This window comes from Telopea speciosissima, chromosome 1 (genome assembly GCF_018873765.1).
Source record: "Telopea speciosissima isolate NSW1024214 ecotype Mountain lineage chromosome 1, Tspe_v1, whole genome shotgun sequence".
In the NCBI taxonomy this organism is placed as follows: Eukaryota; Viridiplantae; Streptophyta; class Magnoliopsida; order Proteales; family Proteaceae; genus Telopea; species Telopea speciosissima.
The window spans coordinates 65,452,823-65,524,911 of NC_057916.1; the positions used below are offsets into that span (position 1 = coordinate 65,452,823).

The 72,089-nt window shown below is 39.5% G+C and overlaps 2 protein-coding genes, 1 non-coding gene and 2 pseudogenes across 3 annotated transcripts; all 5 read right to left on the reverse strand.

Moving 5' to 3' along the window:
- Nucleotides 1-18,188: 18,188 nt before the first annotated feature.
- LOC122649245 lies at nt 18,189-18,384 on the reverse strand. Its single transcript, XR_006331218.1, has one exon. It is a non-coding gene; the product is annotated as a U2 spliceosomal RNA (small nuclear RNA).
- A 7,257-nt stretch (nt 18,385-25,641) lies between these two features.
- LOC122653054 (floral homeotic protein APETALA 1-like) lies at nt 25,642-26,247 on the reverse strand. The gene has a single exon (XM_043846987.1). The coding sequence runs from the start codon at nt 26,245-26,247 to the stop codon at nt 25,642-25,644; it is 606 nt and encodes a 201-aa protein (XP_043702922.1).
- Nucleotides 26,248-31,715: 5,468 nt separating this feature from the next.
- Nucleotides 31,716-49,125, reverse strand: LOC122653062 (annotated as a pseudogene).
- Nucleotides 49,126-62,413: 13,288 nt separating this feature from the next.
- Nucleotides 62,414-63,019, reverse strand: LOC122653070 (floral homeotic protein APETALA 1-like). The gene has a single exon (XM_043847007.1). The coding sequence runs from the start codon at nt 63,017-63,019 to the stop codon at nt 62,414-62,416; it is 606 nt and encodes a 201-aa protein (XP_043702942.1).
- Nucleotides 63,020-66,851: 3,832 nt separating this feature from the next.
- LOC122653083 lies at nt 66,852-68,625 on the reverse strand (annotated as a pseudogene).
- Nucleotides 68,626-72,089: the final 3,464 nt, after the last annotated feature.

The window sequence follows — 72,089 nt, forward strand, 5'->3', positions numbered from 1 at the left end:
TTTGTACTAGAAGATATACTCAAACAAATATATACAAACAAGGTTAGTCTGTGCAACAATTTGCTTTTGACCTCTTGGTTCCATCTTATTTAGGTAATTAATGGTGTAATTAAGCCGACACCGAGGATTAATCAGGGAAGGCCCTTATAATCTCAGAATTGATATAGTGACACCATAAATCCTTCAATGTTCGACGGTTTAGGTCAAATTGGAATCGTTACATAGCAACAAACAAAACTGCCTAATTGAGAATCTCTCAACGGTCTATCCTTTGCTAATACGAGATGCCTCGTATCCCGGGACGATCAGAGCTCTATTATTGACGTACCATACTGGATAACATATCATTCTCTAAGGGACAACCAAGGCAACATTTTTTTTTTTTGATACACCAGCCCAGATGGATTTGTCATTTTTGACGAGGTACTATCGAGTGACGGATAAAGCCCCTTCTTATGACAGACAATCCATATTAAGAAAGGTAGACCACCGAGAATCTCGCTTTTAGCCATACTATGTTAGTTTATGGCGTATCCTAATTGTATATGGTCTAATTTCCTACATTAATGGGAAAGCTGATAGGACAAAAAAAGGTCACCCTTGACAGAACCGATATACCTATCGCTCGTGGTCACGAATCGTCAATACGTGGTGATTTTAATATACCTGGAGAGTAGGTCACACGATCTCAGAGTAATCAAACTAGTGCCCTTTTTGAGTAGTGAAGTACCCCATGGCACACTAGTGAATACCCTCATCGGTGATTCTAAACTCGTACAGTAAATATCAAGGGTTGTGGCTTCACCGTGAATTACCCATATCTACATATGGGGTCCAACGACTAACCACGGGGTTGTGTGTTTCCATGCGGTGTTGTGTGTGCATGATAGTGGTGGAGGAAGTGGGTATCATCCGATCTCAGAGTACTTAGTATGATGTGCCGCACCTCCCTAGGGGTAGAGGCACAATAGGGAGTACCCTCGTCGTTTGACTTCACTTCGAACACGATGCATGATGCAGTTAGTACACAAAAGAGGTTAGCCGAACATTTTATCAATCAATAATGCAGAAGGAAGAATATTCTTGCGTTCAACGGTAGCATCTAGTATTGAAAGCTTGACCATCAATCCCCAGTGAAGTCGCCATTGTGAGGATCCGTTTCCAGAACCGCGCCCGCATTTTCCTCTCGAGCCTCTTGGTTTGTACCGGGGGGTTGGGTTATGCTCTTCGGTTGGAGAGAGAGAAAGAATGCGTCTTCTCGAAGGTTATGATTTATCGGGGGATGGGGGTCATACAATCAAGTGAAATGGAGTCGCCACCTAGGATTAGGGCCTAGGACTCATTGGTGTAGCCCTGTGAAGGGCTATAGAACTTCGTTTGGTCTGGTTAGAGATTCGAGGTACGTGGTCAGGTTACGAGGGTGGGAAGGTGTTAGGCACCCACCTTGCCCGATAAAACCGGTCTTTCTACTAGATTCTGGTTTTCGAATATTCTTCCTTCATAAATGTCTTATTTCCACATGTATAAGTAAAATGATGCACAAACTGCTTAATTAAATTAACTACTGTACACTACACGGGCATAATTTAAAAGTCTACATTGTTACGAAATTGAAATGCGATGAAAGGACTAAATACCTGTATGCGTTAAACTAATGTAATTATACGGGACGAATCACGTCCCCCAGCTCAGGTGGAGGCAAAAGACTGGCTTTGTCCTTCGTCGGACAGAGTAATGGCATTGGAAAGTAATTACCTGGATATCAGGAAGAATAACTATGTCAAAAAATATTTAGAGAGTAATCACCCGGATGTCGGGCAGCGTAATGGCGTACGGATGTCGGGTATTGAGACCTCAGACAGAATAACGGCGTTAAAAGGCTTCGAAAACTAGGCTTCTTCAAATATCGGGCAGAGTAATGGCGCACAGGTGTCGGGTATTAGGACCTCGATAAGAATAACGGCGTCGAAAAGCGCTTCAGAAACTTGGAATTAGGACGTCGGGTAAGGTGACTAGGCCAAGGGAGGCTTTGAGATTTTGGGCAGAAACGGGTTAAGAAAGGCGGGTCCGGAGGACCCGGACTCCAGACAGAGGGACGAGGCTCGAAAGCTTGAAATCGGACAAGGGTAGGGCCCCGAAACTAGGAAAAAAGGAAAAAAAGCTAAAAATTGGAGCTCTGGGTCCCCCCTCTCCTCCACTTGAGACTTGTTGAAATGAGGGGTGGGGGTATTCATAGCAAAAAATCCGCCTGGCAACGCCGCGGCGAAACCAGTGGCGTCGTCAAAAATGAAAAAAATTTCACTTTGGGTACCCGACGGCACCGCGGCCAGGTGCGACGCTCCTACTAGGTGCGGTGCCGCCGTGCAGTACCGCAGCTTGGCACGGTGCTGCCGCCGCGCGATGCCACAGGGTTAGGGTTTTAGGCAAGGGCGTTGTGTAGGGTCGTTTCGATATTCGGGGGGACCACAGGTGGAAACAAGGTGGAACAGAGGGTGTCCGAGTCACTCTGAAGGGAAAGAGTATTTAAAGGGTATTTCCAATCTTTTGCGTCCGATTGTCGTCATCGCTAGGCGGGTGGCAAAATCCAGCGTCTACAGATTCATCTCCCATGATTTTAACAGCTTCAATGAAGCTCTACCAGTTGTGGGAACTCAAATGGGGATATGTTCAATGTACACAACCAAGGGAGAAGGGATTTCTACTTGACAAAGGCTACCAACTATGTATTCTGTTCATTTCAGTGGATAGATCCCTCCAAGACGAGAAATCTACAATTTGGTTGACCCCAAATGGAGCTAGGATGAGAGATATGCTCGATTGAATTTGTGCCATTTACAGGACTCAAAATGGAATCTTGGGGTTGGGTATACATATGCATATGCGTAGCATGGTAGTGTTGAATGGTTCCATGAGGCGCTGGTGCATGATCTCATGCAATGGAAACCACGGGATCAGAATGTTTTATGTGTACCTCGATTGACATCCGTCAGATCGCGTTAGAGGCGGCCAAATGTCAGCTCGGATTCCAGAGGATCTTATCCATTCAATTCGGATCTTCGTGATGTCACAAACATCAATGACTGGCACTTTAGAGATGTGTTTCGCTCTCTTATTGGCCATGTCAGTATGGCCTGATCTCCTCCGTCTGCGTTGTCGCAGTGAGTAGGAACACATATCGGCCATTGGATTGGAATCCCGATCTGGTGATTTAAATTTGGCGACTATAAATCCATATTTTAAAATCTTCGACCACACTCCATTCGCGAATGTCACACAAAACCAAGTTAGATCTAGTGATGTGACAACCCACCATATCTTCATACACTCCCACAAACCAGAAGCCGCACTGTAAAACCTTTTTTGTCGTGCACACGCCTTAAGAGTATTTTCATTGCCACTATTAGATGAAAATATTTTCTATCTAATACTCATCTCACGGTTAATAAATTCTGACCCATTCAATTGTTTGCTATGGTGTATGACAGACCACCAATATTTTTGTCCTCCCAGCCTACCATAGAGCCCAAAAAAGGAATCTAGGCCATAACTTCTTCATATAATCAAATTTTTTGACGCAGTTTATAGTGCTGCGCTCATGACGAGATGAAAAATCAATCCACATGTCCAAAATTAGTCAAATCTCACAAAGTACATCTCAGATTCCCAATACCTCTCCCATTAGCTTCTTTTCTATGCAACGATACGAAAACTTTAATATATTGTTTATCCAGCATTGAAACAACGCAAAACCAACTGCAATGGATCACAGACTTAAAGAAATACAATTATTCTGGATTCACCTGCTTCAAGAAATGCCATCTGAACTTCCAAAAATGTCCTTAAATATGCTATTTTTGTGTAAACCTATGAAGCCAGCATTTTCATAACACTGAGCCTTTGCCCAAAGCAACCGCATGATGCCAAACACTATAAAAAATTAAGTTGAGGTATCCCATGCAGCCATATAAGCTCATATTCCCTGTAATCACTACCAATATATTATTTCACTGCCAAATGATCAAAATACCCATGCAAGCTTTATCAACACCCCACTGACCTCTGTGGCTAATATAATCACCAAACCGCTCATGTATGTTGACTGTCTAAGCCATCTATATTCTTTAAAATTATAGAAATACCCTTGTAATGTCGTCCATGTCTGTAAATGACAAAATTGCCTTGGGTGACTTCTAATCACTCTGAGACGTCTGTGTACATTGCCAAACCCCTGTAACACTGTCACTGCCACTATGAACACTATAAACACTTTTGGGGATGCTGGGACACTGTCTAGTCACTACCTGCACTACCAGAAGTCTGCCAACACATCTAGAATGTTGTTTGGACTATCCTGACCTGTATAACTGCCCTAGACTGCCACTGTACACTGCCTTTATCACTGTACTGCACCAAGATGCACTGTGTTGACAACAACAACACACATACACTGTGTTGACAACAATGACAACCAACACACAGTCACTACCATCTGCATTGTATGTTCAACAATCTTCCCTATTGGAATTGTTGTCAACACATCATGAGATAAATATTATCAAAATCATCAATGTTCATGAGTTTCTCTCTCTCCCCCGTGACATAATTGTAAAGGGCTGAAGTAGACTGCCTTCCACCTTCAATAAAGACTATCTCCACCTTGGACTCCCCCTAAGTCCAATCTCTGCTCCCTGTACTTGAACACAACTCCCTGTCTGGAAGATCTCTATGCCCAACTGGTCTCTCTCTCTCTCTCTCTCTCTCTCTCTCTCTCCTGTATGTTTGAGAACACCTTATTTGGCATTAGTACCAAAGAAATACACTTGACTCCATATGAGTCCAATTTAAAAGCAATAAAAATGTAAACACATCAATCCATCTGCTTCCACAGTCAATCAGCTCACCTAATCATCTCTCCTAGTGTGGGATACAAGCATCTATAGGAGTGCCCACTGCATCTTCCTATCCCAAAGGTGTGAATTCTCAAACTACATAGGAGTGCCCATATGCGTCTTCCCTATCCTATGAGTTGAAAATTCAATTGCTCAACTCAAACTAGCTACAGTCCGCAACTATAAAGTCTCTGGTGCTAGTCAAAACAATATACTACTCCCCTTGTCACTAGTGCTGAAACAACCAACTCTGCCCAAGTCATACAATCACCATACTCACTAAAGAACTGCACTCTAACAAATGCTATTGAAAGTGATATCAACTGAACCTCCGACTCATACTAGTGCACACAAAACTGATTATTGGTTGCCACACTCTCACTAACATCTCATTAACTGCTCTATCCTTTGAATGACCTGAAATTGTTCATTTGAACACTGTCACATCTATCAAATGCATCAACATTGTTAAGGACTGAACTGTGTGTCAGTGATGATCACTAATCTAGGCACTACTATAGGAACTCTACGGCCATAATCTGAGTCCTATTGGGGGCACTAATAAACGTCTAGTGAGCTCCCTCTCTCCTGTGCACCTAAGTGCACCTAATTCCTAGGAGGTGTGCCCACTCCCACACTCAAGCTAGGTGGTGTAAGGGTGTTGAGTGTAGCTGCACATACCTTTGTGTGCCTCTCTCTCCATTCCATCTGACCAACTGCCTTAGTCCTCTGCATATGCTTCTTCTCAGAATCTATCCTGCTCAATCACTGCCTCTCTACTCATTCACTGTCCTCTACATCTGACACTGACCCTGTCTTTGCCTCTATCTAATTAAACAAACAGACCTCTCCGTTGATTGCTCAACTAATGGTCTAACTGCTCTGACATATGCTTGCTCGATTGCATTGGCCATATGTTTGGTTTGTCTGATTGGTAACTGTGCCCTTTGTGTGCTACTAACTCTCAATATATTACACAAGGCTCTTTGAGATTGGTCACTAGACTGAGACTGATGTTGTCTCTCCTGTCTCTGCTTCTGCTGTCTCCTCTTCTACTGCCTCCTAGAACCTCTTCTAGATTTCCTGGTTCTAGAGTATAAATTAATAATCTCTCTCATGCTGAGTAAGATGAGGCGAAAGAACTGTCCTATAGTGCTTGGCCCAATGTCCAAACTGGTGACATCTGAGATACTCCAATGACTGCCTGCCGAGTGGTACTAATGGAATCCTCCCTCCATAGCTGCTAGAGTCTACTCAAGAAGTGCACTTGCACTCCTGTATCCATACCCACTACACCTATGGTAATACCCATAGAAATGTGATTGTCTCACTAGGGGCTGCCTGTGCCAGCTAGGTGATACCCTAAGTCATCTTGTAGGAACCATCTACCTATAATAGGAAACCATATGCTTAGGCCTCTAGTGTTTAGACCTATTGAACTTGCCCTACTCAACTGGTCTCTGTTGGTAAAATTTTCCAAGTCTCCCACTACCACCACCTTTGCCTCTCTACACTCTGTTCTCTATTTGAGTAGTCTGCTGACCCCTACCATTGATGTATGCCTCTCCCTGTCTCTGTTGGGGGTACCTCTAATCTTTGTCCCTTTGCTCTGTCTATACTGGGGACTACCTCTACACTGTACTTGATGTGCTAGAGGTCTCATCTGTCTATTGTTCCTCTACTCTCTCCTCCTCTATGCTTTTTGTTGTGTCTGCCTTTGTGCTCAACCTGTGCTTTGTGGTACTTGATCTTGGGATCTGCTTGCAAATCTATCAGCTTCTCTCCCTAATGATTCACCCTACCCTATAATTGTTAGAGGCGGCGGAAGCGAATCAATTCAAAATCAAGTTCAAAAATTTGAGGCACAAAGATCTCATTGAATACATGAACATCATACTAACCTTGATGGGGATTGAATGGTCACCTAGAACACACAAGTGGTGTGTTCCTCCAAAGGAATGCAACACAAGGTCACGAACACCCTACCCTATAATTGTTAGTAAGAATACAAATGTTGATTCAATTAAGAAGAGAATTTACATATAAAGGATTAAATATCAAAGCCACATTCTGCTTCAAGCAGAGATGATCTGTTTCGAAGCAGCTACTTCCAAGGTCTATGACCTTCACCTCACATCTACTGTAGCTCTTTACCAAAATATTCTCAGGTTTCAAATCAAAATGAATTAGGCCATGACCATGCAAAAATTAAACAGCCTCCAAACATTGATGGTAATTGACTGCACATACAGACTCCAAAACATGCCAATCATATGCCAGCACAGCAAAGTTAAAAACCGCATACAAAGAACTACAACTTTTAAGAAGAATTAGAACCATACAAACCTACAAACTTGACATTATAAAGTAAACCTCTTCTGCAGATTCAATATTGACTTTGTAAAATTCATATAAATTTGCTTTAAGAAGTTCATATACGATCAACAAATGCTCCTGAACATGTTAAATGCAAGTCAGAAACAACTTCATCTTGTAGTAAATAATCAATCACGCTGGGCATCTCCAAAGTTGTAAATATGGAGATGACTGAAACAACACACTGCCCCCAGATACTAGATGTACTAGTTTACACACACTCAGAGAGAGAGAGAGAGCAGCAGCAACACAGAACCCATATATAAAACTGTAGGTCAAGCTATGGTCCATGGGATCATTGTACTCATGTAGTCATGTATCAAGTTGAGCTCACAAATATTGGAAAGTTTGGGTTACCCTAGGGCGCCCAAAAGTTGCCTTAGGGCACCCTATTTAAATTTTTAGGGTTTCCCATGGTCACCCCATGGGTGCCCTACTGTGACCCAATTAGGGTTTGGTATGAAAAACCAATGCCCGGTCCTTCTCTTTCTTGTCCCATAAAATTATGGGATCCATGACAAAGAGAAAATTCCATCCCATGGAAAGAGGGATCCATCCCATACCCAAATGCGCACCCGGAAAGAGATCGATTCGGGTTTCTTTCGCATCCCATGAATAATCAATAATCAATAACAAGAAGAATTAACAAGAACTTGCTAACTTGATGAGCCTCAAGTGTTGCTCCTCCAACAGATAGTGGTTCTTCCTCCAACGAGCAGGTCAGGTAAACAGATCTGAACCTCCAATGGTACAACCAAGGTTCTCCAAGATAATCCAAGAGTCTCTTCAATTCTTCAAACACAAATCTGGGTTTCCAAAACCCTAACTCTCAAAGACTAGAGCGCAAGAAGAAGGAGAGAGAAGAGATCACAAGAGAGAGAGGGAGAGCCAAAAACGTGGAAGAGGGGGGGCATTGCCAAAAACGTGGAGCACTGCCCCCCCCCCTCTGCGTTTTTAGGTGTTTATAAAGACAAGGTTTCTATAACCCTGATTGGAAAGTCCCTGTGAGAGTCTAACACTCTCTCTCCTCATTGGCTTGAACCTGTTTAAACTTGATGGGCTTCTAATTGGTGAAGAAGCAGAATCTAATAGGGAATAGTTAATTATTTATTTATTTAATATTTAATGGATAAATCAAAAAGCACCATATCCAATAAATTAAATAAATAATTAACAATATAGCAAATTTCATTTATACCCTCACATAATAATTAATTATTATGTACCAACCCACCACTAATCAACACCATTGTTATGGAATCTAGGGCATGTACACTAGTATTGCCAAACCCCATTCCATAGTATATGTCCGTATAAGAGTGTCTGTGTATATGATCAGGTCCCGCAAAACTCAATAAAACATTTTAATTAAATAACTACATATAATCTATCATTTTATGTAAAATAGGTTTTGCAAAAAAGCATTTCCAAAACGGCACTGGATCCAGATTTCGATCCGACCATTCACAGACAACCTCAATCTTGGTGTTCCCCAATCGGGAAGTAGTGACCATGCCCAGTAACTCCTTCACTCACAAAATGTTTGCGCATTCCCCGAACACCGGCTTTGATTCGCTTGAGTCTCAATCATTGATTAACCAAAGAATGCGGTCACATTTTGTAGTGACTGGGTCCTCTCAGGTACAGGGTCTCGGTGACTCATGTCAATCCTATCCTACATTTGGCAGTAACACATGAGGGAATCGACAAAGTAAATTCTTCGCCAATACACACATCAAACATTAAGTACTCACATTCGTACCCTGACATCACATGTCTAGGCATACCTAATGCGACGACCATATGATAAGGGTGCGCAACCCAAACCCTAGTCGTGACTACCATTTTAAGTATAACTTATGGACACATAATGCTCAAAAAGTTTATATAATGGGATAATATTAAACCAAAATGTATAAAAGGTTCAATACAAAGTAAATCGGACTGAACCGGACCAAACCGGGTTTGATGGACACATAAATCCAACAAAAACCCCAATCCAACATACACCACACATGTAACCCCAACCCCACAATAGAAACAGCAACATAGTAATGCACTCACAATGACCATGCACAATTCACACTTACAATGAGAAGAACCCATGTCGATCTTTAGGGCTGAAGCCCTTCTTTGTAGGATGAATAGGTCTAAGCTTCCAAGCAAGAGCCAGGATAAGCCTAATTACGTCTTGGTACTGACTGTGGAGAACTTCCTTGAGTGCCATTTCCAGACTATAGTGTTCAAGTTGGGCATGGCCAAGTCAATCCACCATGCTGGATTGCTTCCAAGGCAGAGGCATATTAGGGTTGGAAGGTAGGTGGTCAACATTCCCTCTTTCTTGGTAAGAGTGGACTCACTGAAACACACTGATTTCTCACTCACAAGTCCTATAGTGGAGACCCAGGAAGAGCGAAGTGAAAAACATGAACCAGTTGCCAAGAAGGTTGCTGGCAGGGATGGAGACAAAGAGGAGGAAGATTGAGCCCTAGTTTAAAAAGTTTTTTGATTCTAATAGAAATCTGTGCTTCTAGTTTTGCGTTTAGATTGAGAGCTCCCACTTGAGCTAATGTTATTTACCTCGACAGCTCATGAAAAACCATGAGTCTCATTCAAGTATTAAACTCTGTAAGTCAGATGTGTACTGTAGCAAGTCGCTTTTGACTGTTAATTTGAAGAATCATCGAGTCTCTCTTTCTAACCAAGAAAAAAAAAATAAAGGGAGGGTTACTTTCAAAGATAGCTTTTGGTTGTTTCACACCAGAGTGAGCAACACAACACTTCTCAGAAAATTTTCCAAAGAAATGGGAAAGGAAGAAAATACAATCATCTAATAAGGAATTAGTGCACATAATGAACTAGGCACTTGAGAAATTGTCTAAAGAAGGGGGAGTGGAGAACTCAAGCACTCTTTATATTGTAGGTACTGCACTTATCAAAAATAGAGAAGGTATGTTCTTCCTTTCTTTTTCTTTTCAACTGATATTTCATTTTATGGGGGGTTGGCGATGGGGTTTGGAATGCTTGAGATTTCACCATGAATGATTTTTTTATTTTTATTTTATTTTATTTTATTTTTAAAACCCGAATATTACCTGGGACCCAGGCTGGCCCCTAAGCCTTTATTAGAAACATGAAAACCAATAAAGAATACAGGGGGGGACATTCCGCCTTACCCCAACCCACGGTATCAAAAGGACACTCCACTCAGGACAGTCTAAACTCCCCATACAAGCAAAAAAGAAACTTAACATCGAAGGATAGGCAAACCAGCCTTGTCTTCACTAATAATTTTTTGGAGCTGTCCCACCGGCATGCTCCCTGGCTGAAAACTGGCAGATGTCTCCGTATCACAGGAATAGTTGGCTAACCAATCAGCCGCTCTGTTGCTCTCTCGGTATGCAAACACTACACGGGCCCTTATAGATGCCACTAACTCTTGAATCTCCTTGTAATAGTACCATCCACCCCACAGGCTGCACCTCTTCTCCTGAACTACCTTGACAGTAGCCTCAGAATCACAGTTGACTACCACATCCTGCAAGCCCAACAACTTGCACAAACTCAGCCCATCCCTTAAGGCCCATAGCTCTACCAGTGAATTAGTGCACGACCCGTAAAAATTAGCAAAAGCAGCCCGGACCTCCCCCTGTATGCCCCTAATGATCCCTCCTCCACCTCCCAGACCCGGGTTACCCCGACAGACGCCATCCACATTCAGCTTTACCAAAACAGAAGGGGGGCACCAGTAAACCAGCATGGGGCGCTTTGTCCTGAGAGCAGGTATCGGCAAGCCAAGACACTCCAAAATCAAGCCCTCCCTTGCAGAAGTGTGATTGCCTACCTTGGCCGGATAGGGCAGTTCCCTCACCCAGGCTTTGATACACTCAACAATTGAGGTAGCTGTCCGTCTTATCCCCCCATGCCTCCTGTTGTTTCTCTCCTTCCAGAGATCCCAAATGATCAGAGATGGAAGGATCCCTGTAATATAAGCAATGAGGCTATGCCAACCCGCCAGTCCTTGCCAATAGATCAGCCTGCTTCTAGCATCTTGGGTGGGGAGGAGGGCAATGTCAAACACTCTGGAGAAATGGTCCCATACCCTAGTCACCGTGGCACCTTGCACCAGGCAATGATCCGTTGTCTCTCTTTGGGGCCTTCTACAGCAAAAGCATTTTGAGGCTAGTGGGATACCCAGCGCCATTAGTGAGTCATCAGTGGGTATTTTTCCATTCAACAGCTGCCATGAGAAAAAGCCTATTTTTACTGGGAGTATCTAGTTCCAAAGCCATTTCGCATAGGCAACCGTAGGCGCCCCTCCCCTTACCACATTCCAAACAGCCTTGGTAGAGAACCTGCCATTACTGCATGGAGTCCAAACCAACACATCCTCGCAATCCGACAAGACGAACGAACCTGACAAGATATGCTCTCTAATATGATCTGAATCAATGCTACCTACCACCTCCTGCCTCCAGGAACCATCCGCGGCCATGACATCTTTGACCCACAACCCCACATCAACTACTAGGCCGTTATCCACTGTATCTAAAAGTGGGCCAAAACCTGTCCAGTTATCTAGCCAGAAAAGAATGTTACCTGCCCCTAGTAACCATCTGGAGTTACTCAACAATAGGTCTTTGTGAGCTAAAGTGTGCCGCCAAGATTTTGAACCAGTCACAGCCATCTCTGCAAGTGTCGCATGCTGATTTTTAAAAAACTTGGCTTTAAAAAATTCACTCTATAAAGATTGCTCTCCAAGTACCCTCCACAGCCCTTTTAGCCTTAGTGAAAGGCCAACATCCTCCAGCAACCTAATTCCCAAACCACCTTCCTCAGCCGGTCTACATACTCTCTGCCAACTGACCCAGTGCCGTCTCTGCCCCCACTCCGAGCTTCCCCAGAGGAAGTCAGCAAATATTTCATAAATGCGTTGAGTGACCGCTTTGGGTGGAGCCAACGTAGCAAGAACATGTATAGGGATCGATGAAAGCACATGCTTCAACAGGGTGATCCTGCCTCCTGCCGACAATAGCTTTCCCTGCCAGCCTGCAACCTTGTTTCTAATCTTTCCAATCAAACCCTCAAACAGACATATCTTCAGTCTTCCCGAATGGAGGGAAATTTACTGCAGACCAGAAGACCTTGTTTGAAGACCTTAGGGTTGAACAAAGAGCTATGGCTGAAAGGCTGTAAGTAATTGAACATAGGCAACTTACAGCTAATGGGGACAGCAATGTACCCATAGAAGAGGACAGGTATCAACCCCATTCAGTGGTACAGAGACTGCCTAACAGAGATGGGAGCCCTAGAGATGACTATAGGGGTTATAGAGATGGACATATAGGTCACAGGGACAGATTCAGGACTGATCGAGATGACAGAGATGATAGAGACTACTATAGAGATCGTCGGGACAGACCTAGATATGCTTGTGAGCCTTCTCGGGAACACAGAGATCACCACCGAGGCTACAGGGACAGAGATAGAGAAGACCGAGACAGAGACAGAGGTCGAAAGCCCACTTTTGAAGAGTATATGAGGTCCTGCTTCACTGGAGACCAAGGTACTAATCGACGACATACAGGTAACCAGAAGGTGAAGCTTAAGCTGAAAGAATTCGATGGTAATTCTGACCCTCAAGTGTTTTATGATTGGCTTGCTGCAATAGAAGACTATTTCGATTGGAATGATCTATCTGAAGAAGGGAAAATGAAGTTAATCCGTGCTAAGCTTGTCTGGAGCTGCACGTGAGTGGTGGAGAACTGCTGAAAGAGAGATGGACTTCAATGGTACTGCACCTCGCACTTGGGAAGACATGAAATATGACCTGAGCAAGCAATATTTACCAAGGCACTTCAGGTCTCAGATGCAGGATAAATTCAATTCCCTCCGCCAAGGGACCATGACTGTAACTGAGTACATGAGGCAATTCAATGCTCTTTCTTCTCGCACTGGCATTAGGGAGGAGGGCATCCAAATGCTTTCCAGGTTCAAATTGGGACTATCAAGTGAGATCAACAGGACAATTGGAGTGGTTGATGTTGTAGATGTTCGAGATTGTTTTGAAAAGGCCTTGAAAGCAGAGGAGCTATTAACTTCATGTAAATAGTCGGGTTCTACTTCCAAACCGGCCTACATCAACACTAGCACCTCAAAACAAGGTTCCTCTATAGGCAACACTTCTCGTCCTGTTGTTCCCCCCATGTGTGGATGACAAGGGCAAGACTCCTATGGGCTGAAATGACCCCTTTACTTGCTATTATTGTCAAGACAAGGGACATATCGCTAGGGACTGCCCACATAGAAGAAGCCTCTCAATGTGGCTGAAAAAGAAGAAGTTCAAGGTGAAGATGAAGACCAAGGCAGCATTCACATTCATGCACTTCCCCCTGACGATGATGAACATTATTTTGATGATGAAGATTTATAAGGTGTTCATGTAATTCGTCAAGAGGCTGTTGTCCAGCCAGATTTGCAATCTTCTTCATCCTCCAAAGAGCTGCTGTCCGCATACAAAATTGCACCATCCACTGAAGATGAACTCAAGCAACTGGACCCTGATTTGGAAGACCATTCTGTGATCTCTAGCCATTCATCGGGGATGAATGTTTTCAAGACGGGGAGAGTTGATGCAGCTCCAAGAAGGAAGAAGAAGAAGAAGAAACCCTGAACTTGGGGTTTAAATAGGGAGCCGTAGGCTAGGATTTCTATTTTTCCATACTTAGTTATTTTTCTATTTTTTAGATTGAACCAGCTTAAATTGGTTGCATCCAATTGGTTCAATTGGTCTAATTTAAGTGAAATGTTCCTATTGGCTAATAGGTTCTTATATCCTATTGGCTAGTATGGAATCTTCACTTAAGTTAATTGTTCTAAGTTAGATTCTTTTATTTTTAAGTTAGTAGGGGTAGTTAAGTCATTACACTATTTTAAGTAATTAATTAGACTTAAACCTCTCCCTTCCACATTTTTGTGAAGGAGAGGTCTTTAATTTGTAGTAGGAATTGGCCTATGGCCTTATTATAAATATAAGAGATCGTGGGAGGCTCCCCCACAGTTGAAATTTAAAAAAAAACCCTGTTTTCTGCTGCTAGCCGACTGCTGCTGCTGCTCCTTGCTCTTCAAGAGTGTTTGCATCCTTATGGGTACATCAAGGTGGAGGGTGGGTGGAATCCTGCGACTCCTTACGCCGTGACGGCTGGGAGGGTCTGTCATTCGAAGGTGGCTTCATCCTTCTTCAATCAAGCTGCTACCAGTGGAATCTAGTAGTAAGTTTGCTCTTTAATTTCTGTCTCTGATACCAATTAATGTAGTCCTAGATAGGTAGGAGACCTACTAGGAGCCAAACAATAGGATCAAATAACAAAAGGGGCTGCTGGTTCGAATGGACAGCACTAGGATTTAGGTCAATTCTAGGGTTTAGGATGGGAATTTGGGAATGGGTCTTATATGGCTTTAATGGGCAGGTCTAGGAGGTCAATATGATATAAAAATAATAGGATTGGGAAGATTTTAAAATTCTACAATTCTGGACAAAATTGAGTTGCAGATTGTAGGTTTAATGGAGTGGGGGAATGGAGGGGTTGTAGTGGAGACTAAGGGTTGTGTTTAAGGTCGAGTGTAGGGAGAGCTGTGGAGAATATAGGATGGAAGTATGGTTCAAAATTAATGTAGTCCTAGATAGGTAGGAGACCTACTAGGAGCCAAACAACAGGATCAAATAACAAAAGGGGCTGCTAGTTCGAATGGACAGCACTAGGATTTAGGTCAATTCCTAGGGTGTGGGTTGGATATTAGGAAAATAGCCAAAAGTAGGGTTTACAGTAGGATTCAGGGGCAGGGGTTAAGGTCGAGTGTTAGAGGGACTAGGGGGAAGGTTCGGCTGTAGCAGGAAGGTTTTCTGATGGCTGAATAGGGAGTTAGGGTTTAGAGTGATGGAAAGGGGCAGCAACTTAGATCGAGTATAGGCAGGGGTGTGATGGAGCTATGGTCTGAATCTGATTGAATTCAGATGGGTGATGAGTATTAAAAATAACCTAGATGATCTAGGGTTTAAGGGAAATCAATAGGAAGGGAGAATGAATGGAAAAACAGAAATAAAAGAGCAAACTTACTACTAGATTCCACTGGCAGCAGCTTGATTGAAGAAGGATGAAGCCACCTTCGAATGACAGACCCTCCCAGTCATCACGGCGTAAGGAGTCCCAGGATTCCACCCACCCTTCCACCTTGATGTACCCACAAGGATGCAAACACTCTTGAAGAGCAAGGAACAGCGAGCGATCGGCACGGCAGAAACAGGGTTTTTTTCAAATTTCAATTGTGGGGAGCCTCCCACGATCTCTTATATTTATAATAAGGCCATAGGCCAATTCCTACTACAAATTAAACACCTCTCCTTCACAAAAACGTGGAAGGGAGAGGTTTAAGTCTAATTAATTACTTAAAATAGTGTAATGACTTAACTACCCCTACTAACTTAAAAATAAAAGAATCTAACTTAGAACAATTAACTTAAGTGAAGATTCCATACTAGCCAATAGGATATAAGAACCTATAAGCCAATAGGAATATTTCACTTAAATTAGACCAATTGAACCAATTGGATGCAACCAATTTAAGCAGGTTCAATCTAAAAAACAGAAAAATAACTAAGTATGGAAAAATAGAAATCCTAGCCTACGGCTCCCTATTTAAACCCTAAGTTCAGGGTTTCTTCTTCTTCTTCTTCCTTCTTGGAGCTGCATCAATTCTCCTCGTCTTGAAAACATTCATCCCCGATGAATGGCTGGAGATCACAGAATGGTCTTCCAAATTAGGGTCGAGTTGCTTGAGTTCATCTTCAGCGGATGGTGCAATTTTGTATGCGGACAGCAGCTCTTTGGAGGATGAAGAAGATTGCAAATCTGGCTGGACAGCAGCCTCTTGACGAATTACATGAACACCTTGTAAATCTTCATCATCAAAATAATGTTCATCATCGTCAGGGGACATAGGAAGGGGAAGAAGAATTTAGGGTTTGTGATAGATGGATGGGATCCAAAGCTGGATCGAGTGGAGGGGACATAGGAAGGGGGCTGTAGCCTGATTTTGATGGTAATCTAATGAGGGAACAGGTCTGGGCAGAGTTAAGACTGGCTAGGGTTTATGGAATACAAATAGAAATAAAAAGAGGATCGAATGGGGAAGGGGAAAGAAGGATAAAACAGAAATTAATAGGTAGACTTACAGCAGATATCCACACCAGTAAATCTAGCATTGAAGGATAGAACTACCTTCACAAAGAGCCTCCCAGCCGTCACGGCGTAAGGAGTCGCAAAATTCCACCCACCCTTCCACCTTGATAAGCCCACAAGGATGCACACACTCTTGGAGAGCAAGAAGCAGCAAGCAGCCACGAATATTAGAAAGAAGATATCCTGCCTAGACTCTCACAGTATATAGATCTAGAACATCACATTGTATATTTGAAAAGCATTGTAAGAGTTACTGTTTAATTGGGAACAGACAAAAAATTTTTATGGTGTTTGAAGAGGCATTGGCCTGTATCTGAAGCCAACATTGTCAAGATGGGTTCTGCTCTCAACAGAACTGTACATATATGAACTCTCATTGTCACTTTTATTGAAGCCCATATGCCATCAGATTTAGATTTAATGGAACATACAGGGAGTCAGTGGAAGAACCCAAAAAATTGAAAGCTCCAATCACAGGGAAAGATCTAATGGAATTAACAAGAGGCAAGTTAGTGTCTAATTAGAGAGATACCAAGATGAAGTCTGAGAATTATAGAAGAAGCAACTACAATTTTGCCCACAGAAATACAAAGAAGTTGAAATCTGTATAGAATAAAAAAGGTTCCATTACGCGCAGAAAGCATAGGTAAAGAACCAAAAGGGGAATCAAGCAAGTAGAAAGAGATAGATAAGTAATCTGTTCTTGTCCGAAACCATATCAACAAACAGTAAATTGCAAAGAATGAACCACTAGAAGTAACAGAGTTTGAACCCCCTCATCACGGCTGGCATCAACTGCTGCTTACTTAAAAAGGGATTTGTTTCTCAAAGGATCTAAAAGGGAAGGGAAGCAGTGAGGTCACAAAAAACAGAGACTGTGGAAGTGAGTGTTTTCCTTGTTGTAATTGCTGTACTTTCAACAAAGGAGCTCCTTCTAGAGAGGTCAGACTAGTTCGTATTTAAAATTTCAGATAATGTGTTCTTACCCTTCAGCCTAAAGTTTTGTACAGCTCATATCTGCTTGTGAACAAAAAAAATGCCAGTTTTTTCAGTCAAGCAAACGGGTTCCTCTCCTCTTAATCCCCTGCTCACTTAAAACATATCAGTTCATTAAAGAAGAGGGAAAAAAGAGAAATTTCTGAAACTGGATTCTTCTCCTTCCTTTACACACTTTCTGGATGGCAAAACAGGTTCCCATTCAATGGTAATGGCCTAAGGGGGGGGGGAATTGATCGCATTTTCCTTGGAAAAGGGAAGACAATGATCAAGCTTTGCAGAGTGCCAAAATGGAACTTGGACTCACAATGGTATTTGTGGGTCTCACCATTACATGAAATTATACTCGTCGTCTTTACCAAAAAAAAACAAAATTATACTCGTCGTTGTTATAAATTTTACAAACTGTTTGAATGAAATTACACAAGATGTTCAAATATGGGATCGAAGAAAACAACAATCAAGACAATCACAAAAACAAACAAATTTGCGTGGTTCAGTTTTGCGAGAAACCTACGTCCACGGGAAGAATATGCGGCTACACAAATTTTTCTATGCTTTCAGGTCGAGCCACAAAATATGTCGGGTCAGGTCAGATCCGCATTGCACTCTGATCCTTGGAATACAAGACATACTCAACACAAACTCATTGGATCATATGATCAAGAAAGATTGAACTAAGTTTTGGTAGGGGTGCGCCAGGCCTGCGTAGTAGTGCAACGCATGGGCAACACTTTGAGGACCCAATAGCAAGCTACTGTGGTGGACCCTCCCCCAAGAAAAATTAATTTAATATCATGTCGGTCGATGACCTACGTATCAGATATTAAACTGATAAGAACAGATACTACACTTGATCTTAGCCAAAAGGCCGAGAAAGGTATGATTTGTGTAGTGGCTCATTCTCCTTTTTATAAACAACCTCAGCTCACTCCTCTGTCTTTTATCAGCAATGTGGGACCATTTACTATTTTGATGTTGTCTAATTAGGCTTCTTATAAAATCCATCCATTTTCCATAGGAGAATGATGGTAGTACTTCAGACCAAACTGTGTGAATCTTGATTAATAATATACAACAGAAAGTGCAATCCTATCAGATCATCTGAGACTAAAGGTGTATATATCAACTCCTTTTAGAGTAATACAAAAAACTATAACTAGCAGTGATTTAAATTTTAAAGTAACTAGTAGAAGGTGAAATATTATTATTTGCCTCCATCTTTTCTTGCTCCATCTCTTCAATAAGATGAGAAGATCCCCAGAAAGTTTTTGGGCTTCTTCTGAAAACCAGCATCCTGAAGGGTCTTCCTTCAGAATTGAAGATTTCATTCATTGTGTCAAACGCAACTCAAGATTCCATTCATTATTCTGTTACTATTACTACTGCTGCTCTCCTTTCTTTGCAGCTGAGTCCATTTGCTATTCTTTCTAACACTTTCCATGTCAAGTCATGCTTACTTACACCTAGAGAACACTGATTCTCTTACATGCTCAACTTACATTCTGTGGAACTCGAAGGAGGAAAGGATACATCAGTTGTGCTTTGCAATCGTCTAGTTTGAAGAATTGGATAATAACTATTTGATTTGATTACATGGTTTTTAGATCTCTAGCAAACTATGTTGAACTGGCTGGTTCTCTATTTTTCTTGGGTTTCCTATTTATATTGTGATTTTAAATCAGTTAGTTAATAGTTATGTTGTCTTGAACAGGGTCAGGCAGTCTTTACCGGAAAAAAAAAAAAATAGGGCCAGGCAGCAACTTGCGCATCAATCTAACATGAGGTCTGGATTTTAATATATTTTCTTCTTTACCCCTCAAAGGGCCTCAAAGGGAGGAAGAGAGAGAGAGACACATGGGGTGTTAGCATACGGTATACCGCTAGCATAACCAGCCTTTTCCCAATCAAATATTTGATTTAGAACCCACATGTGAATAACATCACAAATTTTCTTCCTTTTACTGTGATGAAATCATCCTTTGGGTGTAGTGGCTGCGAATCACATATAAAGAGAGATCATCCCTTCTATTATAGTCAATAACGAGATCCTTATTGTGAGAGATGCATAACCAACCATCCACTCTTAACAAGTAAGCAAATGTCACAATTACATTTGATCTGATTAGGTGACACAATACAACAGCTCCTCCCAAGATTTTAAAAATAGGATCGAGTTTCCCTTCAGCCATGGTTCACTACAGGACAGGAGAGGGTGGGAAAGAATATCGGGAAGGTATTTTAGAAAGATACTAAAACCTAGAAGGGGTTTGTGAACCCTATGATAGTGACTTTTCATTTACTAGGTGGTGGAGGGAAACTTAGTCCTTAAAAATAAGTTTGGAATTGAGAGATCCAAATCGTATACTCCAAACTTGATTGACCCTGATTTAAAATGGAAGAATTGCTAAGTACTAAATAATAAAAAGGTTTACAAAATTGGTAGGTCTGTAGGTATAAGTTATGTTTTACATTCACCAATTACATGAGTTAAAAAGATTTACCAAATCCCCATGTGAGTAAAATAAGCTAATAAAAGAACAACCTAAAAGACCCCAACATCTTTTCCTCTCTCTCTCTTTCTCTCTTGCTTCTTCAAGGAAGAAACACCGGAAAGATAAAACTGATTAGAGTATGGTATCAAAATGCATTTATCATTAAACTTATGTAAATTTAAACACATGAATTTGCAAATCTCAACCTAACTACATCATCTAACTCTGCTATGCTAGTGTCCACTACCATTATCATAAAATAAATAAGTATAATAGGTATAATGCCATGAGATGGATCTTTTGACATAGTCTTGGCCATATTATCCTCTTTCTTACTCTTTCTCTTAATCTGTGTTTCACATTTTATTCCATTGGATAGTTCATTGTTCCTGTGAGCAAGACCTACCTGAAAATGAGCTCAACACATAATTGTTGAAAGATTCAAAAGATTTCAACATCATTTAAATAATAAATATTTGAGATGTCTCATTTTCTCCACTTAATAAAGAGGCATCTCCTATTTTGATCCTCAACCTTTTGAGTTTTAATTTAAATCGCAACATCTGGTTGACATTCTGTTTTGTATGGAATGTCTAAACTGATGTGTGCGATCAACTTGTTCCCCTAGAATGGCCTGATTTTGGGAGAACAAAAGATAGGAAGTTAGAAGGGTTATGCTGACCATAGCTCAATATTATGGTTTGTGTGGAGGTCTAGGGCTTGTTAATTGAGACAATAAAGGGTGGGATAAATTGAAATTTTGTTATAAGGATGTTATCACTTAAAGGTACAAATGGAATCTAACTAAGTAATACAATTACCCATGTTTTGAAATGGAGTACTGACCTGGAAAGAAAAGTTAGCACATAAAATAAAGAAGAGATGAAGAGTGCACCTACTTCATCAATGACCAAACAACCAAACATAGAAATACATGTGTTATTCTTCAAATCATCACCAATCCATCAAAACAATCAAGCATCTCCAAAACCAAACCCAACAATCACTGCTATCCCTTCAAGCCTTATTCTTGAGACCTTGGACTAAGAAAATAAGAAGTCGGGATTTTCATAAAGAAAACTCCACCAAAACGGATGTGACACACATATCACAGGAGAAACTCAATCCTCCTAACCACCTCCGCAAGAACTTCTTCAGAAACTTTGTTTCTTTACTCAATCTATGTATTGTTCGATCTTTTTTTTTTTTTTTATAGTTGGTGCGGGGGGGGGGGGGGAATAAGTTTAAAGTTTATGAATACTAATCTTAAACCAGGGAAATTCTGGTGGGAGATTAATTCAACGTGATCGCAGGAATAGAAAAAGAATCCGTATCTGAAAAGTATCAGCAGTTAGGATTAAACAGTTTGGATTATGCTCCAATTTCAATCACTCTGTCCTGTTTACAAATCAGATCTGCAAAGTTGTGTAAAAAAATCTGACAGCTGGATTGTGAGAGCTGGAACATACCTACTGCAAAAAGGAAGACTGGAAAGCATGAACTGAAATAATATGAGCGTTCCAATGCACAAGGCTCCCGCTTCTGCAGGGTCTGGGGGAAAATGTAGGCAGTCTTACCCGCTGCTTCACAAGAGAGGCTTTTTCCAAGTTTTGAACCCGCAACCAACAGGATGCAATAACGCAACTTAACTGTTGCGCCAAGGCTCGCCCACTATGAACTGAACTAATATATCTACCATAAAATTCAGAGATTCACACAGAATTTCAGGATGAAGAACATCAGAATTCTAAGAAGAAAAATGATCTTAATTTCCAGCAGACATAGTAAGCACATGAATCAAACAAAACAGAAAATTAGACATGAACAGTATAGCTGCAGGGTAATAGGGTTGATTAGATCTGACCTAAAACTCTTGAATGACAAGATAGATAGCATAGATGTTTATAGCCCTAATTTTAATGCTTTTGATTATCCATCACAATAGCAGGAGTATTGCAAGAAATTTATAAATAAATTTGGGGCATAAATTCAAACTGAATTAACAATGATTAATAGTAAAGATTACTGAGAGCAAACAAGTAATTACCTTGGATTTCCTATTCAGTACCATTCATCTGATTGCCCATGTGCAGAACTGCTCCACCCTCTTATGAAGAGCATGTAATTTCCCTGCAAACAAATACATCGATTAGCACCGAAGAACCTTCTTAATTACAAATTAAAAATCCAAGCAAATGTTGTCAACTTTTCCTCACTCAATCTGAATTCCACATTGGGTTCTTTTGCAGACACCAATACCATAACTATGTCTGACTTTCATAGAGCCAGCTTCTGGCTTGCGCCATGACCATACTTGATGCCACAAACTGTCATGTTCTATCTCCATAAACCCTTTCCCGTTAAGGCTTCATGGATACATCTCAAAGGATTCCTTCAGTTACCAGACGATTCCTGCATTTAATTGAACTTGACTTGATTCTTAACTATTGACTGGGAACAGACTCAAGGTTGAATAGCTCAGTGAATTATAGTTAACAAGTGTTTGCACTGTTGAAGTTAATTGTTGCTAAGAGAGTGGGAATGACTCTGAAATAGACACGACAACATGGCTATTCATTTGCTATAATTTTCTGATTGTTGCTAGTCCTATAATACTAGCTCACACTAGGATGAGGAAACCATTTGACACTAACGGTATAAGCCTAAAATGGCTCGGGCATAGGATCATAAAGCAGAGTAAGGGTGATCTGATTTACTTTAATTTGGAGAAACGTTATCTGAAAAAATCTCCCACTTCCGTGAAGCATCCATAGTTTTCTAGTCCACACAAGGTTAGGAATTAAAATCAGGCATATAGCACTTCAGTTTGTCCTACAAACAGATTCAAGGATTCACCCCTTCTCTCACATGTCATGTGTTAAGTAGAGTCCAGTGGAATGTTCTCAGCAAAATTACCAAAGCGGCTCCTGATTCCAAGTTTTGCAGACAAAGTCTTCTTATAAGAGGTCCATGTTGAATATAGAATTAGATAAATTATATCACTACTGAAAGTAGATTACTTATATGGATTCGGCGCATCCAGGGGTTTTCAACCCAGACAGCATTGCCAAACCACCAAAGGGGTTGGTTCCAGTTTGCCTTCAAGCAAAAATAGAAAACCGAATGCAAAGATGGCACAATACGCCTCTTTTCTGATTTTCACCTTGACTACTACTTTTTGGCTATATAGGAGCTTATAGAAAATTGAGAAATGATCAAATGGTCTATAGCTGCTATTTTACCTCTCTAGCTTTCCTTTGAGTTCTTGAACAGGAAACACTGGATGCTTTGGTAATACCTAAAATTAGTGTGACCTACCAATCTTAATGTAAACAATGTAATGAGTACTTTCCAAGAACAAGCCACATATTAACCTTCAGAGGGTGCCTACTGATGGCATTGAAACCATAGGGAGGTAAAGTTGGAACTAATCTGGAATAGTTGCAGTAGTATAAGATATTAAACTCTTTTCACCTACATATCAACTGCGACATGGAAACCACAGGGAGGTAACAATGGAACTAATCTGAAATAGCTGTGGGTATAAGATATTAAACTCTTTTCAACTACACTAATATGATTCTTCATGCCCTCTGATCTTTTCATTGATTATCTTAATTGAAATGAAACTGGTAGAACAAGCTACCATCTAAAGAATTTGTAACAGCAGCTATAGATGTAACTTGAAAGAGAGCAATCAGCAGTTAGGCATGGATTCTTTGATCCATTGCTGACAAACAACCCAGCTATCTAAGCAGATTAAGCTCTAACAGAAAAGAATTGAGATCCATACTCTTTTCTAATCACCTAAAGCCCAACTGCCCAAGTACTAAATGACTAAACTACCACTCTTCTCCCCCCCGCCCCCCAAAATTCTTTTGGGACATTGTAATTCTAGATGGAAAAAATATAATTAATTTGTTAACCATCTGTGATACTTGGAAACTATATGTGAAAAAGGCTTCTGGTTTTTTTTTGGGGGAAAGTATATGTAAAAAATATTTGGAATGGCACCCACTAGCTGGATGAAGGTGACTAGCCATTACAAAAGTCAATACTTTAAAGATAAGTTATTGAATAGAAAAGTAACATGAAACTTATCACATGATGATAGAATATTACCAGTTACCCTTTAACTGAGAAGCTGCTCCACATGGTTTCCTCTGATCCCACCACTGAAGATCAAACCCTAAAACCCCAGTAGTGATTCATAACAGTGACATGTTAGTGAAGACAATAACATGAAAATGATATTGATAACTACATTGTATTTACAGATAGATGAAATCAAAATGAGATTAAATTTAGAATATAAATCATGTAAAAGGATGAGCTTAATTTGTACAAAATATTTTGGAGCAGGGGCTCGGCATACCCTCACCTGAAAGTGGAACAGCATGCCTCCAATTTTGTGTATAGATGAACTGCAAGGTCCTCTATTCACTTGGAAAGTTTCTGAAGGGACATACATAGGAGGGTATGCCTACATATGAGAGGATATTAAATCTCAAACTAAAATTTGACATATGGCCAAGCCACATTCCTAAACATCCAACAGGAAGAATTTCAAGACACCCTTCCAATACAAGGAGTGTTGATCTACTTCCAGGTGTTGGAATATTTTTCCAACAATATTTACACGACTAAACCATTTCATTTCCATAATCAAATATATAGGAAAGTACAGGGAAAGTATGTAATATAACAGGAAACATCCCAGAAACACTAATTTGATCAGCAATTTACTACCATTTCTTCTCAAGCATCATCAACAGGTTTAACTGTAAATAAGGTTGTATCATATGATCAAGCATGAAGGGAAAGGGCATTCTTATTGCCATGTTCTGTTTTGCCTCATTGAAATGAGAAGTTGAGAACTCTTGAAAATTTTGAAGTAGGTCTCATGATGTTTCTCCCCTTAAAAATAAAAGATTCATTACTTCCACATAAAAACAATGAAATAATATCTACTACTGAAACTTAGGACATATCCCTTGCAAGTCAGCATCATACTCAAAAAGGGGGGGAACTGAAATACGATTAAACTGGCAGAGTTTAGCTAGATCTTAAATTTGGACGATTGAATTCTGATATAAAGGGTCCAATTCTTTTCCATCACTCGTTAGTAAGCGAATGATAATATGATAAAATAATAGGTTCTGATTATAAAGATCAGAATGAGAAAAGAAATAACATCTCATTAATTTCAAAAAAATGATTTACATTATCGTTTCTATCCGTGATGTGATGCAAACGGTTAAAAAAAATGGATTCCAGAATAGACTAAAATAATCACAAACTTTTCTCAAGTGTTACATTGTTTAGGTAAAAGGACAGCTTGTATTAAAGTAAGAAGAAAAAAAATTACAAAGGAGGAAATGAGGGCATACCCTGCCTCATACAAATAAAAAGGAAAAAAGGACCCACCTTCGGCATGGCCATTAATAGAAATCCCATAATCCCAAAAATTTTTAAAAAAGAAGAAACAATCTATATCTAAGTTACCTGATTTCTTAAGTGTTATATAATACCCAGAAGGATAAAGTTTTTGGGCAGCCAAAAAAACAGGTAATTAGAAAATTACCAACAACTGTTTGGGGAGGGGATGGAAGAATATTACAAGAAACAGTTACAAAAAGATTCAAATCAAACACAGAAATCAGGAAGATCAGAGAAGAAATCACTTAAATCTTGGTCCGAAAATGAAGAAGATAACTCATGTTGGCTGCAGATATTCTCCTTGACTTCGGGAAGAGCTTCAAAGATATCATCCATTTCTTGGTATGAAGATGAGAAAGAAGACAGCTCCGGTAATGTGTTGCAGCAATTGGGAAGATCTTCAAAAATATTACCCATTTCATGTGATGAAAATGACACAGTCATATTGGTCAATCGACAGAAGATATTCTCCTTGAGCCGCTCCAAACGGTTCTTCAGAGACAGAAAACCCTCCATGGAACAGTATTTGTCAACATCTACTGTGTCCCACCAAAAGCCACCATCCTCCTTCACAATTTCGGCTGGTTCATACTTCTCTAGGTAACGTTGTATAACAATGTCCGCAGACGAACCTTTTGAAGTGAACGTAAAAGGATTCCCAGCCGGAGAGAAGACCACAATGGCGGTTTGTACGTTGCAGAGATTCCCGAGTTCTGAAGCTTTGTAAAAGAGACCCTTGCGTCTCTTGGAGAACGTCACATTCTTCTTTTTTTCGTTTTCTAACAGCTCAATATCGATCTTCCGTTTTCCCATTTCCTTTTTCAATTTCGTATCAAAAAGGAAAGCGAACGAAGCAAGAATTAACCAATCCAAAATAGGGTTTCAACGGAAATGAGAATTAGGGTTTTTTTCTTCTTCACTTGTTAACGATACCAGAGATAAGAAGTTTGGAGTTTGGACCGTTGAGACACGAGATAACAGATTTGACCAAGAACTAGCGGGAATACTAACACGCGCCTTACTGGTTTGTTTTAAATAACAATGGCTTAAATGACATAAACACCCTTAGCGTCAGCTGCTGAACTGCGTTGTTGGAATTTGGAATAGCACGAAGTCGTGAACAGGAACTTTTGAGTAGGCTTGTAATTAAACGGATCAAATTCGGCTCGGATATGGATCGGATATGATCGGATCCAGATATTCCCTGGCTAAATACGGATACCTCTAAACAGATTCGGAAGATGATCGAAGTTGGATTTTCGACCTGTTGGTCAAACAACAGTCCAGGGATCAAGCCATGGTTCCTTAAGGAAACCAATATACTACAAAATTAGGGTTTTGCACACCCTAGGTTATCCCATGATGTCCCATGGGTACCCCATTAAATTTTATGGTTTCTCATGGTCGTCCATGGGAACCCTAGTGCATCCCTATTAGGATTTCTCCTTCTCTATTGTGTCCCATAAAATTAATTATCACAATAGGGACGGAGAAATTCATCTCTAGTCCATCACATGGCAAGAGGAATCCATCCAATACTCGAATGCGCAGCGAAAATTAATCGATTCGAGTTTCTTTCGCATCCCATAAATATTAATTATCAATACACTGAAGGAATTAATAAAGAACTACTAACCTGGTGAGCCTCAAGTGTTGCTCCTCCAATAGACAGTGGTTCTTCCTCCAGTGAGCGCTCCAAGCAAACAGATCTGAATCTCCAATGGTGCTACCAAGATTCTACACGCCAATCCCAGATGCCCTCAAACTCCTCAGCACAGATCTAGGGTTTCACAAACCCTAACTCTCAAACACAGGTGAGAGAAGCAAGAAGAAGAAGAGAGATCACAAGAGGGAGAGAGAGAAACCAAAAACGTAGGAGAGAGAGTGTCTGCTCAAAAACGTAGAGAGTTTCTTCTCCCTCCTACGTGTTGGTCCCCTATTTATAATAATAGGGTTTAATTAAATCCTAGATAGATTTAATAGAGCCCTAGTGAGAGTCTGACTCTCTCTCTCTCCCTCAGTCTAGCAGTTCTATTTAAACTCAAAGTGCTACACAAGTGAAAAAGCAGAATCTAATAGGGAAAGTATTAATTAGATTCTTTATTTAATTATTAATGGATAATTACAATTAGCATCAAATCCATTAATTAAATAAAGAGCCAATTAAATTAGCAAATTCCAAAATAACTCCCTATATGATAACAATTTATCATATACAACCCACCCACTAATCAACACCATCATTATGGAATCTAGGGCATGTACACATGTACTGCCAAACCCAAATCCATAGTACATGTCCATATAAGAGCATCTGTGCATCTGATCGGGTCCCGCAAAACTCGATTAAACACTTTATTTTTTAAATAACTATAAATAATGTATCATTTTATGTAAAATAGATTTTTGCAAAACCATTTCCAAAACGACACTAGATCCAGATTCTGATCCTACCATGCATAGATAGTCTCTATCTTGGTGTTCCCCAATCGGACAGTGGTGACCGTGTTGGATAACTCCTTCACTCACAAAGAGTTCACGTATTCCCACCAGAACACCGGCTTTGACTCGCTTGAGTCTTAGTCATTGATGAACCAAAGAATGTGATCACACTTTGCAGTGACAGGATTCCCTCAGGTACAGGGTGTCGGTGACACATGTCTATCCCTTCCTACATCTGGCAGTAATACATGAGGGAATCGACAAAGTAGATTCTTCGCCAATGCACACATCAAACATGTGAGCACTCGCATTCGTACCCTAACATCACATGTCTAGGCATACCCAATGCGACGACCATATGATAAGGGTGCCCAGCCCAAACCCTAGTCGTGACTACCATTTTAAATAAAACTTTGGGACACATAATGCTCAAAAAGTTTATATCGCATGTGACAATATCAAACTAAAATGTATAAATGTTCAATAAAAAGGTGAACCAGGTTGAACCGGACCGAATCGGGTTTGATGAACACACACTTGTCCAACACGACCATCCATTTACATCTCTACCTTATGTAACCCAGACCTTCCTCCCCCTAGTGGATACATTTTACTCTCAATCCATATCTCTTAGATCATGATTCTCTTTTCCTCATATTCTAAAACCTTTTGAATCCTAAAAAACCCTTAAAGTCATTATTTACTTAATTTTTTATTATTAAGTATTCGGATTTTTATCAAAGTATTCAGATTTTTTTGCAGATGTCTCTAAACGAATACGAATGTCCCTAAACAGATACGGATGCGGATCAAATTTGGATTTTCGGTTATCCATTTACATCCCTACTTTTGAGTGGTTGGCCTTAGGGTATTTTTATCACCTCAAGTCCGGTGTACCTCCTGATGCTGCATCAGGCGGTGCACCTTAAAGTGCTTTTGTTTAAACCCCCAAACGCATGTGCACCGTCCGATGTACCTTTTAGGTGCACTAGGTGGTGCACCAGACATGAGAGGATAAAGATCCGGCCTTAGGTAGGGGTGTTAAACGGTCAGGATCGGTTTAAATCATTTAATTAAATGGTCTCTTGAAACCATAACCGAACCATTTATTAAGCGGTTTTACGTTTCGGTAAACAATTTCATTTTGATTTTGGCACAATATTTATGTACATCTAAGAGTGTTAAACGGTTTATTCAGTTAAGCTGTCCAGTTGGTTTAAACCGTTCAATTAAATGGACTCCATTTTGAAACCATAACCGAACCATTTATTAAATGGTTTCACGGTTTTGGTTTAAATGGTTAGGTTTGGTTTTAGTAAACGGTGTGGGTTTGATTTTGACACCCTTAGATTAGGTATTTCGTCCCTCTTCTTTCACCCCAATGAACGTGCACTAACATTGATACCCCTCACTTTATTCTCAAATTCCAATGATAGAAAGAGAAGAAAAACAAAATCTACAATATGGTTTCAAATAACGGATCCGCTAGGGCTGCAATAGGTTCGGGATGGATTGGGCCTTTTAAAACCCTCAGCTCAACCGTGAGTCCCCTTAGCTAGGTCTAGGCCCTAACTTAGGGCCAAAAAAATTCAATCCTGCCCCACCCTCAGGGTCGGGCCGGGCTGACCTTGATTGGCCCTAACCATGGGGGGAGGGGGAGGGAGATGCATGGGCTGGCTAGTCTGGGAATAAGAAAGAAGAAATTTCTTATCCGGTACGTCGGTGTTCTAAAATCCCGAATCGAGGTGGCTCTAGAGGAGGAAGAAGAAAGAACAGGAAGATCAAGAAGAATAAAAAAAGAAGAAGAAAGAAGAATAGAATAGGAAGAAAGAATAGGAAGAAGAAGACAAGGTTGGGTTGGGCCGGGCCGGTCTCAACCCTGGCCTGGCCTGGCCTTGACTCAGGGCCAAAAATTCCCAACCCTGACCCGCCCTCAGAGCTAGGGTATCTCAACTCAAGCCTTGTTCGGGCTCAGGGCAGACTCGAGCCGTCAAGGCCAAATTTGCATCCCTAGGATCTACCATATCCGTTGATGTATCGAGCCAATCCTGTATCAGTAGAATGATTCTTAGGTCCGATTTGGTATGATTTCTATTTCAATTTCAGATTATTTTCATGAAATAGTCAACAAAATAGATTTTGGTCAAGAAATTGAAATTGTTTTAGTTGTATCAATATGAAATATTTCAAGAATAAAAAAAGTCTATTTTCTAGTTCAATTTCTGATAATAGATTTTCCATATTTCTTTGGGAAGGGTGGTGGTGGTGGCAGAGGTGGGGCGGGACAAGGCTGGGAAGGGGGGGTGGTGTCAATGGCATGGAAGTGGTAGTGATGGCAGCAGAAGCGGGGGTAGTGGAGGTGGCTGTGGTGGTGGTAGTGGTGTGGAAGTGGTGGTGGTGGCAGTGGCGTGTGGTGGTGAGATCAGTAGGAGAAGAAGAAGAAGGTAGGCGTTTTATTTTTAACATGAAACTACTACTTTGTCCATCAAATTAACCATGTGCTCATTAAAGAGCAAAAGTGAAATCAAATGAAATATAAATTCTGAAACAACTCCTTAGCTATTTTACCAAAAAAAAAAAAACAACTCCTTAGCTATTGCATGTGATTTATATTTCACTGAAATAAGGTACAAAAATCAAACCAAATAGTTTCCAAAATAGAAATTGCCCCATGTATTTGAAATAGAAATCATATCAAATCAGCCCTTAGTAAAAACAAATTTGTCCAAAAAATTAAGTGAAAAATGTCTAATACAATCCGATACGATCGATAGTTATTGATATCGTATCAGCCGAGACCGATACAAAAGCTGATATCGCAAACCATGATCTAGATTAGTCTTCTAGGCGGCTGCTTAAAAGGGGTTTCCTAGGTGTACCAAATATCTTTTGTCTTACATGTCACATATTCACAGCTTGGATGGGTCCCAAATCTTATGAACAAGTAAAATCTTACATGTCACTAGATATACTTCATTGCCTTTTTAATGGATCAGCTCATAATGGGTATTATGTTTCTTCCTAATATGTGCCTGTTTTGAATGGGAAATGCCGAATCGATGGAGCACATCTTACTTCAATGCCCTGTACATAATGGGTCTCCCGTGTCAAAAGCTTCTACTGAACCCAAGTACATGTTTGGATTCTTTCTTATTCTTAATCCCATATGGTATTCCAAAGCACAAGATTTTCCCGGGCTAAATGTCAAACTGACCAGATGAATGCAATCCAAAAAAAATACAATGTCATGTGTATATACATTTATTTTACCAACAAAAACTAGAGGAGACAGAAGCCTAGCATCCAATGGTATGGAATAATATGCATTTCCATGGAATAGGATAATAGGAGGAAGAAGAGAAACTGCATTTCTAATGCTTATGTCCTATACATACTTGAGGAGAAACTCTTCATAGAGATTCTTTTCCTAAAGAGAAAGAGGTTTGATATACTCCTCTCTCCTCTCTATTGAGCAGAGAAACAAGAAACCTTAAGTACGGAACATGAAAAAAGAAGAAAAAGTAAAAGAAAGAAACAGAGCCATGAGGTTTTGATATTTCAAATATTTCACTTGAGAAAGAACACGTCCCAAAGTTGAGCTCGGGTTTTGACTTCACTTCGATTTTGGCCGGGAATAAAAACTGCAATACCAATTTATAAGGGAAATTTATAACCCATGTAAAATATATTTCCTTGAAACACACTTAAAAAAATTTCCCCAGAAAAATAAATTTCACTTTACTTCAAAATATTTGCATTCTCCTGACAACAAAACATAGCCTAGAGTATCATATTTCTAAGAAGCAGAATCCAGGGTGTAAAATTTATAGTGCAAGAAAGACAAGGATGCAAAATGCTCAATAAAGCCTCCCACTGCACTCAGCAAAGCCCCAGTAACATTTCTTCTCCTTCACATTTCCTTCAGCATCAGAAACTTGACCTATTGTATAATTGTAGTGATAAGTTAGCTCCTGCAAGGGAGGAATGTTCTCTGCAGCAAAGAACAATATGTGGGGGATTCTCTTGTCATCATGATCGTAAAGAACATTTTGTGCATAAAGGTTTGGAGAACAACTATGGTTGATGAATCTTCCAACACTCCCACACTGTGCTGCATCGATGGTGTAGCCCGAGACATCTTCGACAACTTCACAAGGACAAATTGGTTGCAGGTAATCAGGTATTACATTCGAGAGTCCCTCCCATAGAGTATGATCATTATAGTTGTTGTGAATAACATCAGGATTTCGCGGAAATCGTCTACTAAGTGTGGGTCTTAATGGCACGAGAAAATGTCGCCAAAATAAACACACACAAGAAACACAGGGATTTACGTGGTTCGGCTTTTAACCTACATCCACGGGTGAAGACGGCGAAATAATTTCACTATTGAACAATTGGAGAATATAAGAACACTCTCTCACACAAACCCAAAGCCCAAATACACCCCCTGAATTCTTCCTATCTCTCAAACAGAAATATTACAAGAATTCTATGTAATTCTTTGCTTGGGTTTGTTGTACCCCAATGAGCTTGTGTTTTCAAGGACTTCTCCATTCCTATTTATAGATGAGGAGAGGTGAACAATTCTGCATTTCTCCATCGACATGGTAGGTGCACGTTGCAGCTACCAATTCTTTGAAAAACATGCACCGTCCCTTGGGTGCATTAATTACCCACCTAAGATGAAACCAGTTTTAACTCATTTGGAATGGGGTGTCAATGGCCGGTGCCCTCTTACCTAGCAACACCTTTCTATTTTTCAACAAAGTGGATGCCGACCACATTGATGTGGTAGAGACACTCTTGTCTCCATCTTCTTTAATAAAATGAAGACTTTAACTTCATTGCAATTAAATGTGCACCATTGTTTTGACTTATTCAAGTCACAACACAACAATTCTCTACCTTGACTTGAATTCTCACATGCTCAAAACCAATCTTCTCTAGCTATCTCCACCTCAGCCGCCAATGGGGCTCTCACGTGCTACTGATGCCGATCAAGTCCAAGCAGTGCTTGAACTTGACTACTGGAATATGCTTGGTCATCATATCTGCTGGATTTTCTGCCGTTGGAATCTTCTTTACCGTGATTCCTCCTTTGAGAGATTATATCTCGAATGAAATGAATTCTAACATCAATATACTTGGTTCTTTCATGATACATCTGATTTTTGGTCAAATGTATGGTACTCTAACTGTCACAATACACAACAGTCTGATCCTGTTGCAAGCCCAGATCACCAACCAAACCTCTCAACCACAAGCTTCTTTCACTGCCTCTGTTGCAGCCATGTATTCAGCTTCTGTTGTAGACAAGGCAACTACAGATTGTAATGTTGCCTTCCAGCTAATGGCACAACAAGAGAGAGTGAAAACATAACCTGTTAGAGATCTTCTTCTATCCAGATCTCCAGCATAATCAGAATCAACAAAACCGATGACATGTCCGCTGGAATCATTATTCCTGTCATACACCAAGGCAATATCTGCAGTACCTTTCAAGTAGCGCAATATCCATTTCACTGCCTGCCAATGAACCTTACCAGGATGTCCCATATATCTACTGACAACGCTGACAGCTTGTGAAATGTCAGGTCGAGTGCACACCATGGCATACATTATACTGCCAACAACACTAGCATAAGGAACACAAGACATGTGCTCCTCCTCATCTTCAGTCTGAGGTGATAATTCACCTGAAAGCTTAAAATGAGCAGCAAGTGGGGTACTTACGGGCTTCGAACTCTACATACCGAATCGCTCGAGTACCTTCTCGATGTACTTCTTCTGAGATAAGTACAGTCTGCCTGCTTGTCTATCTCTGCGTATCTCCATACCCAGAATTTTCTTGGCTGCTCCCAAGTCTTTCATCTTGAACTCACTACTCAACTCAGTCTTCAACCTTTTAAGTTCTGATATGTTTTTAGAAGCAATTAACATGTCATCAACATACAATAATAAATACACAAAAGATCCATCTGAGAGCTTCCTGTGATAAACACAATTATCATACTCACTCCTTGAGTAACCGTGTTCGATCATGAAAGTGTCGAACCGCTTGTACCATTGTCTAGGAGACTGCTTCAGGCCATACAAAGATTTCTTCAACAAGCAAACATGATCTTCTTTTCCTTGATTAGTAAACCCCTCTGGCTGCTGCATATAAATATGCTCCTCCAACTCTCCATGTAGAAAGGCTGTCTTGACATCGAGCTGTTCAAGCTCTAAGTCAAACAGAGCAACCAACGCCAGCAACACGCGAATAGAACTATGTTTCACGACAGGTGAGAATACTTCATTGAAGTCGACACCTTCTTTCTGAGTATAGCCCTTCGCCACTAAGCGTGCTTTACATTCTTCTTTCTGAGTATAGCCCTTCGCCCTCAGCCCCTGGAGTTCCTTCTTTCTTCTTGAAAACCCATTTGCACCCAACAATCTTTTGGCCTTTGGGTCGTTTCACCAACTCCCAAGTATGATTCTTGTAAAGAGATTCAATCTCCTCAGTCATGGCAACAGTCCAATGGACAGACTCGGAACCCGTGATAGCTTGCTGATACGTGGAAGGCTCTTCTACGTTCTCAGCTATAGATAATGCATAAGCAACAAAATCTGCATACCTCCGGGGTTGCCTGATTTGTCGTTTTTGACTGCCAGTGGAAATAGTGTACTGTTCTTCCTCTTCTTCTGCTTCCTCCTGGATGGGCTGTGAATCGTCTGGAGTTTCAACTTCTAACTCCACCCTTTTACTGACACCGTGGTCTTTTCCTGCATCGATAGACTCCTCCTTTTGCTGGTGTAGCATCGCAAACTCATCAAATTTTACATCTCTGCTGATAAGAAAACCAGGTGACTTAGGATCGGTGCACCACAACCTGTATCCTTTCACACCTGATGCATAGCCTAGGAATATGCATTTTCGTGCCCTTGGCTCAAGTTTACCATCATTCACATGAGCATATGCAGAGCAACCGAACACTCTCAAAGTAGAGTAATCAGCAGGAGTACCAGACCATATTTCTTCAGGGGTCTTGCACTCGATAGTAGTTGATGGAGACCTATTCACCAAATAACAAGCAATGTTAACTACTTCAGCCCAAAAGTCCTTAGAGAGACCCGCGTTTGAGAGCATACAACTCCATTTTGTTATGGTGTTTTTACAACAGTGCAGTGTCTCACTATGCCTTCGTTCTTGCAGAACTCGTTGAACTTATTTTCACAAAATTCCATGCCGTTGTCGGTTCTCAGGCGCTTGATTTTCTTCCCAGTCTGCTTCTCGATCAACGCCTTCCATTGCTTGAAGTTGACAAAGACATCATTTTTGTGCTTCAATAAATACACCCAGACCTTTCTCGAAAAGTCATCGATAAAGGTCAAAAGATATCGATAGCCACCCTTTGATTGTACAGGAGCGGGACCCCAAAGGTCTGAGTGGATGTAATCCACTGTACCTTTGGTCTTGTGGACCGCCGTGCTAAACTTGACTCTGTATTGCTTACCGAAGACACAATGCTCATAGAAGTCTAGGTTTTCGGTGTTCTGACCGCACAGCAAACCTCGTTTGCTCAGAATCGTCATGCCCCGTTCATTCATATGCCCAAGCCGCATATGCCATAGCTGAGTGGTATCACTTTCTGAGTTTCTTGACTCAGAAACTGATGTAGTACTTGATAAAGTGTTACCTTGAAGGTGGTAGAGACCATTAATCAGTTGCCCCTTCATCACGACCAGAGCACCCTTGCAGACTTTGAGAACTCCACCTACAGATGAGTATGTGTAGCCTTTGGAGTCGAGAATTCCCAAAGATATGAGATTCTTCTTCAATTCTGGAGCATACCGCACATCTGTCAAAGTCCTCACAATGCCATCATGCATCTTGATTCGAATTGTTCCTACACCAATAATTTTGCAAGCCATATCGTTTCCCATCAAGACAGTGCCACCATCGGTTGATTGATAGGTGGTAAACCAATCTTTCTTGGGACATATGTGAAAGGAGCAAGCCGAATCAAGAATCCATTCATTTTCCGAACGGCCGATGGTCACGGACAAGATATTTTCTGCAACATCAGAATTCTCCTCTACGACAGCTGCTTCAGCACTTGTAGAGGCTTTACCTTTATCTCCTTTATCTTTTCTCTCTGAACAGTCTCTTCTGAAGTGCCCTTCCTTGTGACAGTGGTAACACTTAATTTTTCTGGACTTGGATTTTGAGTGACTTCTGTTTCTTGAACTTCTTGCTTTGTCTCTACCTCTCACAACCAGACCCTCTGCTTGATTTTCTACTCCAATTTCAGATGCTCTCTTTCTCAACTCCTGAGAGTTCAAGGGGGCTTTAACATCCTCCATAGAAATAGTATCCTTTTCATAGAGTAGAGTATCAACGAAATGATCGTATTTGAGAGGTAGAGAACATAGCACAATCAAGGCTTGGTCCTCATTACTAATTTTAATATCAACATTTTTCAAGTCCATAATGATTTTATTGAACTCATCAAGGTGCTCATTTATTTGTGTACCTTCTTTCATCCGCAGGGTGTATAACCGTTGCTTCAGGTATAGCTGGTTTGTGAGAGATTTTTGCAGGTACAACTTCTCTAATTTCTTCCATAGACCGGAAGCCGTCTCTTCGTCTGCAACTTCTCGCAACACCTCGTCCGTCAGGCTCAATTGTGAAGCACTGTGAGCCTCTGCCAGCAAGTCTTCCTTGTCTGCTTCTGGCATGCTTGCAGGTAACTTTTCTTTACCCTCTAAGGCCTTGTACAGCCCTTGTGTAACAAGTAAAGCTTTCATTTTGATACGCCACAGGCTGAAGCTGTTTCGCCCATCAAATTTCTCGATCTCTCGATCTCATACTTAGCAGCTGAGACGTGTGCAGCCATCGTAACAAGACACCGGTAGATAGTAGCTCTGATACCAGTTTGTTGTGAAGCCGACCACATTGATGTGGTAGAGACACTCTTGTCTCCATCTTCTTTAATAAAATGAAGACTTTAACTTCATTGCAATTAAATGTGCACCATTGTTTTGACTTATTCAAGTCACAGCACAACAATAGTTATTTCCAATTATCAAATAGATACTCATCTTTACCAGTTCTTTTCTCAGCCTCCTGATCTTGAAGCAGTTCCCCTGTATACTCACATACAAAACTTCCAGATGGGATGGATGTCGAGGATTTGACACCCCAGCCCCTCGATTCAGTCTTGAAAATCTCCAGCTGAAATTTGATTCCATGTTGACTGACTCTGTTATAGCAAGAAGTAGGGCACCTGCAAGAAGGACCACACTCATAAACAAGAGGCTTCGCTTCTTCAATGGCACCATTGTGGTTGAATGGGATCTCCCTTCCATTCTTGGCCGAACAGGAACATATCTCGGAATCTAAACAACCCTTGGTGCTATCACATCCCTAGAAGAAATAGGATTGTACTAGTCAGGATATATCATCTTATCAATGTAAGTGGATGGCTGAGGTTTCTCATCATCAATGGTGTTCACAGCTCCAATGATCAGCTTCTTCTCTTTCCCTTGAGAAATATCTTCTACACAGAGACCCTCTCTAACTTTGAATTTTCTTGACTTCTTCAACTCTTTCCAAGCAATGGCTCTGGCTGGCCAGGAATTCTTCTCAACTTAAATTTAAAGACAGAAGTACCATAACAGCTTAATTCTGGCCAATAATCCTCCACTGTATAAAGCCCATCACAGATGTATGTCATAGTTATCTTACCCTTTGAATTCGCATAACCAGAGCTACTTGTGTCCTTAAATCCACGGGTAACCCTCTCAACAGTTCCTTCATCAAAACTGTTCTTCAGTGCAAGGTTTCCTCATGTAAGCTCTTTATCTTTAGCTTGCTTTGGCTTCCTCCCAACCATTGGCCTTCCTCCTTGACCAGAATAAATCAATACATCAGAATTGTCGATGTCATCAGAGTAACCACCGGAGGCTACAACACTAGTGGCCAGATCTTTTCCATCTTTCTTCATGTATTGTATACCACTCTGCAACGGTCTATGAATTCCAACAATGGCAAGCTCAACCCTATAATGAAATTCATCACCAACTTGGACCCCAGGGACAGGACCTATGAATTTCTCTGTGTTAACCCATTTGTTTTTCTTCTTGAGAACATTTGAAGCCTGTAGATATATCGGCTTCTTAGTGTTTCCTTGAGCTTTATTTGAATGCGCTTCCTCTTCCTGTAATAACTTCCGAATGATCACTTGAAAGAGACGAAGAGTCTCCCTGACTTTTTCACGGAACTTTAGCGCTATCTTGCGGTTTTTTATCCTGAAGAACATTTACATCCTCTCGATAAGAATGAGAATTTCTCCCACAACCTGGAGGGAAATCCCGCTTCACATATATGTTCCACTGCTTATACTTAAGAGAACCACCACCGGCATGGTTGTCCTCCAATGGGCGTCTCTTCATTGTCTCAACAGTCTCAACTTCCCCCATCTCAATCCGGGAACAAAATTTAGGTAGGACAGAAATGACTGCACACAGGGAACAACATGGAGAACATAGATAGCATCAGTAAGTGTTAAATTTTAAAGCCACCGCAGATAGAAAAGATTTAAAATCAGAAATGAAAAAATAAAGTAACATTAAATCATGCATTCACAGGTTTATCTTACATGAACAAGAGAACCAAATCCAGATCTCAATATTCAATGTAATAACTCTAATGATAAATTCACCCAAAAAAACCTCTAATGATAATAAATGGAAAAATACTGAGCAACTTTAAATTTTCAATAAACATGGATTTGACTGTTGGATTTGTAAAGAATTAATTACTTAGCTTGAAAAAATATTGAGTTTCAGCTTCAAACTCAACTGCAGTCCCATGCACCCTCTTAAATCTTGAATTATATATATGTATTGCCACACTGTCAAACTCTGATCTAATTGAAACTTGACAACTGCATAAGGGATCTTGGGATCTATGAGTAGACATTTTCTATCTCATCTAAGCTGCTATGCAATAGAATCAAGGCTATGGCTTAAGTCTAACTTGTAATTTTTTTTTTACTAAATAATCATCTATTCATGAAAGCGAGCAAAGCTCGTAGTTGTCAAATTACAAGATTCAGTTAACCGTAAGTGAAATCAGGCCAAATCGTCCGGCTCGAACCAGACAGGGCCTTCCTGGCTAAGGATTCAGCTACAGAATTGCTCTCCCTAGGAATAAAATGGAAGCTACAGTCCAAAAAAATAGGAAGAAATGTGACAGATGTCCTCAATCACTGGTTGAATACTTAATGGAATGGTAGTGCTCTCCCCTATGATGTAGTTGCTGAAGGGCGCTGATCTCTGGAGTGCCATATTCGCAAGATAGAAAGGATAAAAAGAAGAGACAAGAAAATGTAAACTTGGATTTATTGGGCTTCGGTAATAGAGATGGGAGGGTAATAATTTTCAATATCTTTCCCCTTTGAATTACCACCCATTTATAGGAAAACATTTGGGTTTGTTCTTTAAAGTAACCCTCAATCACCTCCACGCAATCCTTGTTTTTAGGTTCAATTCTAAAATTTCCCCCCTTTGATCTTGGTCAATAATCTTTTGCCATAATGTCTGAGTGAGGCCAACTAGCCACACCCTTACATCTCCCACTTGGCCAGTTGGCCGAGTGAATAATCATGCTATGGAAATGACTCCCATTCACGGCAGGAACTACCACTATCCGTGGTAACATGTCACTATCCATAAAAAACCTGTACTATCCGTGACAAAAAGAAATATTCCCTGTTTCTTACTAGATCAAGTAACAACTGCCCCTCCAAACATGAAGAGAGGTCCAGAAGTGGACTTTCCGTCGTCCCGATCCCCTACCACAGAGATATAGTTTGTTGATATTATAAGGAGATAGGAAATGGGTAATCTAATAATCTAATGTTTGGTGGGATCAGAGAGCACAGAGATATAGTTTGTTTCGTCCCTTTTTTTTTTTGGTTAACCTCTTTGGGGGAGATGAAATCTGAAGAATGATGGTGTGGTACTGTGGTCTCAATGGAGCAAGCATCATGACTCTTAAAGCAAGGTTTCTGTACCAAAACAGAAATCCTCACCAGAGCAACTTTGGGAGTTGAGATCATTAGTGGAAACACTTAATTAGGTTCCTCATGTGGACAACTTAATTATCATCTTTAACTAAATATCAAGATTTAAAGGACCACCTAAATATTTCCCTAAAGTAAGTTAACTCAGTTACTCACACACGACTTTCTTTGTTACTTTCTCTTCTTTCATTCTTTATTTCTCCACTGTGCATACACACAGAGATGGGAGATTCCTTCTCCAACTAAGAATACAGAATCAGTGGTTCTTTTTCTTCATTCTTTTCAATAAATCAGTGGGACCTTTTCAGCTTTGTATGTGCAGTTTGCTCCCTCTCAAGTCTCAAGACTTAAGACCCACAGAAACAAAAGTAAGAAAGAATAAAAAATAAGGAATTTAGTGTGTAGTTTAGCAGATACGTGTCTTAATTAGATCCTTGAAGGAGCAGCCAATACAGACCAGAACAATCACTAACAAGTTTAGTATTTACAGAGAGTTCATAGACATAAAAAATACAGAAAACCGAAAAAGAGAAAACTAATATGTTGTGAGAAGGCTAATATAGTTAGCAATCTCCAACAGAACAGGAATTAGATGTTTGAAGATAGTAAATGACATAGGCACAAGTAAATATCAAAACAACTATGGCTCTTGTAAAAGGAAAATGGAGCAAAATCACCTTTACCCATCCAAAAAAGTGTTTAGACATGCACATCCAAAAAAAAAAAAAAACTTCTGAGTAGATGTTTCATGATGGCTCACTATCCTGCTGGTATTTAGAAAGTGATCTAATCAAATAAATAAGGAGTTCCCATCCCCCCACTCATGTCTCAATCCTTACCTCATTGAGTAGATGTTTCATGATGGACTGAGCCCCTTCAGTTGATTAAAATCTTTTTTTCTGCTTTCCCATCTCAAGTCTAAATGCTTATATTATACGTACCAATTAAGTGGATAGCATCTATAATAAAAGGGTCAGTCATCATGCGCAATAAAAGGGTTCCCAGAGCTTTATCTTCTGGTTGGAAGACTATTAAGACAACCCACGGCCCCCTTTTAACCATACCATTAGGATTGAGGACCTTTTTAACATAGACTTCTCTCAGACTCTTATGTCTCCACGAGTTAATTAAGAGATTATAAATTATAAATCACCTGGCTCTGTAGATCTTCACATGACAGATTAGGTGATTAGTGATCAGATACACTAAAAATTAGGGAAGTGAAATGGGTTAAAGTTTAGTGTGGTGGGGTGCTTACAAAAAGACCAACGTGAATGCAAAAAGAAATTGACACACCAAACCAAAGCAATTGGAAAAGCCAACAGTATTCAATTTGTTTTTTTGGCAAGATCATCTAATGCACACATCGGTTTTGTTGCATATATTGTGAGTTCTATGCTGAATCCAGACTTGACCCTAAGCAACTAGCATCCAACAGCAGAGAGTATCAAGCAAACAGACCAGGATAACATTCATTGAGGAAGGAGGGAGACTGAGTAATGCTGTCATACAAGATTATAGCAATATGAAAATGCACTGGTGGGCAAAACGATGATAGATAATTTGTATTCCGTAAGCAGTAAATAAGAAAAGGCAGAGAAAATGTACATCATAAAGATAAAAGGTATTGACACAGAAAATAGCATATTACCTAACTCATCCCTACTAATTTTAGCATTTTATTTTTTATCTTCTATTTCTTGTTCAATTTCAAATCAAAACCCAAGTAATGTTAATGTGCATGAGTTTCCCCTCCCCCCCCCCCCCCTCCGCCAGCAAACTTGATCCCAATGTGTATGGCTACCAGACCAGTTCAAATACCACAGAGCACATTGAGGAGAAGCTAAATAAGACAGACTAATTCCAGCAGAGCAAGAGAAGTGTCAAAGCAAAGATGATGGAGAAATCTAACATATAGGGGCAAAAACTGATTAGAAATTGAAAAGGAATCCATGAATAGATCCGTTACAGAAACTATCAGAGCAAAAAGCTCACACCCTCATCAAGCTTAAAACTATTCCCCCCATCGCTGCAGAACAAAACTTGCTACCCAATAACAAACAACATAATCTGAACATGGAACTGAAGGGAATTCATAATATGAACATGAACTGAATTTCGCAATTTTATATATCTCAATTGCTACATTTTCAAGTCAAGTTGCATTAAGAAAGTCAAAGTAGAATACCTGAAGAAAATGAAACTTAGATGAATAGCTTGGATATGTATGCAGGAGTATCTCAACAGAAAATTCCCTTCAAGTCTTCAACCGTCGATTGGAAGCCAGCAGTCTTATAGAAACTTGTTAAGCACTTATCTAAATTCCAATGCAGCATCCCCTGCTGCCAAAACAGACCTTTCAAACTCTAAAAAGAACGCTCTAGAGCTCAAACTTCATAAACCATCACGATCTCTCTAATTTCAACCTGAAACTTACTGAAAGCCAGAAAAAAAAAAAAAAAAAAAAAACCCAGGAAGAGCAGCTCACAGTCTCTATAAAGCTGGGCTAGGGCTTTGAAACCATAAGCAGAAAAAAAAATTCAGGTGCCGATTTAGAGGATAACCAGAGAAAAACCAGGACGGAAAAATCAGAGAAAAGGTTTTCAATGACATACCGATGGAGACAATCGGAACTTGAATGGCAACCTTGCGGCTCTGCTCTCAGATGACCAGAGGAAGGAAGAGCTGCAAGAGCGATCGAGAAGAAGATGAAGTACTCAAATGGATACCTAGCTGCTCTGCTCTCAGATGACCAGAGGAAGGAAGCGTTGGGAGATCGACATCAACGGGGAAGAAGATGGAGACTTACCTCCTTAGGACTGTCTCCCTGCCATTGACTATCCAACACAACTGCACCTCTGGGTCTATCCTTATCCACAAGTTGTTGTCGTTAAGTGTTCGCAATACACTGAAACTCTCACAATGGGTTTCTGGCTTCTGCACTTTTCTCTTAGACATCAGATGCTGGTGGTGACTCTGTAAGCTGATGTGGCCTATATTGCCACAATGGTTAACCTTATCCCTATCTACCCATCTCCACTTGTCAGGCCCTCCTCTACTAGAGTAGCATCATCCAAGCCCTCCTGCTGCTCTAGTTAGCCCCCAAGTGTCGTGATAGTAGCCTTGAAGCCTGCTGTGTCATGACTTGTAGAAGCCTTTAATGCATCTAACTATGCTTCTTATATGCATAATTTTTAGTCTATTGGATTTGACATGTTAGAACTATTTTCTAAACATTCTGCTTCAAATATTATCTTGGCTGAATAACTTTTAACAGTATCTTTCTTCCAAAATACAGTATCTCCATATCCCCCAAAAGATGCTAAAGTAAGAATAAAAATGTTGATTCAATTAAAAAGAGAATTTACATAACAAGGATTAAATATTAAAGCCACATTCTGCTTCGAGCAGAGATGATCTGTTTCGAAGCAGCTACTTCCAAGGTCTATGACCTTCACCTCACATCTACTGTAGCTCTTTACCAAAATATTCTCAGGGTTCAAATCACAATAAATAAGGCCATGACCATGCAAAAATTAAACAGCCTCCAAACAATGAATGGTAATTGACAGCACATACAGACTCCAAAACATGTCAATCATATGCCAGCACAGCAAAGCTAAAAACTGCATACAAAGAACTTCAAGTTTTAAGAAGAATTAGAACCATACAAACCTATAACCTTGGCATTGTAAAGTACACCTCTTCTCCAGATTCCCTATTGAATTTGTGAAATTCATATAAATTTGGTTTAAGTTCATATACAGTCAACAAATGCTCCTGGACATGTTAAATGCAAGTCAGAGACAACTTCACCTTGCAGTAGATAATCAATCACATTGGGAATCTCCAAAGTTGTAAATATGGAGATGAATGAAACAACACAATGCCCCTCTCATATTAGATGTACTAGTTTACACACACACACACCGAGCAGCAGCACAGAACCCATATATAAAACCCCAATCCAACACATACCACATATGAAACCCCAACCCCGCAACAGAAACGGTAACATAGCAGTGCACTCACGATGACCATGCACAATTACACATAACACAAAAGTCACTGATGCAGGATGACCAGAGCTTAATATTATGGTTTGTATGGAGGATTAGGGCTTGTTAATTGAGAAATAAAGCAGGGGAGGATGAATTGAAATTTTGTAATAAGGATGGTATCACTTAAAGGTACAAATGGAATCTTACTAAGTAATACAATTACCCATGTTTTGAAGTGGAGTACTGACTTGGAAAGAAAAGTTAGCTCATATAATAAAGAAGAGATGAAGAGTGCATTTACTTCATCAATGACCAATCATCACCAATCCATCAAACAGAAATACATGTGTTATTCTTAAAATCATCACTAACCATCACCAATCATCAAACCCATCAAGCATCTCCAAAACCCAACCCAACAATGACTGCGTATCCATTCAAATTCTTATTCTTTGAGATCTTGGACTAAGAAAGTAAGAAGTCAGAATCTTCATAAATAAAACTCCACCAAAACAGATGTGACACTCATAACACAGGAGAAACTCAATCCTCCTAAGCACCACCTCAAGAACTTCTTCGGAAACCTTGTTTCTTTATCAATCTATGTTTTATTTGATCCTTTTTTTTTTTTTTTTTTTTGGAAGGGGGGGTGGGGGGATAAGCTTAAAGTTTATGAATACTAATCTCAAACCAGGGAAATTCCAGTGGGAGATTACATCAACCTGATCGCAGGTATAGAAAAAGAAATAGTAGCTGAAAAGTATCGGCAATTAGGCTTAAACAGTTTGGATTATGCTCCAATTTCAATCACTCTGCCCTGTTTACAAATCAGACCTGCATAGTTGTGTAAAAATTCTGACAACTAGATTGTGAGATCTGGAACAACCTACTGCAAAAAGGAACACGGGAAAGCATGAACTGAAATAATATGAGCATTCCAATCCACAAAGCTCCCACTACTGCAGGGTCTGGGAGGGGCAAATGTACGCAGCCTTATCCCCTGCTTGGCAAGAGAGGCTTTTTCCAAGTTTTGAACCCGCAACTAACAGGTTGTAATAGCACAACTTAACTGTTGCGCCAAGGCTTGCCCACCATGAACTGAACTAATATCTCGACCATAAAATTCAGAGATTCAAACAGAATTTCAGGGTGAAGTAAATTAGAATTCTAAGAAGAAAAATGATCTTAATTTCCAGCAGATATAGTTAGCACATGAATCAAATGTAACTGAAAATTAGACATGAACAGTATAGCTGCAGGGTAGTAGGGTTGATTAGATCTGACCTAAGACTCTTGAATGGCAAGATAGATAGCATAGATGTTTATAGCCCTAATTTTAATGTTTTTTGATGATCCATTACAATAGCAGGAGTATTGCAAGAAATTTATAGATAAATTTGGGGCATAAATTCAATCTGAATTAACAATGTAGAGAATGTGACTTCCCTGCAACAAATACATCAATCAGCACCCAAGAACCTTCTTACAAATTTAAAAATCCAAGGAAATGCTGTCAACTTCTCCTCACTCAATCTGAATTCCAGCAGAGGATCTTTTCAGCCCTGCATTGGGTTCTTTTGCTGACACCAATACCATAACTATGTTTGACTTTCATAGAGCCAGCTTCTGGCTTGTGCCATGACCATACATGATGCCACAAACTGTCATTTTCTATCTCCATAAACCCTTTCTCGTTGAGGCTTCATGGATGCATCTCAAAGAATTCCTTGAGTTACCAGACGATTCCTGCATTTAATTTTACTTTACTTGATTCTTCACTATTGACTGGGAACTATTTATTGGTCGTTTTGGAGGCAATCAGACTCAAGGTTGAACAGCTCAGTGTATCAAAGTTAACAATGTTGGCTATTCATTTGGTACAATTTTCTGATTGTTGCTAGTCCTGTTATACTAGCTCACACTAGGATGAGGAATCCAACTGACAGTAACAGTATAAGCCCCAAATGGCTCAGGCATAAGATTATAAAGCAGAGTAAGGGTGATCTGATTTACTTTCATTTGGAGATTTGTTAGGTCATCTGAAAAAATAAAATCTGTGAAGCATCCATAGTTTTCTAGTCCACACAAGGTTAGGAATTAAAATCAGGCTTATAGCACTTCAGTTTGTCCTACAAACAGATTTAAGGATTCACCCCTTCTCTCACATGTCATGTATTAAGTAGAGTCCAGTGGGATGTTATCAGCAAAATTACCAGAGTGGTTCCTGATTCCAAGTTTTGTAGACAAGGTTTTCTTATAAGAGGTTCATGTTAAATATAGAATTACATAAATTATGTCACCACTGAAAGTAGATAACTTATAAGGATTAGGAAGCATCCAGGGGTTTTTAACCCAGACAGCATTGCCAAACCACCAAAGGGGCTGGTTCCAATTTGTCTTCAAGCAAAGATAGAAAACAGAAAGCAAAGATGGCACAATATACCTCTTTTCTGTGCTTCAGCTTGACTACTACTTTTTAGCTGTATAGGAGCTCATAGAAAATTGAGAAATGATCAGATGGTCTATAGCTGCTCTTTACCTTTCTAGCCTTCCTTTGAGTTCTTGAACAGGAAACACTGGATGCTTTGGTAATACCTAAAATTAGTGTGACCTACTAACCTTAATGTAAACAATGTAATGCGTACTTTCCAAGGACAAGCCACAAATTAACCTTCAGAGGGTGCCTACTGATGGCATTGTAATTATGGGGAGGTAAAGTTGGAACTAATCTGGAATAGCTGCAGTATAAGATATTAAACTCTTTTTACCTGCATATCAACTACGACATTGAAACCACAGGGAGGTAAAAATGGAACTAATCTGAAATAGCTGCAGTATAAGATATTAAACTCTTTTCACCTACATAACTTTCTTTTTTGGGGGTAAGATTTCACCTACATATCAACTACACTAATATGATTCTTCCTGCCCTCTGATCTTTTCATGGATTATCTTAATTGAAATGAAACTGGTAGAACAAGCTACCATCCAAAGAATTTGTACCAGCGCCTATAGATGTAACTTGAAAGAGAGCAATCAGCACTTAGGCATGGATTCTTTGATCCATTGCTGACAAACAACGCAACGATCTAAGCAGATGAAGCTCTAACAAAAAAGAATTGAGATCCATAACTCTTTTCTAATTACTTAAAGCCCAACTGCCCAAGTACTAAATGACTAAACCACTACTCTCCCCCCCCCCCCAGGAAATTCTTTTGGGACACTGTAATTCTAGATGGAAAAAATATAATTAATTTGTTAACCATCTGTGATACTTGGAAACTATATGTGAAAAAGGCTTCTGTTTTTTTTTTTGTTTTTGGGAATAGTATATGTAAAAAATATTTGGAATGGCACCCACTAGCTGGATGAAGGTGACTAGCCATTAAAAATTTACGACTATGATCAAAGTCAATACTTTGAAGGTAGTTGTTGAATAGAAAAATAACCTGAAACTTATCACATGATGATAGAATATTACCAGTTACCCTTTAACTGGGAAGCTGCTCCACCTGGTTTCCTCTTATCCCACCACTGAAGACCAAACCCTAAACCCCCAGTATTGACTCATAACAGTGACATGTTAGTGAAGACAATAACATTAAACTGATATTGAAAACTACATTGGATTTACAGATAGATGAAAACAAAATGAGATTTAAATTAGAATATAAATCATGTAAAACGATGAGCTTAATTTTTATAAACTATTTTGGAGCAGGGGCATGCCACCAATTTTGTGTATAGATGGACTGCAAGGACCTCTACTCTGAAAGTTTCTGAAGGGGCATACATAGGAGGGTATGCCTACATATGAGAGGATATTGAATCTCGGACTAAAATTTGACATATGGCCAATCCACATTCCTAAAGACCCAACAGGCAGAATTTCCAGATCACCTTCCACGCAACAAAAAATACAAGGTGTGTTGATCTACTTCCAGAGTTCCAGATGCTGGAATATTGTCCCACAATATTTACACGACTAAACCATTTCATTTCCATAATCAAATATATAGGAAAGTACAGGGAAAGTATATAATTTCACGGGAAACATCCCAGAAACACTAATTTGATCAGCAATTTACTACCATTTCTTCTCAAGCATCATCAATGGGTTTAAAAAAAAAATGTAAATAATGTTGTATCGTATGGTCAAACATGAAGGGAAACGACATTCCTATTGCCATGTTCTGTTTTGCCTCATTGAAATGAGAACTCTTGAAAATTTTAAGTAGGTCTCATAACGTTTCTGCCCTTAACAACAAAAGATTCATTATTTTCAAATAAAAACAATGAAATAATATCTACTACTGAAACTTAGGACATGTCCCTTGCAAGTGAGCATCATACTCGAAAGGGGGGAAAACTGAAATATGATTAAATTGGCAGAGATTAGCCAGATCTTAAATTTGGGCGATTTAATTCTAATATAAAGGGTCCAATTCCTTTCCATCACTAGTTAGTAAGCGAATGAACATACGATAAAATAACAGGTTCTGATAATAAATATCCGAATGACAAAAGAAAAAGCATCTCATTAATTTCAAAAACTGTTTTACATTATCTGTCTCTACCCATGATGTGAACGGTTAAAAAAAATTGGATTTCAGAACAGACAAAAATAATAACAAACTTTTTTTAAGTGTTACATTTTTTTTTAGGTAAAAGGTCAGCTTGTATTAAAGTAAGAAGAAAAACAAAATACAGAGGAAAGGAGGGCATACCCCACCTGATACAAATAAAAAGGAAAAAAGGACCCACCTTCAGCATGGCCATCGATGGAAATCCCTTAGTCCCAAAAAAAAATAAAAATCTATATCCAAGTCTACCCCAAGCAATTAATTTTCTTAAAAGGATAAAGTTTTTTGGCACCCAAAAAAAGGTAATTAGAAAATTACTAAGATTTGTTGGGGGTAGGGGATGCAAGAATATCACAAGAATCAGTTACAAAAAGAATAAAATCAAACACAGAAATCAGGAAGATCAGCGAAGAAATCACTTAAATCATGGTCCGAAAATGAGGAAGATAGATCACGTTGGCTGTAGATATTCTTCCCGACTTTGGGAAGTGCTTCGAAGATATCATCCATTTCTGGGTATGGAGGTGAGGAAGAAGACAGCTTCGGTAATGTGCTGCAGCTATTGGGAAGATCTTCAAAAATATCACCCATTTCATTTGATTGAAGATGACGCGGTCATATCGGTCAGTCGACAGCAGATATTCTCCTTGAACTGCTCCAAACTGTTCTTCAGAAACAGAAAATCCTCCATCGAACAGTACTTTTCAAAATCTACAGTTTGCTTTGCTCCGACATTTTTGGTGGCGACCCAAAGGGAAGATTTTGTGAGGACTGTGATGATAGCGAAGGTCTTGGGCCGATGGATCAACCCGACTTGGAGGAGTATTTATATGTTTTATCGTTTTGTTGCATAAGCAAGTGAAAGAAGTGAAATTTGGGGATTTTTGAGTTAGGGTTTTTCTGAGGAGGGTTCTTGCCATTACTTTTGGTGTTCTTGAGAGATTTCCACTGTAATCTTCTTCCATTACATGGTCAATCATCTTAAGCTTCGGCCGTGGATGTAGCACATGGTGTGTGAACCACGTTAAATCTCTGTGTCATCTTTGTTGTGTTTTGTTTTATTCATGTTTCTTGGTATTTGCGTTAACAGAAACATGTTTAGCATCTCTTAGACATAAACGGACATCAGACCAACAAAAACCCTTTACGGAGGTCTCTGGTCTAAATACTGTCATTAGCTATCTTTCATATTAAAGAACATACTACACTGAAAAGGGTTCAGACTTACTTCCTTAGGACTGTATCTCCCTGCCATTGACTATCCAACACAACTGCACCTCTGGTTCTATCCTTATCCACAAGTTGTTGTAGTTAAGTGTTTGTAACACACTGAAACTCTCACACAATGGGTTTCTGGCTTCTGCACTTTTCTCTTAGACATCAGATGGTGGTGACTCTGTAAGCTGATGCGGCCTAGATTGCCACAATGGTTTTCTTATCCAGTTATCCCTATCTCTCCATCTCCACTTCAGGCCCTCCACTACTAGAGTAGCATTGTCCAAGCCCACCTGCGCTCTAGTAAGCCCCTAAGTGTCATAATAGTAGCCTTAAAGCCCGATGATGTCATGACTTGTAGAAGCTTTTAACGCATTTAACTCTGCTTGTTGTATTGTATTTGACATGTTAGAATTATTTTCTAAAGATTCTGCTTTCAATACTATCTTGGCTGATTCACTTTTAACAGTATCTTTCTGCCAAAAGACAGGGATTTAGGCTGTTGAGTTATGATCTCCATCTCCCCCAAAAGATGCTAAAGCAAGAATACTGTAGAAAACCTAGGACCTGTAACCAGTAACTTGAGAGAGAAGAGAAGATGGAAGAAGAATTGATTGTAATGCTTGAATTATTTAATTGATAGGTAAGCCCATCTATTTATAATAGAGGGGAAATTACAATAGAAAGGGGAACTCCTAATCAGATTAGGAATTCCTAATTATGATAGGATTCCAAGTTACAATAGGAAAAGAACTAGAACTAACAACTCAAACTGAAACTAAGACTAACAACTCACAGTAGAATTAGGACTTGACATAATTAGAAACTAGGACTCCAACTAGGACTAGGAAAATACAAGATACACATATCAACCAAATCACTGTTCATGTGAACAGTGTCACATAAACAGTACTTCAACACTCCCCCTCAAGCTGGATTATACAAATAAGTAAAGAAAGAAGATCCAGCTTGAACTAAAAGGAAAAAAAAAGAACTCCATAATAATGCAAACACTCCCCCTCAAGTTGGCGCATACAAGGTATCAATTCCCAACTTGAACAAAATGAGAAGAAACTAAGTTGCAGCAGAATCCAGCTTGACAGATGAATGTAGCTCCCAAATAAACCTTCGAGAACTTGAAAAAATAGGTCTTCAAAACTTGGACAGACATAATCAACAAATCGGGACTAAAATGTCTTCCAAAAAAGGCAGCTTTCAACGATCTTCAATAGCTATCCAGTGATGAATCTCATATTGTCATAGTGACATAAAATCTTGAAGTAAAATAACTAAAGCAGCAAGTAGCAAAAACAAACTGAATTAGGCAACGGAAAAAAACTGTATCAACACAATCGAAAGTGTCCTCAAATAGGCAACAACCAAATATCTTCAATATTTCAATACTTCAATTTCCCCCTGACGGCAAACTCAACCCAATAACGAAAGATACCCAATGGCAATAGTGGAGAAAACTGATATTCTATGTTTTGCACCAATGTTCCTGCAAGTTCTGCATTCTGCAATGTCTGTAGGTGTATTGTACATAATCCCCCCCTCACGTGTAGTACACATGGACATAACAAAGATGATGTAAGAGATAGGGCAAAAACATAATATACCAAAATTTTCCAAAAGGTGCTAAGGGTAATTAAAAAGGAAGGAATGGCAAAATTGTAATTTATCAGAAGTTTCCAAAGATGTTATGGGTAAATACCAAAGGTATGGGATATAAAGGGAATTAGAATTATTGAAAGGAAATGGTGTTGGAAAAAAAAAGGATGGCATGGCTGTAATTTGGTGGAAATCCACTTTTAAATACAATCCAAGCCAAAGGGTAAGCTGGTAATAAATCAGAATTTTCAAGGGTCAATTGGGTAGTCAAATAGGGGAATGTATCAAAAGGTAATGGCAGTTCCATAAATAACCAAAATTTTGCAAGGGCCTTTTGGTAAACAAAAAGCAATTGGATGCAACAAGTAAAATAATGCCTATGGAGAGTGGCAATTTGAAAAATAACTAGAATTTTCAAGGGGTAATTGGCAAATAAAGAAGTAAGGGGACATGAAGGGAATTTAGAGTAAAATAAGGACAAAGGCAAATAAGGGAAGATGATAAGGGCATGAAGGGAAACTTAAAGGAATAAAATAAGACTTTAGGAATAAAGTAACTAAAAAGAAACCAACTCATAAAAGGAAACCCATTGTGAAACATTCATCGTCTTCCTCAAGCAACCACCAAACCGTGAAAACAGGATCTCAAGGGTTTCGATAACAAGGGGGAAAACCAGCCAGAAGCGATAGAAACTACAAGAACATCTGCAACCAGAATACCGTTTGCAGCAATCAGACCTTTGGTACAGTACCGTCTTCAGCCTCATGACTCGATTGAATCAAAGAAAGTAGCGAAGAAATCGATCACATCAGAGGAAGCAATAAGCATATCGAACCACACAGCAGCAGCGACAATGACGAGTTCGATCAGCATATAATCCCAAGATAAAAAAAGAAGGTTGCGTCTTCAACCTTACAACCAAGAAATCTGGGAAAGAACGGCTTCAACCTTGCAACCGAGAAACCAGAGAAAGGAGGAGTCAGAGACCAGATTCGAGACCGGCAGAGATCAGAAACCTCTTAACAACCAGTGAACGAGAATAATGAAGAAGATTTCTTCTTCCTCACGAAAAGCAAGGAGAAACCGAGCAAAAAGTGGGCAGGTCCTGAACTTCAGCCCCTTGATCACCGTCAAATCGAGAGGAAAAACAAAAGGGTTTGTACCTTCAACGAAAGCAGGTTCTTCAAAAGCAACTACAGCCCAGAACCAGGTTTCTCATTAATCGATAAACAAATCAGTATGTAGTCTGCAACGCATCTCAGAAGAAGAGCTGAAATCATATTCGAAATCTGATGTAGAGATAAACAAATCAGTATGTAGTCTGCAACGCATCTCAGAAGAAGAGCTGAAATCAGATTCGAAATCTGATGTAGAGTTTTCATAATTGAATAAATCTTCAACAGAGATATTCAAACATCAACGGTGGAACCAGAAGTATACGAAAGTCATACGAACTCAGTACATGAAACCCTAGTTCTTCTTCTTCTTTGAACTAAGGGTTTCTTCTTCAAACCAAAAAACCCAAACCGACTCTCAAAACGGCAATCTTGGAGAGAATCTGTCACTGGTTGCCTAGCTTTGGTACCATGTAGAAAACCTAGGACCTGTAACCAGTAACTTGAGAGAGAAGAGAAGATGAAAGAAGAATTGATTGTAATGCTTGAATTATTTAATTGATAGGTAAGCCCCTCTATTTATAATAGAGGGGAAATTACAATAGAAAGGGGAACTCCTAATCAGATTAGGAATTCCTAATTATGATAGGATTCCAAGTTACAATAGGAAAAGAACTAGAACTAACAACTCAAACTGAAATTAAGACTAACAACTCACAGTAGAATTAGGACTTGACATAATTAGAAACTAGGACTCCAACTAGGACTAGGAAAATAGAAGATACACATATCAACCAAATCACTGTTCACGTGAACAGTGTCACATGAACAGTACTTCAACAAATACAAATGTTGATTCAATTAAAAAAAGAATTTACATAACAAGAACTAAATATCAAAGCCACAATCTGCTTTGAACAGAGATGATCTGTTTCGAAGCAGCTACTTCCAAGGTCTATGACCTTAACGGCTTCACCTCACATCTACTGTAGCTCTTTACCAAAATATTCCCAGGCTTCAAATCACAACGAATTAGGCCATGACCATGCAAAAATTTAAACAGCCTCCAAACATTGAATGGTAATTGACACATACAGACTCCAAAACATGTTAATCATATGCTAGCACAGTAAAGTTAAAAAACTGCATACAAAGAACTTCAACTTTTAAGAAGAATTAGAACCATAAAAACCTACAAACTTGGCATTGTAAAATAAACCTCTTCTCCCGATTCAGTATTCAATTTGTGAAATTCATATAAATTTTCTTTAAGAAGTTCATATACGATCAACAAATGCTCCTGGACATGTTAAATGCAAGTCAGAAACAACTTCACCTTGCAATAAATAATCAATCACAATGGGCATCTCAAAAGTTGTATAAATTGATATGACTGAAACAACACACTGCCCCCAGATACTAGATGTACTAGTTCACACACGCATACTAGATGTATTAGTTTACACACATTCAGAGAGAGAGAGCAGCTGCACAGAACCCATATATAAAACCCCAGTCCAACACACACTCATATGTAACCCCAACCCCACAACAGAAACAGTAACGTAGCAATGCACTCATAATGACCATGCACAATTACCCATCAACACAAAGGTCACTGATGCAGGATGACCATAGCTCAATATTATGGTTTGTATGGAGGACTAGGGCTTGTTAATTTAGAAAATAAGGGGTGGGATAAATTGAAACTTGTTATAAGGATGTTATGACTTAAAGGTACAAATGGAATTTAACGAAGTAATACAATTACCCATGTTTTGAAATGGAGTTCTGAATTGGAAAGAAAAGTTAGCACATAAAATAAAGAAGAGATGAAGAGTGCACCTACTTCATCAATGACCAAACAACCAAACATAGAAATACATGTGCTATTCCTCAAATCATCACCAACCATCATCAATCCATCAAACCCATTAAGCATCTCCAAAACCAAACCCAACAATCACTACCTATCCCTTCAAAGCCTTATTCTTGAAACCTTGGACTTAGAAAGTACGAAGTCAGAATTTTCATAAAGAAAACTCCACCAAAACAGATGTGACACGCATATCACAGGAGAAACTCGATCCTCCTAACCACCTCTGCAAGAACTTCTTCAGAAACCTTGCTTCCTTACTCAATTTATGTATCGTTTGATCCTTTTTTTTTTCTTTTTTTTTTTGGGGGGGGGAGGGGGAGGATAAGCTTAAGGTTTATGAATACTAATCTCAAACCAGGAAAATTCCGGTGGGAGATTAATTCAACATGATCGCAGGAATAGAAAAAGAATCAGTAGCTGAAAAGTATCAGCAGTTAGAATTAAACAGTTTGGAAATGCTCCAATTTCAATCACTCTATCCTGTTTACAAATCAGACCTGCAAAGTTGTGTAAAAAATCTGGCATCTGGATTGTGAGAGCTGGAACATACCTACAGCAAAAAGGAAGACTGGAAAGCAAGGACTGAAATAATATGAGCATTCCAGTGCACAAGGCCCCCGCTTCTGCAGGGTCTGGGAGGGGCAAATGTACACAGCCTTACCCCCTGTAATGTAGTCCTAGGTAGGAGTAATCCCACTAGGAACCAGGGTAATAGGATCTCTTAACAAGGCTGGCCGATTGGGACAGCTTAGGCTAATTAGGGCAGAATTAGGGTTATGGTTAGGGTTTCGACTTAGGGTTTTATTTGGTAATGATGTGCAGAATTTTATGAGTCTAATGGTATAAGTTGGATCAAATTTGGTTGAGGTTGGAATTCTAGGGTTTTGGGTAGGATGCCTTATGAAAATGGACTGTTTGTTAGATCTAGGGTTCAGGGGCAGATTTTAGGAAAGAGGTTTATAGGGTATTAATGGGCAGGTCTAGGGGGTTATTTTGGTATAAAGAAGTTAGGGTTTGGATGAGTTACAAAATTCTGCAATTTAGGGCAGAATTGGATTTAGGGTTTTAGGGTTCTAATGGATCTATGGATTAATGGAAGGGATGATAATAGGAGTAGATGGAGCTTAGGTTAGAGGATTAGAAGAAGAAGGTTAAATGCTGAATTAATAAACTACTTACTTGAAAGATTAAATCTTCAATGGTAGCAGCTTTGAAGAACTAGAAGAAGGACCTCCCGATCTACAAGATGCAAGGAGTCGATCGGAGTCCACCAATCCCTTTACCTTGATATTACCCACAAGGTAGCCTTGATATTACTCACAAGGTTCACTCAACAGAGAGCAAGCAAGCTATGGCAGCAGAAACAAAAGCTTTTTCATTAATCAAATTCGTGTCCAATGCTGGCCTCCCTCACAAACTTATATAGAAGACTCAAAAATAGACTTAGACACTAAAAAGGAATGGCCTAACCTTATCCCTAACCTATTAGGCAACTTAAACTGACTAGGAAACTCAAATAGACTCAAAATAGAGTCCTAATGACTTAAAAACAACTTAAAACTACTTAAAATAAAAGAAGATTCCCTACTAGCCAATAGGATATAAGAACCTCTTAGCCAATAGGATCACTTCACTTAAATTAGACCAATTGAACCAATTGGATGCAACCAATTTAAACCGGTTCAATTAAAAACACAAAATAAAAACTAAGTATTGGGCTAATCCCGTATGCAACCTATATACCCCTATTTCAGGCCCACTAAAGTGGCCTAATACATAGAAAACCCTTGGGAACAAAGGCCCAACATATATATATCGCAGCCCTACACTTATTCCCAATGAAACAAGCCCTATTTGATGATGAATGTGCATCAACTCTCCCCAACTTGAAAAAATTCGTCCCCAAATTTTGTAGTGATGAGGGGGAATCAACATGTGATCAGCAGCTTTGACCATCCCCAAAAAGAATTTCGGTGAAGCAGGAACATTGGGGATAAAGTCTTCAATGTGTGGAGCATTCTCTTCAAAGAACCATAGTGGCATAACAAACTCTATGTGCTCGACCTCTTCAAGAACAACATCTTGGATGTCGATGATTTCTTGTGGAGTGTTGTCAATCACCACTTCATCTTCCATGTCCTCAGCCTTGTCTACTTTGCCCTCTTCAGTAGTTTCTTCTACCATTGTGTGTTGGACCTCCACATCAATTTGATGGCCGAGCTTCTCAACCATGATCTCAACTACTGGTGCAGTTTGGTCTACTTGAATTTCTTTAGCTATAGGTTCTTGAATCTCTTCAACACAAACCGCTTTAGTAGAATCTTTTGTTGGTGCATCTGCCATAGGTGAAACTTCAAACACAGTAGATGTCACTTGCATTTGAGTTGACATGGTCGGCAGTCCTTGTGGCTGTACAGTCGATGTGGTCACCTTTGGTTGTAATCCTTTTAGAGTAAACAAATGGTATAGACGCTGTCGATCAGGTAGGACACACAAGTTGTTTTCTGGTTCAATCCAACCTTGTCGCTCGCCCAACCAATTGCAACCTACTGCAATAAAGCTCCTTGGAGATGGTACCGGCTTACACCAAGCACCATCATGATATGAAGAACACCCAAATTCAACACAGACTTTACCTGTAGGCTCGATGCAAATCTCTCCTGATTGGGACAACATATCCACCACGGATTGTGAAATAATATTGTTACGTCTCCTCTCATCAACAACTAAGATGGCTGTGCTCCCATTGGGTAGACGAACTTGGGTCTTGAAAACGAAGGGAGGTGGGTCTTTCAAGGCTTGGTTGGAGTTTCCCTCCACCATAGCTCTGATACTAATTTAATGTAGTCCTAGGTAGGAGTAATCCCACTAGGAACCAGGGTAATAGGATCTCTTAACAAGGCTGGCCGATTGGGACAGCTTAGGCTAATTAGGGCAGAATTAGGGTTATGGTTAGGGTTTCGACTTAGGGTTTTATTTGATAATGATGTGCAGAATTTTATGAGTCTAATGGTATAAGTTGGATCAAATTTGGTTGAGGTTGGAATTCTAGGGTTTTGGGTAGGATGCCTTATGAAAATGGACTGTTTGTAAGATCTAGGGTTCAGGGGCAGATTTTAGGAAAGAGGTTTATAGGGTATTAATGGGCAGGTCTAGGGGGGGTATTTTGGTATAAAGAAGTTAGGGTTTGGATGAGTTACAAAATTCTGCAATTTAGGGCAGAATTGGATTTAGGGTTTTAGGGTTCTAATGGATCTATGGATTAATGGAAGGGATGATAATAGGAGTAGATGGAGCTTAGGTTAGAGGATTAGAAGAAGAAGGTTAAATGCTGAATTAATAAACTACTTACTTGAAAGATTAAATCTTCAATGGTAGCAGCTTTGAAGAACTAGAAGAAGGACCTCCTGATCTACAAGATGCAAGGAGTCGATCGGAGTCCACCAATCCCTTCACCTTGATATTACCCACAAGGTAGCCTTGATATTACTCACAAGGTTCACTCAACAGAGCAGAGCAGCAGCTATGGCAGCAAACAAAAGCTTTTTCATTAATCAAATTCGTGTCCAATGCTGGCCTCCCTTACAAACTTATATAGAAGACTCAAAAATAGACTTAGACACTAAAAAGGAATGGCCTAACCTTATCCCTAACCTATTAGGCAACTTAAACTGACTAGGAAACTCAAATAGACTCAAAATAGAGTCCTAATGACTTAAAAACAACTTAAAACTACTTAAAATAAAAGAAGATTCCCTACTAGCCAATAGGATATAAGAACCTCTTAGCCAATAGGATCACTTCACTTAAATTAGACCAATTGAACCAATTGGATGCAACCAATTTAAACCGGTTCAATTAAAAACACAAAATAAAAACTAAGTATTGGGCTAATCCCGTATGCAACCTATATACCCCTATTTCAGGCCCACTAAAGTGGCCTAATACATAGAAAACCCTTGGGAACAAAGGCCCAACATATATATATCGCAGCCTTACACTTATTCCCAATGAAACAAGCCCTATTTGATGATGAATCTGCATCACCCTGCTTCACAAGAGAGGCTTTTTTCAAGTTTTGAACCCGCAACCAACAGGTTGCAATAGCGCAACTTAACTGTTGGGCCAAGGCTTGCCCACTATGAACTGAACTAATATATTGCCCATAAAATTCTGAGATTCAAACAGAATTTCAGGGTGAAGTAAATCAAAATTCTAAGAAGCAAAATGGTCTTAATTTCCAGCAGATATAGTAGGAACATGTAATAAAACAGAACTGAAAATTAGACACGACAGTATCTGCAGGGTAGTAGGGTTGATTAGATCTAACCTAAAACTCTTAAATGGCAAGATAGATAGCATAGATGTTTATAGCCCCAATTTTAATGTTCTTGATGATCCATCACAATAGAGGGAAAATTGCAAGAAATTTATAGATAAATTTGGGGCATACTTCAAGCGGTATTAACAATGATCAATAATATAAGGTTACTGAGAGCAAACAGGTAATTACCTCAGATTTCCTTTTCAGTTCCACCTATCTGATTACCCTTGCGCAGAGCTGCTTCACCCTCTAATGTAGAGCATGTGACTTCCCTGCAAACAAATACATCGATCGGTGCACAAGAACCTTCTTACAAATTAAAATCCAAGCAATGCTGTCAACTTTTGTCACCCAATCAGAATTCCAGCAGAGGAGGATCTTTTCAGCCCCGCATTGGGTTCTTTTGCAGACACGAATACCATTATGTTTGATTTTCATAGAGCAAGCTTCTGGCTTGCGCCATGACCATACTTGATGCCACAAACTGTCATGTTCTATCTCCATAAAGTCTTTCCCGTTGAGGCTGCATGGATACATCTCAATGGATTCCTTCAGTTACCAGAGGATTCCTGCATTTAATTGAAGTTGACTTGATTCTTAACTATTGATGGGAACAGACAAAAGGTTGAACAGCTCAGTGTATTATATTTAACAAGTGTTTGCACTGTTGAAGTTAATTGTTGCTGAGAGAGTGAGAATGAGTCTAAAGTAGACACAACAATGTTGGCTATTCATTTGTTACAATTTTCTGATTGTTACTAGTCCTATAATACTAGCTCACACTAGGATGAGGAAACCAGATGACACTTACATTATAAGCCTAAAATGGCTTGGGCACAGGATCATAAAGCAGAGTAAGGGTGATCTGATTTACTTTAATTTGGAGCTTTGTTACCTTATCTGAAAAAATCACCCACTTCTGTGAAGCATCCATAGTTTTCTAGTCCACACAAGGTTAGGATTTAAAATCAGGCTTACAGCACTTCAGTTTGTCCTGCAAAGAGATTCAAAGATTCAACCCTTCTCTCACATGTCATGTGATAAGTAGAGGCCAGTGGGATGTTCTCAGCAAAGTTACCAGAGCTGCTCCTGATTCCAAGTTTTGCAGACAAGGTTTTCTTATAAGAGGTTCATGTTGAATATAGAATAATTATGTTACTACTGAAAGTAGATAACTTAGATTAGGCAGCATCCAGGGGTTTTCAACCCAGACAGCATTTCCAAACCACCAAAGGGGCTGGTTCCAGTTTGTCTTCAAGCACAGATAGAAAACAGAATGCAAAATGGCACAATACACTTTTTTTTTTGTGCTTCACCTTGACTACTACTTTTTGGCTATATAGGAGCTCATTGAAAATTGAGGAAATGATCAGATGTTCTACAACTGCTCTTTCACCTTTCTAGCTTTCCTTTGAGTTCTTGAACAGGAAACACTGTATGCTTTGGTAATACCTAAAATTAGTGTGCCCTACCAATCTTGATGTAAACAATGTAATGAGTACTTTCCTAGGACAAGCCCCATTATAACCTTCAGAGGTTGCCTGCTGATGATATTGTAACCATATGGGGGTAAAGATGGAAATAATCTGGAATATCTGTGGTATAAGATATTAAACGCTTTTCACCTACATATCAACTACACTTGATATGATGCTTCCTGACCTCTGATCTTTTCATAGATTATCTTTATTGAAATGAAACTGGTAGAACAAGACCTACCATCCATAAAATTTGTAACGGCTGCTATAGATGTAACTTGAAAAAGAGCAATCAGCAGCCAGGCGTGGATTCTTTGATATATTGCTGCAACCAACCCAGCTACCGAAGCAGCTGAAACTCTGACAAAAAAAGAATTGAGATCCATAACTCTTTTCTAACCACTTAAAGCCCAACTGCCCAAGTACTAAATGACTAAACTACCACTCCTCTCCCCCCCCCCCCTGGGAAATTCTTTTGGGACACTGTAATTCTAGATTGGAAAAATATAATTAATTTATTAACCATCTGTGATACTTGGAAACTATATGTGAAAAAGGCTTCTGTTTTTTTTTTTTTTTTTTTTTTTTTGGTAATAGTATATGTAAAAAATATTTGGAATGGCACCCACTAGCTGGATGAAGGTGACTAGTCATTACAAATTTACGACTATGATCAAAGTTAATACTTTGAAAAGTTACTGAATAGAAAAATAACCTGAAACTTATCACATAATGATAGAGTTACCCTTTAACTGAGAAGCTGCTCCACCTGGTTTCCTCTGATCCCACCACTGAAGACCACACCCTAAATCCCCAGTATTGACTCATAACAGTTACATGTTAGTGAAACAATAACATGAAACTGATATTGAAAACTACATTGCATTTACAGATAGATGAAAACAAAATGATTCTAAAATTAGAATATAAAACATGTAAAAGGATAAGCTTAATTTGTATACAATATTTTTGAGCAGGGGCTCGGCACACCCTCACCTGAAAGTGGGACAGCATGCCTCCAATTTTGTGTATAGATGGACTGCAAGGTCCTCTATTCAATTGGAAAGTTTCTGAAGGGACATACATAGGAGGTTATGCCCACATATGAGAGGATATTGAATCTCAGACTAAAATTTGGCATATGGCCAATCCACATTCCTAAACACCCAATAGGCAGAATTTCCAGATCACCCTTCCAATACAAGGCATGTCGATCTACCTCCGGGTGCTGGAATATTTTTCCAACAATATTTACACAACTAAACCATTTCATTTCCATAATCAAATATATAGGAAAGTATGTAATATAACAGGAAACATCCCAGAAACACTAATTTGATCAGCATTTTACTACCATTTCTTCTCAAGCATCATCAACAGGTTTAACTGTAAATAAGGTTGTATCATATGATCAAGCATGAAGGGAAAGGGCATTCTTATTGCCATGTTCTTTTTTGCCTCATTGAAATGAGAAGTTGAGAACTTTTGAAAATTTTGAAGTAGGTCTCATGATGTTTCTCCCCTTGAAAATAAAAGATTCATTACTTCCACATAAAAACAATGAAATAATATCTACTACTGAAACTTAGGACGTATCCCTTGCAAGTGAGCATCATACTCAAAGGGGGGGGGGGGGGAATTGAAATACGATTAAACTGGCAGAGTTTAGCTAGATCTTAAATTTGGGCGATTGAATTCTGATATAAAGGGTCCAATTCTTTTCCATCACTCGTTAGTAAGCGAATGATAATATGATAAAATAATAGGTTGTGATTATAAAGATCAGAATGAGAAAAGAAATAACATCTCATTAATTTCAAAAAAATGATTTACATTATCGGTCTATATTCCTGATGTGATGCGAATGGTTAAAAAAAATGGATTCCAGAATAGACTAAAATGATCACAAACTTTTCTCAAGTGTTACATTGTTTAGGTAAAAGGACAGCTTGTATTAAAGTAAGAAGAAAAAAAACTAAAAAGGAGGAAATGAGGGCATACCCTGCCTCATACAAATAAAAAGGAAAAAAGGACCCACCTTCTGCATGGCCATTAATGGAAATCCCATAATCCCAAAAATTTTAAAAAAAGAAGAAAAAATCTATATCTAAGTCTACCTGATTTCTTAAGTGTTATATAATACCCAGAAGGATAAAGTTTTTGGGCAGCCAAAAAAAAGGTAATTAGAAAATTACCAACAATTGTTTGGGGAGGGGATGGAAGAATATTACAAGAAACAGTTACAAAAAGAATCAAATCAAACACAGAAATCAGGAAGATCAGAGAAGAAATCACTTAAATCTTGGTCCGAAAATGAAGAAGATAACTCATGTTGGCCGCAGATATTCTCCTCGACTTCGGGAAGAGCTTCAAAGATATCATCCATTTCTTGGTATGAAGATGAGGAAGAAGACAGCACCGGTAATTTGTTGCAGCAATTGGGAAGATCTTCAAAAATATTACCCATTTCATGTGATGAAAATGACACAGTCATATTGGTCAATCGACAGCAGATATTCTCCTTGAGCCGCTCCAAACGGCTCTTCAGAGACAGAAAATCCTCCATGGAACAGTATTTGTTAACATCTACTGTGTCCCACCAAAAGCCACCATCCTCCTTCACAATATCCGCTGGTTCATACTTCTCTAGGTAACGTTGTATAACAATGTCCGCAGGCGAACCATGTGAAGTGAACGTAAAAGGATTCCCAGCCGGAGAGAAGACCACAATGGCGGTTTGTACGTTGCAGAGATTCCCGAGTTCTGAAGCTTTGTGAAAGAGACCCTTGCGTCTCTTGGAGAAGGTCACATTCTTCTTTTTTTCGTTTTCTAACAGCTCAATATCGATCTTCCGTTTTCCCATTTCCTTTTTCAATTTCGTATCAAAAAGGAAAGCGAACGAAGCAAGAATTAACTAATCTGAAATAGGGTTTCAACGGAAATGAGAATTAGGGTTTTTTCATCTTCACTAGTTAACGATATCAGAGATAAGGAGTTTGGAGTTTGGACCGTTGAGACAGGAGATAAAAGATTTGACCAAGAACTAGCGGGAATACTAACACCCGCCTTACTGGTTTCTTTTAAATAACAATGGCGTAAATGACATAAACACCCTTAGCTTCAGCTGCTAAACTGCGTTGTTGGATTTTTGAATAGCACGAAGTCGTGAACAGGAACTTTTGAGTAGGCTTGTAAACGGATCAAATTCGGCTCGGATATGGATTGGATGTGATCGGATCCAGATATTTCCTAGCCGAATACAGATACTTCTAAACAGATTTGGATGTTGATCGAATTCGGATTTTCGACCATCCGTTTACATCTCTACTTTGTGTAATCCGAAGCTTCCTCCCCCTAGTGGATACATTTTACTCTCAATCCATAGCTCTTTGATCATGATTCTCTTTTCCTCATATTCTAAAACCTTTTGAATCTTCAAAAACCCTTAAGGTCATTATTTACTTAATTTTTTATTATTAAGTAATTGGATTTTTTTCAGGACGGATTTTTATCAGAGTATTCAAATTTTTTTCCAGATATCTCTAAATGAACATGAATGTCCTTAAACGGATATGGATGCGGATCGAATTTGGATTTTCAGTTATCCATTTACATCCCTACTTTTGAGTGGTTAGCCTTAGGGTATTTTTACCATCTCAAGTTCGGTGTACCTCCCAATGCTGCATCGGGCGGTGCACCTTAAAGTGCTTTTGTTTAAACCCCCAAACGCAAGTGCACAGTCCGATGCACCTTTTTAGGTGCACAAGGCGGTGCACCGGACATGAGAGGATAAAGATTCGGCCTTAGGTAAGGGTGTTAAACGGTCAAGATCGGTTTAAATTGTTTAATTAAATGGTCTCAATTTTGAAACCATAACCGAACCATTTATTAAGCGGTTTTACGATTTCGGTAAATAATTTCATTTTGATTTTGGCACAATATTTATGTACATCTAAGAGTGTTAAACGGTTTATTCAGTTAAGCTGTCCAGTTGGTTTAAACCGTTTAATTAAACGGACTCAATTTTGAAACCATAACCGAACCATTTATTAAATGGTTTCATGGTCGTTTTGGTTTAAATGGTTAGGTTTGGTTTCGGGAAATGGTTTCAATTTGATTTTGACAGCCTTAGCTTAGGTATTCCCTCCCTCTTCTTTCACCCCAATGAACGTGCACTAACATTGATACCCCTCACTTTCTTCTCAAATTCTAATGACAGAAAGAAGAAAAACAAAATCTACAATATGGTTTCAAATATCGGATCTGCTAGGGCTGCAACAGGTTCGGGATGGGCTGGACCGTTTAAAACCCTCAGCTCAACCCTGAGTCCCCTTAGCTAGGTCTAGGCCCTAACTTAGGGCCAGAAAAATTCAATCTTGCCCCACCCTTAGGGTCGGACCGGGCTGACCCTGATTGGCCCTAACCATGGAGGGAGGGGGAGGGGGAGGGAGATGCATGGGCTGGCTAGTCTGAGAATAAGAAAGAAAGAAAGAAAGACAGAAGAAATTTCTTATCCGGTTGGTGTTCTGAAATCCCGAATCAAGGTGGCCCTAGAGGAGGAAGAAGAAAGAAGAGGAAGAGCAAGAAGAAAAAAAGAAGAAGAAAGAAGAATAGCATAAGAAGAAACAATAGGAAGAAGAAGACAAGGTTGGGTTGGGCCGGGCCGGTCTCAACCCTGACCTCGCTCGGCCTTGACTCAGGGCCAAAAATTCCCAACCCTGACCTGCCCTCAAGGCTAGGGTATCTCAACTCAGGCCTTGTTCAGGCTTAGGGCAAACTCGAGCTGTCAAGGCCAAACTTGCACCCCTAGGATCTACCATATCCGTTGATGTATCAGGCCAATCCTATATCAGTAGAATGATTCTTAGGCCCGATATGGTATGATTTGTATTTCAATTTCAAAATATTTTCATGAAATAGTCAACAAAATAGATTTTGGTCAAGAAATTGAAATTGTTTCAGTTGTATCAATATGAAATATTTCAAGAATAAAAAAAGTCTATTTTATAGTTCAATTTCTAAGAATAGATTCTCCATATTTCTTTGGGAAGGGTGGTGGGGGTGGCAGGGGTGGGGCGGGACGAGACTGGGAAGGGAATGGTGGTGGTGGTGGTGGCGGTGGCAATGGCATGGAAGAGGGAGTGATGTCGGTAATGGCGGGGGTAGTGGGGGTGGTTGTGGTGGTGGTAGTGGTGTGGAAGTGGTGGCGGTGGTGGTGGCAGTGGGGTGTGGTGGTGAGATCAGTAGGAGAAGAAGAAGAAGGTAGGCGTTGTTTTTTTTAACATGAAACTGCTACTTTGCCCATCAAATTAACCATGTGCTCATTAAAGAGCAAAAATGAAATCAAATGAAATATAAATTCTGAAATAGCTCCTTAGCTATTCCATGTGATTTATATTTAACTGAAATAAGGTACAAAAATCAAACCAAATAGTTTCCGAAATAGAAATCGCCCCATGAATTTGAATCAAATCAGCCCTTAGTAAGAATAAATTTGTCCAAAAAATTAAGTGAAAAATGTCTAATACAGTCCGATACGATCAATAGTTATTGATATCGAATCAGCCGAGACCGATACAAATGCTGTTATCTCAAACCATGATCTAGATTGGTTTTCTAGGCGGCTGCTTAAAAGGGGTTTCCTAGGTGTACCAAATATCTTTTGTCTTACATGTCACACATTCACAGCTTGGATGGGTCCCAAATCTTATGAACAAGAAAATCTTCTGTTTCTCTCCAGACATGTTAAGTTTCAATCTAAATGGAGTTTGTGAAGTAGTAATATAAATCATAAAAAAAAGAAATCAAGGTTGCAAATTTATTCAATAGACAAACATGGAAAGGAATGCTTTGCATGGGAAATGCCAAATCAATGGAGCACATTTTACTTCAATGCCCTGTACATCACGGATCTCCCCTGTCAAAAGCTTCTATTGAACCCAAGTACATGTTTGGATTCTTTCTTATTCTTAATCCTATATGGTATTCCAAAGCACAAGATTTTCCCGGGCTAAATGTCAATCTGACCAGGTGAATGCAATCCAAAAAAAATTGAATGTCATGTGTATATACATTTATTTTACCAACAAAAACTAGAGGAGACAGAAGCCTAGCATCCAATGGTATGGAATAGGAGGAAGAAGAGAAACTGCATTTCTAATGCTTATGTCCTATACATACTTGAGGAGAAACTCTTCATAGAGATTCTTTTCCTAAAGAGAGAGATTTTGATATACTCCTCTCTCCTCTATATTGAGCAGAGAAACCGGAAACCTTAAGTACAGAACATGAAAAAAGAAGAAAAAGTAAAAGAAAGAAACAGAGCCATGAGGTTTTGGTATTTCAAATATTTCACTCGAGAAAGAACACGTCCCGAAGTTGAGCTCGAGTTTTGATTTTACTTCTGCTTTTGGTCGGGATAAAACCTGCAATACCAATTTACAAGGGAAATTTATAACCCATGTAAAATATATTTCCTTGAAACAAACACTTACAAAAATTTCCCCTGAAAAATAAATTTCACTTTACTTCACAATATTTGCATTCCCCTGACAACAAACCATAGCCTAGAGTATCATATTTCTAAGAAGCAGAATCCAGGGTGTAAAATTTAAAATGCATGAAATTATTTACAACCAAGTAATAGATATATATAAAAACTAACACACTGGAAGAAAGACAAGGATGCAAAATGCTCAATAAAGCCTCCAACTGTACTCAGCAGAACCACAGTAACTTCTCTTCTCCTTCACATTTCCTTCAGCATCATAAACTTGACCTATCTTATAATTGTAGTGATAAGTTAGCTCCTCCAAGGGAGGAATGTTCTCAGCAGCTAAGAACATTATGTGGGGGATTCTCTTGTCATCATGATCATAAAGAACATTTTGTGCATAAAGGTTTGGAGAACAACTATGGTTGATGAATCTTCCAACACTCCCACCCTGAGCTGCATTGATGGTGTAGCCCGAGACATCTTCGACAACTTCACAAGGACAAATTGGTTGCAGGTGATCTGGTATTACATTCGAGAGTCCCTCCCATAGAGTATGATCATTATAGTTATTTCCAATATCAAATAGATACTCATCTTTACCAGTTCTTTTCTCAGCCTCCTGATCTTGAAGCAGTTCCCCTGTATACTCACATACAAAACTTCCAGATGGGATGGATGTCAAGGATCTGACACCCCAGCCCCTCGATTCAGTCTTGAAAATCTCCAGCTGAAATTGGATTCCATGTTGGCCGACTCTGTTATAGCAAGAAGTAGGGCACCTGCAAGAAGGACCACACTCATAAACAAGAGGCTTCGCTTCTTCAATGGCCCCATTGTGGTTGAATGGGATCTCCCCTCCATTCTTGGCCGAACAGGAACATATCTTGGAATCCAAACAACCATTGGTGCAATCACATCCCTTAGAAGAAGTAGGATTGTACCAGTCAGGATATATCATCTTATCCATGTAAGTGAATGGCTGAGGTTTCTCATCATCAATGGTGTTCACAGCTCCAATGATCAGCTTCTTCTCTTTGCCTTGAGAAATATCTTCTACACAGAGACCCTCTCTAACTTTGGATTTTCTTGACTTCTTCAACTCTTTCCAAGCAAGCTCTGGCTGGCCAGGAATACTTCTCAACTTAAATTTAAAGACAGAAGTACCATAACAGCTTAATTCTGGCCAATAATCCTCCACTGTATAAAGCCCATCACAGATGTATGTCATAGTTATCTTACCCTTTGAATTCGCATAACCAGAGCTACTTGTGTCCTTAAATCCACGGGTAACCCTCACAACAGTTCCTTCATCAAAACTGTTCTTCAGTGCAAGGTTTCCTCATGTAAGCTCTTTATCTTTAGCTTGCTTTGGCTTCTTCCCACCCATTGGCCTTCCTCCTTGACCAGAATAAATCAATACATCAGAATTGTCGATGTCATCAGAGTAACCACCGGAGGCTACAACACTAGTGGCCAGATCTTTTCCATCTTTCTTCATGTATTGTATATCACTCTGCAACGGTCTATGAATTCCAACAATGGCAAGCTCAACCCTATAATGAAATTCATCACCTACTTGGACCCCAGGGACAGGACCTATGAATTACTCTGTGTTAACCCATTTGTTTTTCTTCTTGAGAACATTTGAAGCCTGTAGATATATCAGCTTCTTAGTGTTTCCTTGAGCTTTATTTGAATGAGCTTCCTCTTCCTGTAATAACTTCCGAATGATCACTTCAAAGAGACGTAGAGTCTCCATGACTTTTTCCCGGAACTTTAGCACTCTCTTGTGGTTTTTTATCCAGAAGAATGTTTACATCCTCTCGATAAGAATGAGAATTTCTCCCACAACATGGAGGGAAATCCCGCTTCACATATATGTTCCACCGCTTATACTTAAGAGAACCACCACTGGCATGGTTGTCCTCCAATGGTTGTCTCTTCATTGTCTCAGCAGTCTCAACTTCCCCCATCTCAATCAGGAAACAAAATTTAGGGAGGACAGAAATGACTGCACATATTTCCTTAACCTAATTAATCGGCCCCTGGGGAGAATGGTGATGGAGATGTATTGCGGCCTTCTCCTATTCATCAACTCGAACCTCATTCTTCTGCAGTTGATGTTACGGATCAGCCTCACTCTTCAGGCCAGCAGCTTTGCCCAGCATCTTCTGCCGATTGTCCTGTTCAGTTGACCTCGGAGGATTCCAGTCACCCGGCACAGAATGTTTATTCTCGGCGGCGATCAAGAAACAACATGCAGAACATAGATAGCATCAGCAAGTATTAAATTTTACAGAGGAAAGGAGGGCATTACCCTGCCTGATACAAATAAAAAGGAAAAAAGGACCCACCTTCAGCATGGCCATCGATGGAAATCCCTTAGTCCCCAAAAAATATATCTAAGTCTACCCCAAGCAATTAATTTTCTTAAAAGGATAAAGTTTTTCGGCACCCAAAAAAAGGTAATTAGAAAACTACCAAGAATTGTTTGGGGGTAGGGGATGCAAGAATATCACAAGAATCAGTTACAAAAAGGATCAAATCAAACACAGGAATCAGGAAGATCAGCGAAGAAATCACTTAAATCATGGTCCGAAAATGAGGAAGATAGATCATGTTGGCTGTAGATATTCTTCCCGACTTCGGGAAGTGCTTCGAAGATATCATCCATTTCTTCATATGGAGGTGAGGAAGAAGACAGCTCCGGTAATGTGCTGCAGCTATTGGGAAGATCTTCAAAAATATCACCCATTTCATTTGATGAAGATGACACGGTCATATCAGTCAGTCGACAGCAGATATTCTCCTTGAACTGCTCCAAACTGTTCTTCAGAGACAGAAAATCCTCCATCGAACAGTACTTTCAAAATCTACAGTTTGCTTTGCTCCAACATTTTTAGTGGCGAACCAAAGGAAAGATTTTGTGAGGACTGTGATGGTAGCGAAGGTCTTGGGCCGATGGATCGACCCGACTTGGAGGAGTATTTATATGTTTTATCGTTTTGTTGCATAAGCAAGTGAAAGAAGTGAAATTTGGGGATTTTTGAGTTAAGGTTTTTCCGAGGAGGGTTCTTGCCATTACTTTTGGTATTCTTGAGAGATTTCCACTGTATTCTTCTTCCATTATATGGTCAATCTTCTTAAGCTTCGGCTGTGGATGTAGCATATGGTGTGTGAACCACATTAAATCTCTGTGTCATCTTTGCTGTGTTTTGTTTTATTCGTGCTCCTTGGTATTTGCGTTAACAGAAACAAGTTTAGCATCTCTTAGACGTAAACGAACATCAGACCAACAAAAACCCTTTAAGGAGGTCTCTGGTGTAAATACTGTCATTAGCTATCTTTCACATTAAAGAACATACTACACTGAAAAGGGTTCAGACTTATCTCCTTAGGACTGTGTCTCCCTGCCATTGACTATCCAACACAACTGCACCTCTGGGTCTATCCTTATCCACAAGTTGTTGTCGTTAAGTGTTTGCAACATACTGAAACTCTCACACAACGGATTTCTGGCTTCTGCACTTTTCTCTTAGACATCAGATGGTGGTGACTCTGTAAGCTGACGCGGACTAGATTGCCACAATGGTTTTCCTTGTCCCTATCTCTCCATCTCCACTTGTCAGGCCCTCCACTACTAGAGTAGCATCGTCCAAGCCCACCTGCTGCTCTAGTAACCCCCTAAGTGTCGTAATAGTAGCCTTGAAGCCCACTGATGTCATGACTTGTGGAAGCCTTTAATGCATTTAACTCTGCTTGTTGTATTGGATTTGACATGTTAGAATTATTTTTCTAAACATTCTGCTTTAAATACTATCTTGGCTGATTCACTTTTAACAGTATCTTTCTGCCAAAAGACAGGGATTTAGGCTGTTGAGTTATGATCTCCATCTCCGCCAAAAGATGCTAAAGCAAGAATACAAATGTTGATTCAATTAAAAAGAGAATTTACATAACAAGAACTAAATATCTAAGCCACAATCTGCTTCGAGCAGAGATGATCTGTTTCAAAGCAGCTACTTCCAAGGTCTATGACCTTCACCTCACATCTACTGTAGCTCTTTACCAAAATATTCCCAGGCTTCAAACCACAACGAATTAGGCCATGACCATGCAAAAATTTAAACAGCCTCCAAACATTGAATGGTAATTGACACATACAGACTCCAAAACATGTCAATCATATGCCAGCACAGCAAAGTTAAAAAAAATGCATACAAAGAACTTCAACTTTTAAGAAGAATTAGAACCATAAAAACCTACAAACTGGGCATTGTAAAGTAAACCTCTTCTCCAGATTCAGTATTGAATTTGTGAAATTCATATAAATTTTCTTTAAGAAGTTCATATACGATCAACAAATGCTCCTGGACATGTTAAATGCAAGTCAGAAACAACTTCACCTTGCAATAAATAATCAATCACATTGGGCATCTCAAAAGTTGTAAAAATGGATATGACTGAAACAACACACTGCCCAAAGATACTCGATGTACTAGTTCACACACGCACACACACTTGATGCATTAGTTTACACACATTCAGAGAGAAAGCAGCAGCATATAACCCATATAGAAAACCCCAGTCCAACATACACTACATATGTAACCCCAACCCCACAACAGAAACAGTAACATAACAATGCACTCAAAATGACCATGCACAATTACCCATAAACACAAAGGTCACTGATGCAGGATGACCATGGCACAATATTATGGTTTGTGTGGAGGACTAGGGCTTGTTAATTTAGAAAATGAGGGGTGGGATAAATTGAAAATTGTTATAAGGACGTTATGACTTAAAGGTACAAATGGAATTTAACGAAGTAATACAATTACCCATGTTTTGAAATGGAGTTCTGAATTGGAAGAAAAGTTAGCACATAAAATAAAGAAGAGATGAAGAGTGCACCTACTTCATCAATGACCAAACAACCAAACATAGAAATACATGTGTTATTCTTCAAATCATCACCAACCATCACCAATCCATCAAAACAATCAAGCATCTCCAAAACCAAACCCAACAATCACTACCTCTCCCTTCAAGCCTTATTTTTGAGACCTTGGACTAAGAAAATAAGAAGTCGGGATTTTCATAAAGAAAACTTCACCAAAACAGATGTGACACACATATCACAGGAGAAACTCGATCCTCCTAACCACCTCCGCAAGAACTTCTTCGGAAACCTTGTTTCCTTACTCAATTTATGTATTGTTTGATCCTTTTTATTTTTATTTATTTTTTTTTTGGGGGGGGGGGGGGGGGGGATAAGCTTAAAGTTTATGAATACTAATCTCAAACCAGGGAAATTCCGATGGGAGATTAATTCAACGTGATCGCAGGAATAGAAAAAGAATCAGTAACTGAAAAGTATCAGCAGTTAGGATTAAACAGTTTGGAAATGCTCCAATTTCAATCACTCTGTCCT

Excerpts from the sequence above, each read along its gene's own strand:
- LOC122653054 (XM_043846987.1), bottom strand. The coding sequence starts at position 26,247 with ATGGGAAAACGGAAGATCGATATTGAGCTGTTAGAAAACGAAAAAAAG.
- LOC122653070 (XM_043847007.1), bottom strand. The coding sequence starts at position 63,019 with ATGGGAAAACGGAAGATCGATATTGAGCTGTTAGAAAACGAAAAAAAG.